At 40.3% G+C, this 72,089-nt stretch overlaps 1 protein-coding gene across 1 annotated transcript; it reads left to right on the top strand.

The window, feature by feature from the left end:
• Positions 1-51,253: 51,253 nt before the first annotated feature.
• On the top strand, positions 51,254-68,057 carry CPO (carboxypeptidase O). The gene is made up of 9 exons (XM_008145237.3): positions 51,254-51,321; positions 56,454-56,553; positions 58,062-58,163; positions 59,081-59,185; positions 60,581-60,691; positions 62,165-62,255; positions 63,303-63,505; positions 66,818-66,902; positions 67,756-68,057. Exons 1-9 carry the CDS (start codon positions 51,254-51,256, stop codon positions 68,016-68,018), a joined length of 1,128 nt encoding a protein of 375 aa, XP_008143459.2. The 3' UTR covers positions 68,019-68,057.
• The last annotated feature ends 4,032 nt before the right edge of the window (positions 68,058-72,089 follow it).

Raw genomic sequence — 72,089 nt, 5'->3', positions numbered from 1 at the left:
GATTTGGAATGCGTGGGAATAGTGTGAGATAGGAATCTAATTAAATATATATTTTTCTACATGGAAACCAATCATCCATTGCCAGTTTTTGCATTTTATTTATTTGCCCATCTGCAATGTCACTTCGTTCATATGTCAGGTTCTGGATAAAGTAGACATTACAAACGCTCACCAGTGTCTGGTTATCCCTCCTTCCAGGATACACAGGACTTTACCTCCCTGCTCTTCTCCAGCTCAGCAGGGCCTCATTGCTAGTAAAGGGCAATGACCCGTGAGTAGAAGCCATGTGTGTCAATTCTGGGACGAGACTGTGGAAAATCCCTGATCAGTCTTTCCGCTTTCCTGAAGAATGTGTGCTGCGATGGCAGAACCACAAGTTAGAGCTGTCTGGGTTGTTCAATCACCAGCTGCCTGGGTTGGAATGAAACTGCTGGACTGCAGGGTATCTGCATTGTTCACTGCATTGGAAATTTGGATGCTCCAATAACATTCCCATCAGCTGTGTGCAAGTGTTGCTGATGTTCCCCGTTCTTGCCATATGACTTTACATTGTCCGGTAATCTGATAAGTATAAATGGCTTATTTTTGTGGTTCCAATCTGCATTTCCTCGATTTCTAAGACGGGGGCAACATTTCATATGTTTATGACTGTGTTTCCTCTTCAGTGAAATGCTCTTTTGTGCCTTTGCTCATTAGCATGTCTGCCTTTTTTACTTTTAGGAGTTCTGAGTATTCTGCATACTAATCCCCTGTTTACTGTATAAATTGTAAATATCTTCTACCAATGAGTGGATTATTTTCACAAGTTAAATAATGACCTTTAATGCCAGAAGTTTTTTACTTCAGTGTAGTAAAAAATAACAATATTTTCATTTATTGTGTCTTTGTTTATTTGGTCATTTTTGAAGCAAATTTTTTTCTAAGTCTATAAATAAAAATGTACTTAAAATTTTAACCTGAGTTAAATAGATTTTGGGGTTATATTGTGAGAGAACTAGTTCCATATTTTCAATATACTTAGCTAATTGTTCAAGCACCAGTTACTCAAAAACCCATCTTTTCCTCACTACTGTGATACTTTTATGATGTGTCAATTTTGCATGTATGTGTGGGTCAGTTTCTGGACTCTGTTTTTTGTTTGTTTAATTTATTTATCCTACACCAATACCATGCTATCATATGATTTTCATAACCAGAGCTTAGTACCTGCTAGGGCAAGTCATCCAACCTTTTTTTCCTTCTTTTTTTTATTTATTTAGAAGTTTGTTTGTTCATTTTTTTATATTATTGGAAACCTTGGTCTTCAATACATATTTTGGAATCAGCTTTTCAATATACATAAAAAAATCTGATTGATATTTTTATTGGAATTACATTAAGTCTATATATAGATTTGAAGAGAATTGATATCTTTACAATAGTTTTCCCATGCAGAAATGTAATATATTTCTCCATTTGCCCAGTTTTTCTTATATGTTCTAGCAGTGCATTAAAATTCCTTTTATCCACTGAGTCTAATATCAGCTTTTATTTTGGATATCTATGTAAACCCAACTGTACTCCCCTAGACTTTAAAATGACATTAATGCTTTCTTTTCCAATATACCAAATGCTCAAAAGCAAGACTGTTTCCCTCCAAATTTTTATTTTAAAATTCTTATTTTTAAAATAATTTTTTATTGACTTCAGAGAGGAAGGGAGAGGGATAAAGAAACATCAATGATGAGAGAGAATCATTGATTGGCTGCCTCTTGCATGCTCCCCACTGGGGATGGGATCTGCAACCCGGGTATGTGATCTGACTGAGAATTGAACCATGACCTCCTGGTTCATAGGTCAATGCTCAATGGCAGCTGGGCTTAATAGAAATTTTAAACAGTCATAAAATACTGTAAAATATAAACCATATATCTACCACCTGGTTTCTACCATTGTTGATATTTCCAATATTTAATCTATCTACTCTATCTTTCTATCTACCTGCCTATCTACCTGACTCTCATCTTAGTCTGCTAGAACTGCCATAACAAAATGCAATGGTGTGGGTAACTAAACAACAGAAATTTATGTTCTCACATTTCTGGAAATCCAAGGTCAAAGTGGTCAGGTTTGGTTTCTCCTGAGGCCTCTCTCCTTGCTTGCAGCGTGCTGCCATCTCACTGTGTCCTCATGTGGTCTTTAATTTGTGCTCACACACTTCTCCTGTCTCTTCCTATGAAGACACCAGTCCGATTTGATTAAGGCCCCATTCTTATGACATCATTTAATCTTAACTTCTTCTTTAAAAGTCATCTCTCAATATAGTGACATTGGTGATTAAAGTTTCAGCATATAGATTTGAGGGAGGAAACAATTCAGTCCAAAATGTATGTATGTATATATGTATGCATCATAGGTCTATCTTGTAAAACCTCTTCAATGTAAATCCTAGTTATCATGACCTTTTTTCCTTAAATACTTTAGTAACCCCCCGCCCCAAAATAAGCACCTTCTCCTGCATAATAAATGCTACTATGTCACCTAAGAAAGGAAATAATAACATCCTAAAACTAAATAATATCAACTCCATATTCAAATATTTCCAGTAGCGAGTTTTCGACTTCTGTTCTCCCTTCTACACTTATTAGTCAGCATTCTTCTTCAAAGAAGGGCTTATAATATCATCAACTAGGGATACACTTTAATTGCTTCTAAACAGTCAAGTTAAAGTAAAGCACAAATTCTTATCCTATTGAGCCAAGGATATACTTCAAGAGCTTTGTGTACGTCTTGCCATTGTGTGTGTGTACATTTTTCTTGGGAGGAGGTCCATAGTGTGCTCAGATTCTCCAGGTGTCTGTCAGACCTCAAAAGATAGAGAATAACTTTTCTAAGTTTTCCTGGTCATCCAGTGTCATATGGTATCCCTATGTTGACTTAGATTGAAGAATTACACCACCTTAGAAATAATGATATTCTCTGGTTAGGAAAGTATATTGTTATTTAAAGGCCAAATAAGAGATATAATATTCGGAAAAGTGAAGGAAAATAAAAGCAACTACTAATTAGGATCCCGTGTATGATGCCATTGTGAAGGACAATGATTTCTTGACTTAAATAATATTCAATATCTTGATCGTAAGTACTTGATCAAGGGAAAATCATCACTAAGCTGGGTTCCGTGTTAGTCTGTAAAATTAAAAATACCCTAAAAATTAAAGCATCATCATTTGCAGACAGGCACTAATGACTCTGGGGCTGACAGGTTAGTTTAGTTCAAGCATTTCATAGATGATTAAAGTTAATGAGTAAAATGTAAGCAGGACTCTACTTAATGAATGTGCTAATTGTTTTTCTTGCTGCAAATATTAGTGCTGCTTTTAACTACAATATACAGAAGATTAGGAGCCAATTCATTATGCTTTGTTTAATGAGCTATATTTATAAAATGTAACTGCACTGTTAAATTCACATAGTACCCTTCTTAATATTCAAAGACTCTACTAGAGCATACATACTATTTTAAGCTCACAGCCGCCCTTTGTCAGGAGAAAAGGCAGGAAGAATATGCCTACTTTTACATGGTGGTTATGAGCCCAGATTCCAAATCCAGGCTGTCTGGGTTTGAGTTCTGGCTCTGCCACTTACCAGCTGTCCGATTTCAAGAAAGTGATTGACCTCTCTGTCTCAGTGGTCTCATTCAAAAAGTAGGGCGACAGTATTTACCTCACAGGGTATTACAGGATTTGGTGAGTAACTGCTTACAAAAGCTTTAAAGCAGTGCTGACTACACCACACACCTCATGCGTGTGTTCTTAATATTATCAATTACACCTGTACCCTCATGGTCCATTCTCCACACAGCATCCACAGTGGTCTTCCAAAACTGAGAGAGAGAAAGAGAGAGAAATGTTGATTGGTGGCCTGAGCTAGACACCTGACCGGGGATCGAACTCACAACTTAGGTATGTGCCCTGATCTGGAATCAAGCCTACAGCCTTTCAGGGTATGGGATGCTGCTCCAACCAACCGAGCCACACCAGCCAGGGCACCAAAACCAAGAATCCCTTCATGTCACCTGACTGCTGCAAGGACTCTGAGCACCACATTGCAAGGGGACTGCCATCCAAACTGTTCACCATGGTCGTGTGTGGTCTGGCTCATACCTCATTCTCCACACTCATCTTTCTCCCTCGCCCCTGGACCTGTGCTGTAGACACACTGGTCTCCTTTCCATTTCTCAGACGCGCCAAGGTCTTTTCTGCTCCAGGGCCTCTTCTTGGACCGCTCTTCCCCCAGGTCCTCAGACACTTCCTGATTCACATTTCAACTCAAGGCAGTTTCTGAGCATCTTATCTCAATTACACTCTGCCACTGTCACTGCTCTGTTTAATAAAGAAAGAAAAAGTGTTTGTGAACCTTGGGGTTCATTGCATCCGATCTCCTTTATAGCACTTATCTTATAAACAATGCGTTAGTATACACATAGGATCCTTATTTATCTGAATAAATGTGTTGTGGTGTGAAAGTCCTTTGGAACGCTGAATCTCTCTGGTATGTTCTATAATTCTTTCCATATGTTCTTTTAGTTCTCAAAGTTCAGTGAGTGCTGTGCCCATCCCCAGGGTTTATTTATTTTTATTTTTTTATTTTTATTGATTTCAGAGAGGAAGGAAGAGGGAACGAGAGTTAGAAACATCAATTATGAGAGAAAATCATTGATTGGCTGCCTCCTGCACGCCCCCCAGTGGGGATGGAGCCTGCAACCCAGGCATGTGCCCTTGACTGGAATCAAACCCAGGACCTTTCAGTCTGCAGGACAATGCTCTACCCACTGAGAGAAACCAATTAGGACCATCCCCAGATGTTTCTGATTCAGTGGATCAGGGAAGATCTCTTTGGGGAGGTGACATTTAAGTTGAGACTTAAAGAATGAGGAGTTTGACCCCTTGGGAGATGAAGGAAGAGAGTTCCAGGTAGAGGGAACAGTAGGTACGAATACTCTGAACTGAGGAAATGGTATAGTGTTTGAGTAACAGAAGTAAGGCTGGTATGGCGAAGGCTTGATGAATGAGCAGAAAAAAATTCCTGGATGAGGCTGAAGAGGAGGCAGGGATTGGATCAGGTAGCACCCAATTGGCTGTGGGGAGGAGGGTAGATTTTATTCTGAGTCAATGGGAAAGCTTGGGAAGCCTTTAAGTCAGAGAGAAATCTGGTCCAATTCACAGTATTTTAAATCAACATTCAGAGAGCCTTGTAAGGGGCCAAAAACACAGAAATGGAATTCTTCCCACCCCTTCCTCTGAAGCAATCATCAGCTCTACACTGTCTTCCCGCTGCATATTTTGGACTCTAAAACTGCCAACTACTTTAAGGTGGGCAGTTGCCATTGTAGCAAGCAGAACAATTAGTGTCTGCTTCAATCCCAGATTTGGAGGGAAATCTCCAGCTCACAGTCCCTGCTTAAGAAACAGCCCGATTAATTTCTCCTTTGGTTGACTTTCATATTCTGCCCTACCTGATTGGACCAGGGTAGCCAGAATACAGACTGACCAGCAGTTTGTGATGTGGCTCACCATAAGGCAGTGCCCAGCAAGGTCAATGATAGTGAGAAAATGATCACTCCAAATGGACTGCTTTTTGTGGCAGCAGCAGCAGCAGATGGTCTCAGGACTAGGAGCTTACACACAGAGAAACGTCATGAGAGCAGAGTTATGAGGCAGTTAGAAATGAGCAGAACTGATTGGTAAGCATAAAAGGCAGAGAAAAACTGCCCAGAGCAGAGGGTGTTGCTTGGTTGTTGCAGAAGAGGCAGAAGCCAAGGCAAAAAGATGCTGATCTCCAACTGGTGACGAATCAATTAACTTTTGACTCTGGGAAGTGGGATGGATGGAAACCAAAAGGACCTGGTAATAGAGGAGGGTTGGGTCCTCAAGTCTGGGTCCTCCATTGCAGGCAACTTGAGCAGATCCGTCTGCACGGCTCTTCCTGGGGTCTCTGCCTTGCGGTCTAATTTCTACGTGTCCTGAAAATACCATCCCTACCACCCCCATAGCACAGGGTAATATCTTCCCCACACATCCCCATTACCCAAGCCCTTTGCCAGGGTGAAGCCTGACAACCACACTGCACTTAGGAGTGTCTTGCTAACTGAATTTCCTATAAATTCTCAAATGTACAACCCTATCATAATTTAGGCCAGAATAGATAATGTCTGCATTTTAGCTTGCAACTTCAGTTGATTTAGACTTACCTTCAGAGAAAGACATTACCCATAAGTACTGAAATATGGGATAGAAGTCAAAATGACTGTTAATTACTACAGAATAACAAAACCCTCTCCTAAAATATAACTTCCAGTTCATTGAGCTGCACACTTATGATTTACATATTTATACGTAGATAGATTCTAAAAATTAAATGTAAAAGACTAACATTTTCTCATGATTGCAAAAGAGATGTACCACTTCTCTCTTTAGAACAACTTATTAGTAATTTATAATCTTAAAAACATAATCCCAAACCCTTAGCAGTGCACATGAGGCCCATCTCTACAGCTCTGTTTTTCTTCTCCGTTTTCTCCCAAAACACAAAGGCTCTGCTCCACCTGCATGGAACCACCCTACAGCATCCCACATGGATGTGCTAACTTATGTCTTGTACTGTTATTACAAAACATGGCTGCTCTGGGAGGCCTCCCTCCAGCCACGGTCCTCTCTAGTTGGAGCAAGTTTCCTTCCTCTGTGCCTGCATCATCCCTTGTGCTCCTTCCGCCTTCATGTTGTGATATGTTCCACTGGACTCTGTTGTTTACCAATACTTATCTACTCTGGGCTTTGCTCCGAGCTCCCACAATGCAGGGACTCTGACTTCATCTGTCTCCAATATCAGGCATGCAGATTGGGTAGCCCATAATAAATGTTTCTGAATGAATGAATGAATGAATGAATGAATGAATATACAAAGTCCTGTGGTATATAGAATCTGAAACAGAGGTATGACTTGGGGTTATCTCAGGAAGATAGATTCTGTCCTCTCAATATTTATAGTACAGAAAATGGATAAGAGCCTTCTTCACACACGATTTCAAATAGTGCTGTGCATGGGTGGCATGCTCCCCACCGCCCTGGGTCCCACGTAGAAAGGGCCACATGCTGTACAAGCCCTTTCTCTATATGTGGCAGAGGTGAGAGGCTCAAACACCTTTTCATCACAGGGAGCAGTGTCTTTCTGGTCTCATCGGAGTTTGGCTTTGGTTACTTTTTAATTATCTACTTGGATCCCACCCCATTTCCATGGCTGATGCCTCCTCAGCCTGTGGGTACTGAACCTGACATGTGACCCACTCAGAGGTGTTTTCTCTCTTATCCATTCCTTGTGGCACCCAGAACAATTTGTATTTACATATTTATTTCTTTACTGCCTCTTTGAGAGTGGGATGCGAGCATCTCAAGAGTAGAGTTGGTCCCTCTCTCTTTACCAGACACAGTGCAGTAAGGCTTTGTTGGCAACTGGTGAGCATTTGGCAGGATGTGTTTGGGATGAATTATCCTCTGAATAAGTAGCGTATTTCTAACTGATATGCCCAACTTTGAAAAAAAATCATGTAATTTAATTCTTAAAAAACAAAGTGAGAAGTAGGAATTAATATCATTATTTTATCAGCAAGGAAATAGCCCAAAGAGAAATTGACTTGATCAAAATAACAGCCTGTTATAGGAATAAAGACTTGGACCCAGGTTTTCTGACAGGAAGTCAGTTTTTTTAACCTCTACAATATCTTCAGAGAAAATTTCATGAGTACTGAAATATGGATGACTATTCTAAAGATGGCAGTGGAGATTCTATTGTCTCCATGGTCAATGTACACTAGGGAAGAGAAAGAAAATCAATAAGGCAGCAACAAAATGATGGTAGAAATTATCCAAATGGCCTATTGAACATGCTACTTATATTTTCCTTTAAGTCACTATGGTAATCCAATTTATTATGAAACATCAAGATCTAAATCTGTAATTCACACTAAACTCCCTATAGTCTAACTTGTGTGCCATCTTGTTTTCAGGAAGCTTTTTTAATGAACTGAGTTGATAAGTGTCAACACTGAGGTCTTATCAGTCCAACAACAGTGAAGAGAACTCAAACATAAAATTCAATTTAGTCAAGACTTTATTTATTGGGTGGGAAACAATCAAAATGAGGCCCTGAGTTTATTATTCTAGTTTTCAAAGTAGCTTTTTCAGAATAAACACTAGAAAATTTTTCATTTTCAAAACATAATGCTTTGTACATATTACTGTAAAGCAATATGACTCAGAAATTGTAGTTATAATATCTGTATATAAAAATTGCTATAAGAACACATGAGGATAGTGTAAGCTTCTGTGAATTTTGATGAGCAAATAATATTGATTCATGTCTCTGTGAATTAAAAGTTGAGGGATGTCTATAAACCTTCCTTTTTGATGTCATATTATCTGCTAAACTATAGAAATAACTTATTGTCTATTCTCATAATGAATTCAGATGTTTTAATACAACATTCCTTAAATGTTTTTGACTACAATCCACAGTGAAAGGAAGAGTTGTCACTTCTGCCTGTGTTAGTACTAGGGGAGACCACTCACAGGGAGAGGCTTTGGAGTGGATCTTGGAAAATGAAGAGAACCTTGCTGGACGAATGAAGAGACTCATGTTTTCCTGGTGGAGGGAGCATGGACAAAGACTTGGCAGTGAGATACATCTGCAGTGGGTGCTGAGAGTTTGCAGAATTCCTGTGAGCATGGAGGACAAACAGAGAAGGGAGGAGGCACGGATGGGGAAGTAAGTCGAAGCCAAAAAGAGCCTATGGCATGTTAAGTCATTTAGGCTTCATCCTGAGACCATAGGAAGTATTTCATCATACAAAATAGTGCTTATGAAATTAAAGACAAAGGTCAAAGACAAAGCTATGAACCAATGTGACCCTTGCAAAGAAGTTAACAACTAAACATACATCTCTTTATTCATAGTAGTCTTCAGAGAAAATTAAGAACAGAGACAGACTTTCTTGCATTATTAACGTGAAGCAATAATGGTTGCGGGTCAGTGCCCTACATCTGCAGGTAAGCCAGTGTGTTGAAACCCAGGAATGCATTGGGATGTGGTTTAGAATCTCAAGGTGTGGCGTTGAAACAACTGGACTCCATTTAGCCACTTTAAGCTTTGAAGTCTCTGGTCTAACACAACACTTACCTGGGCCTTAGTTTTTCTCAATTGTAAATGAGGAAGTGAAATTAGATCAAAGACTTATATCAGCAGTTGGCAATATTTTTTCTAGAAAGGTCTAGATCATAAATATTTAGGATTTGAGAGCTAACACAGCTTCTCAACTCTGCCATTGCAGTTCAAAGCAGCCATACACAATATATAAATGAATAAATGTGGCTGAGTTCCAATAAAACTTTATGGACACTGAAATATGGATTTTGTATAATTTTCATATGTCATGAAGTAGTATTCTTTTTGTAATTTTTTCAACCATTAAAAACCTGTTTGCAGGCCATAAAAAAATAGGCAGTGGGCTGGATTTTAGCCTGTAGATTATTGTAAGCTAATCTTTATTTCTATATGCCTAATTTACTTATAGGAAAAGTTTAATGCTTTTTAAAAGTTCAACAATAGTATATTTTCTAATATTTTTACATTTAGTAATTTTTAAAAAAATATAGTCAATTGCATTAATAAAACTTATGCTGTTATAAGGATGTTGGCTTTAAGAGTATAGAGATTTATTGAAGAACATTCTATATGCCCCAAATAAAATAACCTTTCTTGTACCCCCACTACGATCACAGAATAGTTTAAAGATAAATTACTTCATCAATTTATATTGTCACTCAGAGGGATAAGAGGATATTTTTAAAATACAGCATTAATATTTTTAAGACTTTTTTAAAATGAGGAAGGTTTGAATGGCTATTTACAGACTGATTTTCATAACAACATTATTCCCAATAAGCAGAAGCTGGAAATAACCCAAATATCCATCAATAGATAAATAGATAAACATAATGTGATATATACATTCAATGGAATATTATTCAGCCTTAAAAAGAATAAAATTCTGACATATGTTACAACATGGATTAACCTTGAAGATATTATATTAGGTAACATAAGCCAGACACAGAAGGGTTAATATTGTATACTTCCACTTATATAAGGCACCTGGAGTAGGCACATTCATAGAGACAAAGTAGAATGGTGGCTGCCAGGGGCTGGGGGGAGAGAGAATGGCCAGTTAATGTTGAATGGGCACAGAGTTTGAGTTTAGGAAAATGAAAAACTTCCGTAGATGGATGGTGGTCATGGTTGTATAACAATGTGAATGCACTTAATGCCATTGAACTGTGCACTTAAAAGTGGTTAAAATGGTCAATTTTATGACATATATATTTTACCAGAAGAATGTGAAAAATGAGGAAGAGAACAAAGGCTAAGCTAGTATCACAGAAGGCACAAGGGAGAATAGAGAATAAGCTGCAGGACCAAAGCCTAGTACAGAAATACAGAACTCTGACCATGACAACCTCAGCGTCTGTGTGTTGAGCATCCTCTGTGTTATCAATGTCTGTGATGAGCATCCTCTGTATTATCAATGTCTGTGTTGAGAATCCTCTGTATTATCAATGTCTGTGTGTTGAGCATCCTCTGTGTTATCAATGTCTGTGATGAGCATCCTCTGTATTATCAATGTCTGTGATGAGCATTCTCTGTATTACCAATGCCTGTTTATTGAGCATCCTCTGTATTATCAATGTCTGTGATGAGCATTCTCTGTATTACCACTGTCTGTGTGTTGAATATCCTCTGTATTACCAATGTCTGTGTTGAGCATTCTCTGTATTACCAATGTCTGTTTTTTGAATACTGTATTTCAGAACAAATTACTTCAGAGAATCCTCTCAACTGACATTTTACAAAGGAAAAAAGAGAGGTTCATTGTCAAGAGACCAACAGATGGGTTGCAAACCCATGACTGTGACTCCGAAGTTTCTGAGCTAAGCCACCATGAGACACGGTCTCCCTGAAATTCCGAATCTATCCATCATAGACTGTTGAAATCCTGTCATTGAATACAGGATTTTCAGGGTCATTCATGTTACCATTGTTCCCTCTGGAGGAGAGAGGACTCAGATGACTGCATTTCCTGAGAGTCTGGGTCCACAGCAAAGTTGACACCGTGTGCTGGCTGGGGGTGCTATGGGTTGGGTTGATTTCTGTCTTTACTCTCGGTAGAATGACTAATATCGCCTTTTAGCCTGCAGATTCCTACCTCAGATGTTTACACAACACCACTAAATAATAAATATGTGCATGCCTTATCTCCCTCACTTGATTGTAAGGGCAGGAGCCCAGCATGTTTAATATTTATATCCTCCATAAGATCACCCTGCACAGTGCTTTGCACTAAGGAGGCACTTGGTAAATATTTGTTGAATGAATGCATAAATGAATGTTAAATAATCTGTCTCCATATTTTCCTTTTGTTTCAAATTTTCTCCTCCATCTGACATATGCAATTGCTTTCCGTGTCCCTTTCATAGATATTACAGATGCCCTCAACAATTTTTTTTTTTTTTGGTGTTCTTTTGGCCCGATTTTCCTCATCACTGCCAGAACAGACTGGGGTCCAAAAATAGAACCTCCTTGACAACTTTGCAGAGGACTTACATCCCAATTCCTGAGGTGGTCATGCTGATTCTCTTACAGCAGAATGGGAGTTTCATGACTGCCACATTCTCGATTTTGCCTGACATTTAGAAGGGTTAAAAGTTTTCCCTACATGGTGGTTAATACAAACTCCAGCCAGTGTGGGAAGGTTAGGGACAAAGAGAGGAATGTCATCACATAGAATGTCATCACATGCCACAGCTTGTCTTAAGGATGCTTGAAAAGGAGACAGAATTCCAACTTTCTCTCTCTCTCTCTCTCTCTTTCTCTCTCTCTCTCTCTCTCTCTCTCTCTCTCTTTCTCTCTCTCTCTCTCTCTCTCTTTCTCTCTCCCCTCCCTCCATCCCCCATCCCTCCCTCCACTCCTACCTCTTTTCTTATTCTCTTTCTTGCCATCTCTGATTTATGGCAGAGTCAGTGACTTACATGTGTTTTCAAGCCAGTGCATATGATGAAGACATAAAACAAGAATATGTATAAGCACATATTCTGACATAATGCTGATTCCTTTGGATTAAATTTGGAAAAACCCACAGCAACAGACATTGTTTCTATCTAGAATGATCTCTAATCCATCAGGGATACTATAGGATGGTAGGAAGATAGGACAGGTACAGAACTAATAATATACGGGGACATCTAAGTGTTAAGGGATACTAATGAAATCTTAATGGGCACTCTTAATAATAACAGTTTCCATTTATGGAGTGTTTGCTATGTGCCAGGCACCATGCTAAGGACTTTGCCTGCTCATCTTTTGAATTCTAACTACAACCCACAACCTCAGTGCACAGGCGTGGGGAGGCAGTCGGGTGCAGCGGGTAGTGTAGGCTCTGGAATCAGATCACAAGGTCCTGGTCCCAGCTGTGGCCTGGCCTCTCCCTGCTGCAGAGACAGAATGCTTCTTCCCAGATAATTAATCGGTGCATCCGGCCTCTGCTATTGCCCATGTGACCTTTTGAACATGGCTGTCCCTCTCCTTGCTTCTATTTCCTCATCTATGAAATAGGGATAATCATGGAACTTAACTTATAGAGTGGATATTAAATGAGATAATGTAAGTATAGTGCTGAAAACAGTGCCTGAGGTAGAGTCAATGGTCTGTGAATATCAGGTTTTATGACCTTGATGCTCAGAAGGGTTAAATAACTTGCCAGCATTCATTCAATACATTTTATCAGAACAAGAATTCCAACTCAAGCCTTCCTGATCCCGAGGCCCTCTGATCTTAACCACTTTGCTGTAAGGTAGGTCAGCTCTCCTTCCATGCAGCTCCAACTCCAGGCATGCACTGTGTTCTCTGTCTCTGCAGCATCTACCTCCTGCTCCCCAGTGATCTCCTCTGGTCCTCTGAGAAGGAGCTCAGGTGTTACCTTCTATTAGAACATCCACAATATCCCTGGAGAGAGTTGGCCACCTTCTGTGTCCATAGCTCTCCTTGCCCATCTCTGTTATACTGCTTACTACATGGTTTGGCAATTCTCTGTCCGCATCCGTATCATCCCTCACTTGGCTACCACAGAGGCCCTGCCTGAGTGTTTGTTCCCTCACATCTGTTCCTTCCACCCAGCACAGCACTTGTCCATAGCCGATTGTAAATGATCATCATTGGTTAAATGGAAGAAAATTGTGCACTGAACCCAGGTCATAATCAAAGAGTGGCTGAGTCCATTGATAGCTTAGCAAATTTGGTGAAAATAAGTGAATGGTTTTTTTTTTTTTTTTTCATTCTTTGTAAGGAAACTAACATTGTGGCTTTGTCCTTTAAACTTCATCATTAAGACAAAGTAGGATTTTTAGGCCACGTTTTCAGTCAAGGGGTCCAGAGTCGAATGAAACTGTAGAAAGTGGTCCCCTAGCATTCCTGGGACATGATCCTCCTTCTCTTCTCAGGCCCAACTCACACCCCCCCTTCTCTCTGGGAGATTCGCTGCCTTCTCAAGCCTATGCTTGTTTCTTTTTATTTAACAGCTCTAACAGTGATGGTGTCTACTGCGTAATCCACTCCTGAATTCCCTACCCTGGACTCACTTAGTACTTAGTGAAATGTGTTGATCCGTGGAAGCAAAAGCTGGGTCCCGTGATGCCTCTTTGTGCTCTGTCTCCTCTGTGAAGCAACAAAGGACTTGAAATCTCCAAGCACTCTTTTCTTCAAAGCCTTAGAAAACATAAAATGAAATTTAAAAATTTATTCAGGGGAAATAAGGCATGCTGAAACATATGCCATTTGTTACTTTGAGCATGTGGGTCTTCTTTATTTTTATGGGAAAGTAGAGATTATTATCCAAATAAAAGGAAAATCGTTTAGCTGTTTCCACATTTCAAGGATGTGATATGATTTAACTTAGGGCAAAAGATATCTTTGCTAGGAGAGGCCAAAAGAAAGTACCAGGTAAATGAGTTAGGTGGTCTGTAACAGGAATGCTCACTTTTCTCTGGTAGGCAGGGCGTGCTGGGAAGTGGACGAGAAGGAGAGTTGGAAAATGGGGATGTTGCTAGGAACAGCGTTTCCAGCATTGTGGTGGCAGGCTGAGTCCCAAGGCATGGAAGTGCTGTAAGATACTGGATGAGGACTTACAAGTACAGTATTCTTGGCAATGGCTTTCTGCTGGTGGTGCACCGCAGAAGAACTGAGGACGTAGGTGGCATGGAAAGAGGAGAGTAGCCACAGGAGAAGGCAAGGAAGCAGCTACGGAAGAGCAGCACACTTTCTTCTACCCTCAAGGTCCTCCTGGCTGGTCTCATAATCAAACAGCCATGAGACAGATCAGCCAGGAAAATAACCAAATTCAATACATACAAATGTCTGGGAACCCCACCTACACGAATTAGGACCCCACGTGCAGGGGAGGTTCAGAGATAGAAAGGGGGATTGAGGTATATAAGACTTCCTGAGCTAGGGATGAGGTACTGCACCGTGAGGGCTTCAAAGGATCATTGCAGAATGACAAGAACAGATAGTTAGTAAATAGAAGTTTGTCCTGCCCTGTGGATAGGTCAAAAGAAGTTATCTCTGATAATCGCTTGTTATGGGCAAGACCCCTGGTTCAAATTCTTCTAGGTAGTCAAAGAGATGAGGGATGGGGCAGAAGTTTCTCTTGAGCCTGAAGCTAACATTGCCTTTAGCTTAAATTAATCTACAGACAACTGAGGCACCTCTTGGAGTGGCTTGTTCTGACCCCCTCTTCTCCCCCTCCCCGATCAAAGGATCAAAAATTCAGAAGAAGCAGGAAGTTTGGCCAAGAGGTAAGCAGGCTGGCAGTAGACCTGCAGGGGAATACCACAGATGCTGGACCTCCCCCAGTTCATGGCCTGGGAACTCAAACCATTTTATTTGGACATTAAAGGAAAAGGTGCCCCTTTCCTTTTGGGCTACAAAAAGAATGTATAGCAGAATGTGAGCTCTCTCACTAGCAGGAGATGCATTTCTCCAATAGCAGGTCTATTTTAGGACCTCTGTAAGATCTGGGCATCTTTATTTCAAATTACAATAGAAATTTTTTTTGTAGAAATGTGAATCACCTTTTAAAATTTGCTTTGATATTATTATATATTCTTGACATAATTATCATTTCCATTTTAGAGTTTAGTTATTTTGAACCCAATAATGTAAAGATCAGATCTTAAACATTTTCATGAACCTTTACAAAGTTTATGAACCTTCATCCCTGGGCTTAATATAGCTAATGGAAAAAATGTTCACACATGAAAGGCAGCTCTTTCTTCCAGAAGTTAAGCCAATTCCCAAAGAGGCGTTATCGACTTCCCTCGAAATACACAGATATTTAACTCACACCCACAAATGCTTGATTTAGGCCTTGATTTTTCCAATGAAATTTCAGTAGGTTAATTAAAGTGCATAGAAATAATTTTTAGTGTAGGTCTTTATCTATAACATTTTGGGTTATCATTTGGAGTCTTGTTTCTAATTAAAAAAAAAACAAAACATCGCATGCAGTAATTAGTAAATTAAAACCTTCCAAGTAAACCTCAAGGCCTGACAAGAACTCTGATTTTTTTAAAATGTTTTCATGTCAAGAGACTACTTAAAGTACAGGTTTTATAGATATTTTCCTTTTAAATAGAATTATCTTAGTTAATCAGATGCCAAACGGCGTTGCCTTTAATTTTATCTGGCCAAGCTTCCCTCCATCTGTTTTCCCAGAATGCTCTCATTCTCTCCCCCAGATGTTTGGCACAGCATCTCAACTTGATGTCTATTTCTTCTTGTTCTCCTTCACCTCACATGAACCTTCCAAGTCATAATTCTTTGGAAATAGACACAGAGAGCTTTATTTCAAATTACCATCTTTTACTTAAAGAATTCCATCCCTAAGGCCAGTATAAGTAAAAAAATAAAAAATTCTCATTTTAGAATTTCTTGGCTGTGTATATTGAAAAAGAAAGAAAGAGAAAGAAAGAAGCCAGAAGTATAAGATTGTTAAGCAACATCCTGGTGTTCACATTAAGCCAGAAACTCAGGAATAGAAATTAAACATCAAGAATTGTACTTCTGATTCTTTTTGGACATTTGATTTACTGCAAAGCGATGCTATTCTATCAGTCACTCTCCAGCTTCAACTTTGATTCAATAGGGGGTCAAATACCTGAAGGGAAATAAAAGAATTCTCTGGAACATATGGCGAGACAGGATCATTTGTGTGTGCCTGCTGAAAAGACGAATGCTCGCGTCCCCTGCCCTCGCACTGTGTCAGTGTTCTCTGCCGCTCAGCGGATCATAAGCCATCTTGTGCTCTAGCTAATCTGCTGCTTTTCAAAGCAAACTAAATGGAAATAAAAGTTTAAATATCTGGAAACTAAATCATGATTTAAAAAAAAAAATCTAGTGGCATGAAAAAAATGTTCCTGACACAGTATACAGCATGTTAGGAGAATTCTTTTCTGAGACCACCTGCTGATATTCTATTTTCTGTCTGGAGAGAATACTGCCTTATGTCCAAAACTTAGAATGAAAGCTTTTGGCGAGGAAGATAAAATACTATAAACCTCAATAAGAACTTAGGTGGTTTTCATGGTGGGAAGGAATCTGCAAAATAGACAAGCTCTCCTTCCTGTTATTTGAAGAATAGCTTCTTTTTCTTAATGTTTCCCCTTTGTTCCTCCAGCCTGCTGCCAACATCTGGGTGAAGCTGGTACGGGCTCATGCTGTATCTGGGCAGTGGCATGAATGGAACTGCCCTGAGAGAGACCATAGAGCAGCTTCCTGCTCGTGCCCTAGGAAAGGGTGTGGAAAAACAAAATAGCAGGGAATGGGAAACAGAAGACATGGACCCAGGGGGTAGCAGAAGATATCTCTCTCCTTGATGTAATCTTTCCCCAGGACTCCCATTCATCTTTTCACCTTTAGAAAGTTACCAAGCTCATAAAATATTTGAAGGTAGTGGATTTTTGTGGGAACCAGGATGGAGCTGTGAATCCTATGTAGATAGATGTACATAGTGTAGGAGCATGAAGATGTTGGGAAAGGAGGAAATGAAGGTAAGAAAGCATGGGAAATGGGCTCAGGGCTTTTATGAGTAACAGCTGCAGGTTATAGCATTAGGCTCTAGTCAGAGCTCTCAGGGCATGGGTAAGCTAGCTGAGTTTTATGCTAGAATGTAAATGATTCATATTACCTATGGAGTTAACTTTATACTTATCAGCCTGACATTCTTGTGTGATCTCACTTTGATTGACTACATTCCAGCCTCTTTTTCTCAGATCTTCTTTCAATTTAGAAAAATGTGTTGGTCTAATGAATATGTGTGGTTCATAATGAATATGAACATTAAATTCCAGTATCACCAGTGACTGCCTGAATAATCTCAGGGAAATTATTTAGCATTTCAGAATTTTAGTCTATTACCTGGAAATTATCTACACTAATAAAAGAGAAAGATGTGCCGAGGCCGGTTTGGCTCAGTGGATAGAGCGTCGGCCTGCGGACTGAAGGGTCCCAGGTTCGATTCCGGTCAAGGGCATGTACAATGGTTGCGGGCACATCCCTGGTGGGGGGTGTGCAGGAGGCAGCTCGTCGATGTTTCTCTCTCATCGATGTTTCTAGCTCTCTATCCCTCTCCCTTCCTCTCTGTAAGAAATCAATAAAATATATTAAAAAAAGAGAGAAAGATGTAAATTGACCACACCTTCGCAACACCCAACAGCCAATCAGGGGTGGATATGCAAATTAACCCAACAAAGATGGAAGGTTAATTTGCATACACAGGCGCCAAGTGGCCAGGGGTGGGACGCTTGTGTCATCGCCATGGTGACGGCTCAGGCGTTCCTCACTGCCCCAGCCACTCCGAGCCTCTGGGCAGCGTGGAAAGGCGGAAAGGCAGCTCTGGGCCAGAGCAAAGGCGGAAAGGGGGCTCCAGCCAGCGTGAAGGCAGTGCCGGCAGCCTGGGGAAGGAAGGCCCATTCTTGCACGAATCTTTGTTCATCGGGCCTCTAGTCTGGGAATAATCTCATAGGGGTGTTCCAAGAATTGGCTCAGTGGATGGAACATCAGCCTGTGGACTGAAAGGTTCCAGGTTTGATTCTGGTCAAGGGCATGTATCTTGGTTGTGGGCACATCCCCAGTAGGAGGTGTGCAGGAGGCAGCTGATCGATGTTTCTCTCTCATCGATGTTTCTAACTAGCTATCCCTCTCCCCTCCTCTCTGTAAAAAAAAAAAAAATCAATAAAATATATAAAAAAAGAATTAAATGTGCTAATATGTGTAAAAATAAATCTGTAATCTTCTCTCACACTGTAGGCACTCAATAAGTCTCATCTCCCATCCCGCGTTCCCCCCTTTGTCCCTTATGAATTTTTTCTTCTCCTGGTCCTTTTACCTGACTTGCTTTCCTCTGCCAACTTCAAAGTCTACCTATTTTGGAATACTATTATACTTTATTACATATGACCTAGCATTCTAGTTATTAACATCCCTCTCTTCTCCTCTTGTAGACTGTAAATATCCCAAGAACATGCATCTGTATATCTAAAGAGTTTACAAAGAGTATATGTTCTATTCATATTTATCACATAAATTATCCATTATTGTTTAGCAAAATACTCCACATAATTTTCAATCATAAACATTTAAATTTAGTCCAGTAAAGTCTTATAAATAAGGTGGCATTTTTCTGCTATATATTTCCCAGTCTATTTTCAAGGACCAAATTTTAAATATCAAGCATCTTCCCTGAAGACATCTATCTCTGCCTAGGTCAAAACCAGTACAACGTTTTGACACAAATCAAGTCAATAATTTGAAATTAAATAGAACTGATTTCAAGCTCCACACTGATGAAGGAAGGGGAAGAGCTGCCTGACACTGGACAGCCTGCTCATGTAAAACGATGAGATGTTTCTTCCCAGCATCCGGTGGGCCTGCTTTATGTTGTTGCTTATGTTTTCAATTGAGGAGTCAACTCTGCCTGTAGCCAGCTCATCATCTGAGCCTTTTGGAAAACGTGAGAGGTCATTATCTGCTTTGCTCCCTTCTCCCTCCGCATCTCTGGAGCATGTCAGCACTCACAGTGACGCACCGCTCCACCGGTAATTCATAGGGTATGCTCAGAGCCACAGATCGTGGCTGTTAGACCAGATGTGTTTAGTCCCTCACTGCAGTTAAATTCCAACATAGCCCAATTTGAAAGAGATCAAGAATCCACAGTTCTAATTAGGAATATTCCTGAGTATGCACCTTTGAAAGCCAGAAATCACACAATGTGCCAGAGTGGACAAGATTCTTTCTTTTGAGAAGAGGGGGAAGAAAAAGGCCATTTTAAATGAGTCACCAGGTACACACTTTGGGAAGTTCTGAAGTGAAACAGGAAGGATGGGGTTGAAGGAATGATTTGAACTGCCAGCCAAACCTGTCGTAATAAGAATTTAAAGGACTCTATCAGGGGCTCCTAACATTGGCTGCACATTATCATCTGAAAAGCTTAAAAAGGAAAATCGCTCATGCCTGGGTCCAGTCACAGGGCTAGTCTGGATCAAGAAAAAGAAACACTTGTTTTTTTGGCATTTGCATCTCCACATACAAGGAGTCACCTTTAAACAGTTGCTATGGTAACTAGGAGAGCGTTCTTAGACATTACAAATGAGAACCCCAGGCATCTTCAGCTGGACTAGAAATAGGTGCCATGTGTAGCATGTTCAAGTAGGGCCCACCAACCCACCAACCAAATTAGGCAACGCAGAGGCTTTCTGCTCCACCAGTGATAAGTCATCAGAGGTTCCCAATGGTTTCTTCAGAAGAAAACATAGGAAATGATCTTTGTGGTTATAGTTGCTTAAAATGGTAACGTTCACACTGTGTGAACCATTTTCTGTTGAGTCCATTGTGATTCTTAGCGTTAGAACCCTTGAAAAGACGAAGAACACATGGTTGCAAGTTAAGAGACCAGGGTTCTGTTTCTGTCATTACTAGTTATAAGGCCCGGGCAAATCACTGGAGCTTTCTTGGTAACAATTCCTTTATAGACTCAAGGAAAGGGTTTGAGAGATAATTTTAGATATGTAAGGGTTGGAAGGGGCCTTAGAGGCAATGTGTTTCATCCTATAGTGCACATCTATTGTTTTGGGTCTTCCAAATCCATTTCCCCTTTCTTCCATAACTGACACTTGGCATTTCTTTCGAAATCTATCTTCTTTCACTCCTGTTTTACACTAACTCCACCTCTGGTCAGTTAAAACACCACATTCCCCATTTACACAGCATGTGGTTTAGGGCTGTGACTGAAATCAGTCAAATCCAATGAAATTCAAGACTGGGACTTTTTTTTTTCTTTTCCAATTACTATAGAGGGCAAACTCTTTTTCATTTGACTTGAAGTTTTTGGGAAGTAAACCTGGAGACACGAGGAGCAATCTTGTCATCACGGAGCGAGAACATGCCTGAGAATAAAGCCAACACAATAAAAATCGGAACTAATAGATGGAGAGCAATAGGGTTCGGGCGACACCATTTGGTCCTAGATCCAGCTGTGCCTGAAGTTGGTGACCCATTTCGGTTTTCTTGATCAATGAGGTTCCTCTCTTTTTAAATTGAGCCAGTTTGAATTGGGCCAGCTTGAAAAGGGCTAGAAAACTGACACCCAGGGTGCTGACTTTTCTACACGTAGATAAAGTCAGAGACAGGACTAATCAGCATCTGAGTTCAAAGATTTTAAAATTCCTCTAACCTTAAATTTAAAAAAATAAAGGTATTGACATCTTTGAAATTTTCATTTAATTGACTCTTTCCTCCATTCCAGTAACACGTTGTAATTCTTGTAATTCTTGATAGATATATTTTCTTGTAGCCTTTTGCTGTCTCTAAATTCACTTATTTTGTAACTAGTGTACCTACCTACCAAGTTAATGAGAAATAAGCATAGCAACAATTCACCACTCAAATGAACATTTTGGTGCAGTGTAGATCAAATAAACAATAGGTTGTCTGAGTTATTTTTAAATAGACTTCTTTTTAAAATCTATTTTTAATAGATTTTCATTACATTATACTACTAAGACCTCAATTTCTGATTCAAGGTAGAAGAGATGGATATCTTAAAACGAAAGAATATTAAATTAGAGCTTAATATTTAGCTGAAATTTGAGCCCCATCAACTGTCTTTCTGAATCTATGTCTTGTGAATTGATAGCTAAATAATTATATGTTTTGCTAAATCTGTCAAACCAGCTTAGGAGCTTCATTCTCCTGAAACAGTGTACTCCCACACTCATTGTTTACCTCTCTATTATAGAACTTGCATTGAATGCTTACATATCTGATCCCCAATTGGACCTTGAGCCCCTATATGTCAAGAACCTTGTTTTAAACATCTCCAAGTCTCATGAACACGCAATCACTATGCATTCTCTTCCTGCATGTGTGGAGGTTAGAACATATGGCTGTTCCCAATTTATAACTTAGAGCATTGACCCAACATGCTTCCTTTGACTATTTTCATGTCTTGCAATCAACTTCATTTATCTGTTATAAGTACGTGTGAGAAGAGTTCTAATACATTCAAACTAATTTCAGGTTTTGAAAGTTTCCACATGGACCATTTTAATCAAGTAGAATCTCTTGGGATTTTAGACCCTGAAGTGTCATATCTAATCATTATATTTTCATGCTCATGTCTTCATAATCACCTAGAAGTGAGATTACGGACTGACACTCAGCAGCTGTGTGAATTGTGAGAATCTACTTTCTAAAATCTTCCCATATCTTACTTGCTATCCTTCCCATTCATCTCACATCATCTGGGCGTATAGAAAGTGTGTCTTTGGGAGCTGTTATAAGCCTATCACACGAAATTAGAGGCTTCTTGAAAGGAGTAACCTATTCCTTCACCTTGAACCACTCACAACAACTAGAACTGTGAATACAAGGTGACTAGTTCATGGGTGTTCATAAGTTATTAATAAGCAAATAAATGTATAGATAAATAAATTATCAAAGAGGTTAATGCTTAGAACAATGATGAGAGTGTTGTGCCTAAAGTATGATTTTAAATCAAAACAGAGAAGGTTTCCAGCTAACATCCTTGAATGAAAAGTCTTAATGTTAGGTATTTTATAACTAGTTGGTAGTTGGATATGACTATTAATTAAATTGTAATAAAAAGTTAAATTTTTAATTTAAAAAATTATAATGTATCCTAAGCTATGACTCAGGCAGTCCAGTCCTGTCCTGAGTGGTTTCACACTCAAAGACACATAGGGATTCCAATGTTTACCCACACTTCTCTCAAACATTTAAAGGTCCAAGCACCAACGCACAACACTTCTTATTAAAATCCCCTGTTCTCTTGCAGTCTCTACTCTACTCTGAAACAATTGAGCCTCTCATTTGATTGACCACAGGAACACTCCCATTCATGGTGTTCCATTGTGTTGCCCCTTTCTACAGTAAATGTATCTCCATCCTCTGCTTGCCTTATCTCCCTCTCACCCAGGAAACCTGGGAGGCATGGACATTGTATTGGGACATAGGAGCAGGGGCACTTAGGAGGACTTGAAATTGATAGCCGCTATTTGGCAGAACCAGCTGGCTTTTACTTCTTGCCTCCTTAGAGTGTTCGCCAATCACAGAAATGTATTAGCTCTCCCCTGGTGATATATACAGTATCTAGAAATCAGATGTTTGGCCAATAGCCCACTGGGGTCCAGTCAAAATAGGATGAATAATTCTTCAACTAGTGTGAGATTAAAAAGCCAGAGACTGTTAGTGTGTGCAAATCCATTTTCTTTCATAGAATCTTAGAAATCACAAAACATGCACTGCAGTAGGCCCTGCACTTTTCATTGCCAAGGAGGAAATTCAAAATAAAGGCTCACTACTGAATGGATTGCTCAGTCAAAGGAGAGCCATGGCGCATTAAATTCAATAAACCACTCAAGCTTCTGATCGAATATATTATGGGAACACTATAGGCTACAGTTTAAAAGATTAGTCCAGGAAGAAACAATATACTACTGTATTGGCTTTCTTGCTGGCAGTCTCAGATTCAGGCACAAGACGATGCTACCTGATAGTTGCCATGGTAACCATGCAAGTGTTCAACTGGAGTATTTTCAAATGGCAAAATAGAACATCATACATGAGTTCGCTGTTTAAAGAGAAAGAAAATGGTCAGCAGCTTGGAAAATGGAAGTCTGTGTGTATAAATTCTGCAACGTCAGGCTCATGAATCTTCTGATTTTTGTGAGGCTAGTTGCGGCTGTCACAGTATGCCTGCATGTGGGTGTCTAAAATTGGTGGTATCTTGGGTAACTTTCAGGGGGAAAATGGGTAAGAGCTCCATCTGGAACACTGTGGAAGTTGGAGAGGACTCTCTGTCCTGCAGAGACTTGGACTTGCCATCTTGCCCAAACTGTAGCTCTCCAACGTCTTGTTGAATCTACCAAGTCCTCTATTCACAGTGGATTATATATGCACTTGGCTTAACAGCAATCTGCCCTGACTCGGCTTCCGTGCCCTGCACACCAGTTCTTTGTTGGTTGTAGCCTTTGAAAGACTGAAGGATTCATTCAACATTCGTTCAATGATTCCTTCAGCCTGTCTGAACATTGCCCTGCAAAATGAGATTCATGCCTTACCTCACTCCGCAACTTCCTCACTCCACAGTCACTACTCGCTCCCTGGCATTTTCTGCACTTTACCACCCTGCCCCTTATGGCTGCTTTATTCTCTATTAGTTGTCAGCTTCCTGGGCAGAGGTTGCAAACTACCCACGTGGACCAGATCTAACCTTTGGTTGGCCCTTCATAGTGTTTAGAAAACTAAACCAATGTTCAACCAGAGGATTTCATATAGCATTCTTGATTTTGGCAACTCATACCACATTTTTGGTACGGCAGCAATTAGCTAGAGCTGAGGAGCAACCGTCCTCGTTGAATCAAGGTCATACAAACTCCTGTAGCCTCAGTTGTGGCTGTGTTACTACAACTACCTGCCTGCTTGGCTCCTGTAACGTCTGAATGAGCTCCTGTCCTTGAGGATAGATAGGACAGCATCATATCCTGTTCCTCCATCTATGTTCCTGATATATATTTGCTTCTCTCAGAGCCTACTTCCTTCACATGGTAGATGAGCAGTATAGATTTATTGATGAAAATCAAAAGTAATATTTGATGAGTACTTACTGCTTACTCAGGCTCTCCTCCTCAGACAAAGTGAATTTGAGTTGCCTGTGTTCTTGGTGATATGCAGAACCTCATAATAAGAAAATTCTCATGATGGGAAGGTATTTCAGGTAGTGAGAGAGTCACTAGAGATGTAGCCCCAGTTTGGGAATTTTTCTTTAAAAGGATTGAAGAGAACACTGGGCAAACCTGAGGACCTATGCCATGGCCGTTGCTGCACAACTGCTGGAGGGAACCATTCTTATGATCCCACACCCATCATTCACCCATCCGTTCATTCAGCCAGTCATTACATCAATGTTACTGGGAACATTTAACAACCAGGCATCATGGACAGGGATGACATTGAGAAAAAACAGTCCAAGTCCCTATTCTCATGGGACTTATTAGTCTAGAGGACTTTTTTTTTTTTTAACTCAAAAGGCTAATGCAGCTGCTAAATGGACTTCATGACCATTTTCAGAGGTATCAAATTGTACTTGAGACAAGTCCAATAAGAAGGAGAAGAGATTTTAATGGCCAAAGCATAGATTAAAAACTGTTTAACTTCTCAACATACCAGGAAATAAAATTAAAACACTGATGGCATATCTTCCTGACTACTCAATTTGGCAGAGATTATTTAAAAAGAATCATAATACCAGTTGTGGAACATGTGTGAGGCAATGAGTTCTCTTGTTTCTTTTCATGGGAAAGTAACTTGGTACAGTCTTTTAAGAGGGCAACTTGGCAATAAGTGTGAAAAATTGTAAATATTTTTTAGTTTAGTAATATAATTTCTAAAGCTTATTCTCAGGACATAATTAAGGATGGACACAAACATTGAACTAAAAGTGACTTTTGTGGGAGAATTGTCAATAATAGTAATCTCTATATATAAAAGCCTAAGTGACCATTGGACTGTTTGATCATAGCTATGACTCTCACTGACCACCAGGGGACTCTCAACACACAGGCATGGAAACATGGAACAGACTGATGAATCTCAGAAGGAAGGGGAGGGGGGAGGGCAGGAAGAGATTAACCAAAGATCTTACATGCATATATACTAGAGGCCCGATGCACAGATTCATGCACCGGTGGGGTCCCTCGGCCTGGCCTGTGGGGGTCGGGCTGCAACTGGCCTGGTGCACAGATTCATGCACCAGTGGGTCCCTCGGCCTGGCCAGTGGGGACAGGGCTGAAACTGGCAATCCAACATCCCCCGAGGGGTCCTGGATTGCAAGAGGGCACAGGCCAGACTGAGGGACCCCACCGGTGCACGAATCTGTGCACCAGGCCTCTAGTAACCTAATAACATCTAAAGCAACTAGCGTGCATTTAGCACATTCTGCATGAATGAGCCTCTCCCCTAAGATACTGGACAACCTCTTTGAGAAAGAGAGAGAGAGAGAGAAAGAGAGAGAGAGAGAGAGAGAGATGATTGCTGGCTGAAAAAATGGCTTGGAGAGGTCAGTAATGAAGGGGGCTAAGCCCATTTGGTTATCACACCATGTTTCTGTTGCTTCTAGTAGTGAAAAAATGTCAAAGTCACATCAGGAAACTGGCTTAATAAAATAGAAAACAACCATATTATGGAATGCTAGTATGCCATAAAAATTAACATAGATGGCCCTGGCTGGTTTGGCTCAGTGGATAGAGCATCAGCCTTTAGACTGAAGTGTCCCAGGTTCGATTCTGATCAAGGGCACATGCCCAGGTTGTGGCTCAATCCCCAGTAGGGGTTGGGCAGGAAGCAGCCAATCAATGATTCTCTCTCATCATTGATGTTTCTATCTCTTTCTCCCTCTCCCTTCCTCTATGAAATCAATAATATATATATTTTTTAAATGTAACATAGATGAAGATACATCTGCTTGAAAAGATGTTTGGAAATTTACTGCTAAACTGGTTATCAGACAGTGTGGTCCCATGTGTGTAAGAGAATCAATTTATAAGCTCCTGTAAACACAGAAACATCCAGATCGGATACCAAGGCTCAATCAGTGACTATCTTTGGGTGGTAAGAGAATTGTTTCATTTTTCATTTTTTCCCATCCATTCATTTATTTTCTTATCTACATTTTTATTTTAAAAATCTGTATTGTTTATGTAAAAACCTTTATGTTTTCTTCTTAGAAATATTGTGGCATTATTGACCTGGTATTAGCATTCCAAGTCATTACAGGACACTGACTCTTACTTCCCTGAAGTAAGATTGTTTGCCCCTGATGCTAGAAAAATCATCGTGGATTGAGAGCAGGAAGACCTGAGTTTTAGGCCAATCTCACCTACTAATGTGTCTAGGATGTGCCCCGAGGCAAGTTCCTAGTTCTGCTGGTCACAGCACAAAGATGGCAGGGAGAGCTGAACTCCTAGGCCCCTTCCAACTCTGACATGCTATGTGCTCTTATATGTTCACTTTCTCCTCTGAAGACCGCCTGTAACCATTTCCAGTTTACGGGAGGAAGATTTGAGAATGTGAAATCATTTTCTTCTATAAAAGAGCGTGGATAAACACCTGCCTAACCCATTTTAAGAAATAATAACATGACATTTATAAACCACTTTGCACAGTGCTTATGAATTCCCTCCCTGGAGGCTCTGTGTTTGACTCTACTTATTCTGCTTATTTACATGCCCGCGTTTGGGTAAAGTATTTGCAACTGTAAGAGGGGGAATGTTTCCTCCTGAGATTACTGTGGATTCAGTGTCACCTATTATGCTGCTGGTTCAAAATGTGTTAAGACCAGTTTCTCTGACACAGAAAATACCCACCTCCGCCCAAATAGTGTGATTTCATTTCAGCTGTATCGGTGGCCAATAGCCCTTCCTGAAGGCAGTTGAGCTGTGCTGGAGTTGCATATCAGAGTTGCAGTTTGGCCTCATAAGGACAGCTTAGAGCAGCAGGACCCACTATGAGGAGGGGAGTCCTTTTTCTCTGAGAACGAAAAATTTTAGAGGCATTTGATATCCCTTGATCCCTGAAAAATTATTCTAAGGCTCCACCATTGGGGGTTTTCATCTCAGCAACAGAAGTCTTAGCTTGGAATATTGCACCTGATGACTGACACATACAATGATGAACTTTCCAACGCATACAGCATTGTTTAGTTGCTTATAGAGTATGTAAGTTGCTGGGTGGTCTTTTCTGTATCACACAGAGAGACAAGAACCTGTGATAACATGTTATTTTAATTTTGAGCATCTCTGCTAGGGAACTTTGGTGTCTTTTGCATCATTCAATCTAGTAAACTGGGACAAAGAAGTGTCTAGGCAATAAATAGCCAAACCAAGAAGAGGCAGACCCTGGAGCATCCTAAATATCAAAACCCATGGCAGTCGAGTCCTATATCCCAGTGTCATGAGGGGGCCTCGTTCCACCACCCACAGTGGTATGCTTTAGGGTCCTGGCCCTGAAGTCAGACACACCTAAACTCACATCTTCATTCTGCCTCGTGTTACCATGAAGTCTGAGGGGAAGCTTGGTCTCAGAAATCTCATCTGTAAAATGTGGAGACAGAATAGCCACTTCATTAGGGTTGCTGTGAAGATTAAATAAGTTAGTGGGTGCCTGACCCATAGTAGGTACTCAATAAATAAAAGTTGCAAACATTACTATGAATAAAACAAAGTGTTTAATCCCTCTTATGAGGCCTATCCCATATGTAGTATCATTGATGTGAATCAGGATAATCCTACCTAATAAAGAAGGAATATGCTAATTGACCCTCACGCCATCACAAAGATGGCAAAGCCCACAGCCAATAAGGAGGGAATATGCTAATTCACTGCCCTGCCCTCAAAGATGGCAGCGCCCACAGCTACAAGATGGCGGCGCTCAGTCCCCTCAGCCCCGTTAGGGTGGCACGTGTGCGGCAAGGCCGGGCCCGGCTGCTCCATGTGCCTGCCTCCAGAGTCCCCCAGTCTCCTCTGCTCCCCCAGCCGCCCAGGGCCAGCCCAAGGCATAGGCAAGCCTCAGATGGCGGCTGCCCAGCCGCCCAGGGCTGCTGGAGGCTAAGGTAACCAGGGCCAGCCGAGGCTTGCACTGCTGGCAGTGGTAGCAGCAGAGGTGTGATGGGGCATCACCTTCCCCTGATCGCCAGGTCGTCTCCTGCCCCTGAGGGCTCCCGGACTGTGAGAGGGGGCAGGCTGGGCTGAGGGACCCCCCGTTCAGTGCATGTATTTTCATGCACCGGGCCTCTAGTAGAAGATAAGCTGAGAAGAACAGACTAGCATACAAGTAACTGTTACAGTGAACATTGTGTACCTTGGCTGTAGTTTGTGATTGTAGAACACTGGACAAAATAAAGTATGAAGTCCATAGGATACTTTTAGACATAAAAAGATATTGTTATACTGCATATTGTATAGATTCTTCTTCTGTTTGATATTTCAACACTTACTGATTTGTTTAGCTTTTTTTTTTTTCAGCTGCAAACTCCCATTTGGAAATATCTCATCAGTGGAATTGGCCTTTAGTGTAACCTGTCCTGTTTCTCATTCAGTTGTATATATATTTCTCTTCACTACTAGATTGGAGTACTTAACTTCATTCATTAATTTAGTAATGCATTCTGAAACCTTACCATACTCCAAATCCTGTGCCAAACACTCAGTCCAGATGCATTTCCTGCCCTCAAGGAGCTGACAGAAAAATATAGGGAGAAAGGTAAGTGTTAACTTTGCAAATTTTCCCTCTTCTCCAGCCTTCTAAGGAGGCTGAATTCCTCTTTGTTAAATAGGTTCAAAATATAATGAATCATTATAGGTGCTATGGTAGAAGACGTCTCTGGCACAATTGAGGACCCCAAGTAGGAGAAGTCAGTTTTAGGAAGGAAGGCTCAGAAAGAATTTCATAGGAAGAAAATTTGTTACAAAGGGCTAGAGCCATATCATACTTATATTTGTATTTCTGTTCCTAATTCTCTGCTCCCTAACCCCAGAATTTATTGGAGTGTCTTTGACATGTTGTCCACTGGACTTGAGTTTTTCCAGGTTCCCTGAGAAGTCTCTTCTTTGATATCTCTCTAGGAGGTCAAATGAGATGTCACCAGGAGCTGTGGTCCAAAGAGGGGAAAAGACCATCAAGAACTCTTAAGAACTAACTTCTGAAAAATTAAATGAAAATGAATTTAGAGTTAAATAGTCAGGAGCATGAATTCTAAATTTGCCACTTAACAGTTGTGTGAACTTGCTTGAGGGACATAAACTCTTTGATTTTAAGTTTATGTGCCTTTAAAGTGAAAATAGTGATATCAATGCCACAATGAGACAAGGTATACAAAATCAGTTGGCAAAATTCGTGGAATTTCAAAGACTCTCATTAAATTTTAGTTTCTTTCTATTGCTTCCAGAAACAGTTCAGAATATTTTGACCAACCCTCCTCTCCATCCCTCCACCTGGCTGTTTGACAGATGAGGATCTACTTCAGATGGTACCACTTAAAGATCCAGATATTTAAGGCTTGAATAAATGACCCCCTACTTGGTTATTGTTTGGTGCTAATGCTCTTTAATGACTGTTGCTTTTATCAGCTAGGATTTTAATTTCGGATCTCATTGACAGTTTTTTAGGGTTGCTTTCAGCAAAGTGTGCCACTTGATTATCTAAGAATGGTACACCGTTTGTCTTAGTAAAATAGTCAGCTTTAGTCTAGAACAGAGAGTTATCTAAAGTTACAGAAAGTCACACTCAACCAGGATGGATCAGTAGTTGAGCATTGACCTATGAGCCAGAGGTCACAGTTCGATTCCCCATCAGGGCACATGCCAGGGTTGTGGGCTCGTTCCCCAATTTGGGGCGTGCAGGAGGCAGCCAATCAATGATTCTCTCTCATCACTGATGTTTTTAATCTCTCTCTCCCTCTCCCTTTATCTTTGAAATCAATAGAAAGATATTTTTAAAGTCACAGAAAGTTTTACATTTATACAACAATTAATTCTCTGTAGCCATGTCGGATCTAAGGGAGAAGAACAGTGAATGGTGGCACAGCATTCTACCAGGAATGAGCCATGAGATGAAGGAAAGCACACTTTGAAGGTGAGAAGGGCAAAGAAGGAAAGGTGTGTCACAGAAGTGGCTAAGCAAGCCTTTCACAGAATCATATGAGAAAATTCTTGAGTGTAAAACTTCTCTTGGTTTCGTTGCAATGAGTCAACTTGATAGCTCTAATGCTATCTACACCTTGAAATTATTATTTGTTCTGTGCTTAAATGGGAAATTAAAGTTTGACAAAGTCATTTGAACTAATCCGGATCTCATGCAAAGCAATTGGTTCAGAGCTGTTAGCACAGCAGATTTCTCGGTCCATTGAGAGTTTGATATAGTAAGGAAATCTCCTTGTGATTCTTTCCATTTTAAGCTCCAGACAAACTGCCCTTTCTGGGTCTTTAGCTTGTTTCTCTGATTACTTTTTAAGTATCTCTCAGGAAAGTTTTTCTCAATTTGATGCTCACTGTTCCAAGCCTTTTGCTTCTATCCCTCTCTCCTTGCTCTCTGACAGGTTTTTTTTTTTATTTATGCACCATCTTTGAGAAACCACATCATATGGAGATCTCCTAAAGTTCCTGTTTTCCACTCCTCACTCTTTTCTTGGCTGTCTACTGACATTTCTCCTTTATACTCTTGCAGTAATATTTCATATATTTATTCCTTTCTTCCAAATGGTTGCCAAAATATGCAGCTTCTTCCTCCTGAATATTGTGAAGATCTACCACCTTATCTATCAAAAAGAGAGGGGGGGGGCAATTTATTTCCAAACCCTAAATTCCAGTTAACCATATAGGATACTGATAGAGTCCCTAGATATCTATTTTTTAAAATATTTTTATTGCTTTTAGAGAGAAAGGGAGAGGGAGAGAGAGAGAGAGAGAGAGATAGATAGAAACATCAAAGATGAGAGAGAATCATTGATCAGCTGCCTCCTGCAAGCCCCACACCGGGGATTGAGCCCACAGACCAGGCATGTGCCCTGACTAGGAATTGAACCATGACCTCCTGGTTCATAGGTTGATGCTCAACCACTGAGGCACGCCAGCCAGGCAGATATATCTTATTTAGTCAACTAATTTTTTTCCTTTTGATTTTACAGTGCCCATTTCTCTTGACTGGGTTAGCTGAGGCTCAGGCAGCCACCAACATCATTTCCATTACCTCCACTCCACTGTCCACTTGAGTGCCTTATCCAGGCAGCGGTAGTGGGTACAGTGTAGGTCTACAGCCATATTCTTCTTGTTGCCAGGGTCACTGGAAGGATTTTCTTGGAGGGTGAGGACCTATGGAAGAAACATCCTCTCCCTCCCTTCTTATTCTTCCTGGCCAATAAAATAGACATTTCCAGTCTGTCCGAGATAAGAGGAAGAAATGTTTTTGTAAGTTTTTGTTGTTGTTTTTTTAATGGCTCCTTTCCACAAAAAGAGGAGTAATATTTACCTGTTTGGTGTGATGGTAAGGGTTAGATATCCACTGGCCTGCTGTTGGGTGGACTGACTGTGTGATTTCCTACTTGTCTGTTATATTTTGTAATCTGTGCATCTGGAGCAAAGCTTCCAGTTGATTTCAATAGCATTTGCTACAGGGACCACACTTTGAGAAGCAAAGCTAGACATCGGGCAATGGAGCACTGGGGTTAAGGGCCTGAGTAGGATGGAAGTGACATGGAGTGGAAGAGTCTTCATTCTTTCAGACCTGCCTGCTTTTCTCCTCTCCCTTTAGGTCCTGGGCTCATCCTCCCCTAATCAAAATCTATTTCTTAGAAAGCATTCACACTCCTGGGTTACATGGGAGAAAAGTTTAAGTGACCGTGTTACTTGTTCAATATTGTTTGCATTTTTTAACAAGGAACAAAGCTCCTGTTTGTTTTGAACCAACGGAACAGAGCTCTAATTATGCACTGTCAGGTTTAAGAAGCAAGTAAGGAAACAGGAGACCACACACATCGGCGACCTCAGGCTTGGCTCACTTAGGAAGCGGCACCAAGAACAGTGCCCAGCATGGGGTAAGTGACAGACATACTTGTTCCATCAGTAAGTCAGACCATTCTAGCATATCCTTTAGTGAAAAGGAAGTACACAAATTGTATTGCACAGAAAATATGTGCCATTGTGGGCCTTCTGGAATGGTCCATGAGACTCATTAGAGAAACTTAAAAAAAAACAAACCTAAAACACATCCTACCTACATAGTACTTACTTGCCCACGCACGATGAAAAGAACGAAACTAAAAATAACGTATTGTTAAAATAGATGTTGCTCTGGCTGAAAATGCTCACATTCCATCAAGGTTAGATATGCTCTATTTTGTTGCCTTTTTGGTGGTTTTGTGTTTGTGTCACTCTTTTCCAGTCTTTTTACGTACCTTCATGTGATTTGGTAAACAATTCATTTTGTTATCTAGGCAGAAATTAGCATAGATAGCTCACTTCGGAAGAGCCATCCACTTTTGGATGCTTGGAATTAAAAGTAGGGAGAAGTATGAATTTCTGTGCCCCATTTCTTGCATTTTCTGCCATTAAGAAAGATTCCATCATTTCAAAATATAGAGATTTACAGTCTCTAATTTTTGGAAACTTCTCTTGAAGCTGTTGGTGCTTCTAAGAATGGGTGGTCTGGAACAGTCTGCAGAGAAGACCCGCATTGTAGAAGGTAAGAGCAGCACAGCCTTTGAAAATCACAGAAAGGACAGCATTCTTGTTCCTTCAGTGAAGACACTCATTCCTTATGGTTACCCTCATGAGCTGCCACACAATTCCGATAGATCGGTGAGGTTCATACCAGGACTCCAACATTCCATCAAGGTTAGATATGCTCTATTTTGTTGCCTTTTTGGTGGTTTTGTGTTTGTGTCACTCTTTTCCAGTCTTTTTACGTACCTTCATGTGACACTTACTGATTCACTCTTGCCGACTTTGGGCATGCTTCCAGAGAAGCCGGATTTGCTCTTGCTTTTTCATCCAATAAATTAATCTAAGTATTGGGAAAAGAATTTTAGAAACTCCATCACTAGTTGGCAACTATCACATTTCTTAAGAGAAGAAAAGTCTTCAATTTAGTTGGAACCATTTTTCTTGTGTGGGAATGAATTGAAGACAAAAAATATATTGAACATTTGGGCATGAGCCTTGATTTTTCAACATACATCTTTCATGTGTTAGGAACTGATGATGCACATTTCCCCCCTCCAGGGATCTTCTTTTCCTTAAGCATTAAATTGCCTGCTCAGCTGTATAAATTATCCACTACTTTGAATGGATGTGCTCATTAGCAATGGCAAAATTTATGGACATACATTGAGAAGAAAAGGAAGATTAAAATTCTATTTCATTTAGGTATTTAATGTTTACAGAAAGAAAAAAAATTAAGGTAAAGTGACTTTCTTTGTCTAACTGACAATTTAGAAATGAAAGGCGTCCGTGCAATCAGTAGAAGGAAGAAAGGAAAAGCTGTCTTTCTCATGCCTCTCTGGCAAGTATTCCACACCAATCGTTTTTAAGCCTTGCCATCCATGAGCCCCTTTAAAAACTCCCATGGTCAGCCTTTCTAACATTCTCCTGTCCCACTATAACCCAGCTTATCGTGTAGGTTACCGCCACCAAACAGTCCTTTAAACCTGGCCAACTCTAGTAACTCTACTCTTGGGACATTTTCATACTCATTAGTTCTCAGAGTGTGGTCTCTGCCTCAGTAGCAACAGCATCTCCTGGGAACTTGTTAGAAATGCACACTCGGGTGCAATTCCAGATCTATTAGATAATAAATTCTGGGGTGGTGCCCAGCAGTCTATTTTAACAGACACTCCAGGTGATTCTGATGCATGCACCAACTGGAAAGATCTTGCCTCCTAATTTGAATATGAGGATTAAAAGACTGTTATTTGGTCCTAGTCCAAAGTAATCAACAAGTAACCACAGAACAAGTATTAAGCCCATGCTAATCAATTAGTGATGGCCCTGTGTCTGTGAAGGTCAGCCAATCAGCACCACTCCAGGATTGCTTCTGAGAATCAGCTAGTCTCTAAACTCCGCAACTGACAGACAGCCAATCTTGAAACACTCCCAGTTTAGAGAGTCTGCCAATCTTGAACTCCACAGTTCCTAAAACCCTTTATGATATCAAGTTTTGCTTTGTACAGAGAGACTTACAAAAATAGCTCTCCATTGCATAATAAGCAATAAATTTAGCTTCTTTGTTTCACATATATGTGATTGAGAATTTCATCCTTCAACAAAAGGATTATCAGAGAAAGTCAAAACTTGTATTGAGAGAGGATTTACTAGCATTGTCAAACTTGGGTGATGAGGACTTTTATTTTTTTACTTTATTTTTCAATTACACTTGACATACAATAACATATAGTAGACATTTATATGTCTAACATAAAATGATGGTGATGAGGACTTTTGTGGAATATGACATGCTTGTCTAAGACAAGGGCCAACTATGAATCAAATAGAAAAACTTATTTAGTAATCAAATAGAAAAATTTATTTAGTAATTAAAAATATACAAGAATAAAATGAGACACAATCATCCATATATATAATAATTATGTATATTTATTATAGAGTCAACAATAAATATTCTCTTTATAAAATGTTATTATGTAATATCAGGAGAATAGGGAGAGAAAAAATGAAGGCATGATTCAACATACTTCTTAATCTCTTAGCAATTGTAGAATAGCTAGATAATAATGTAACAAGGAAAGAACAACCTTGATATTCTTCCCAAAAATCTGTGGGGTTGACAGGGGGTCTAATTTTGAGAAAGCAAAAGTGATCCTTTGTCTTGCTATCAATTGACATCATATACCACAGTGAAAAAGCAAATAAACAAAACAACTTTGCCTTTTGAAATAAAAACAAAACAATAGGAACAGTCTGGCACTAGTCTTCAAAATAAATGAAGCCTTAAATCTTTTCTATTAAGTTGCTTACTCTTTAGGAAAAAGTTACTTCTGATTTTTGCATTACTGAATTTGGCAGATTTGTGATACTTTGAAGATACAATAATTGCATGAGGAAATTGCTATTTATCTCACCCTGAAAAGACTAAATTTGACTTTGGTGAACTTGTGAACTTTTTCTCAAACCTGCAGTATCTTCTATTTGGAGAACCCAATTTTTTGAACTCCTTATTTTTATTTTTAAAAATTTTATTAAATTTATTGGGGTAACATTGATTAATAATATTACATAAATTTCAAGTGTACATTTTAATATGACATCTGGAAAACTTTTGTAAACTAGTGGGAGCTTTATCTGGTACAATTTAGATTTAATCTGGAGGTTGGTGAAGACTGAGAGCATTTGGGTTGCTTTATTTTTAAATTTATATATTTTTGTGTATAAAAGAGATTTGTATATGTTTATTAGCTGTGGATTAAGTAATTAAGAGAAAGAGCTTGAACATAAGAAAACATAAGTGAAGGAGGAAATAAATCAATTTGCCAAGGTCCTGGTCCCAGATGAACTGAGGGGCAATGGTGGAGAAATGGGATAAGAGAAGGGCCACTTTTCTATTGTGTCAGGAGGGGCGGAGTGAAGATGGAAATGAATTTGTAAACATAGACTAGACTTCCTCAGTGCAGTCAGAGAGATGGGTAAGATAAGAGTATACGGGGGACTTGAGCAGAGCCATGAGAGCTTAACCATTCATTTAGGAAAATTGTGGTTGAATAGGCAACTAAAGGATTGCTGAGTGATGCCAAAGGCCCCAGTGGAGTTGAAGACCATGAATTTTAAGAGGCATAGCCTTCCCTGATCCCTTAACATTCTAAGTTAGGAGTCTTTCTGTGGGCTTCTGTGGCACTCTGTATTTCCCTCATAATAATACTGTCACCCACCCCATCAGAAGTGAGAAGGAGTGAATGCTGCCTTTTATTTATTGTTGCATTATTCTGGGTCTTGCATAGTTTCCTCTACTGTTTTTATGCATAGAAAGTGCTCAATAAATACTAGTTGAATGCCCAGCCACGATGGCTCAATGGTTGAGAGTGGACCTATGAACCAGGAGGTCATTGTTTGATTCCTGTTCAGGGCACATGTCCTGGTTGTGGGCTCGATCCCCAGGAGGGTGCATGCAGGAGGCAACCAATCAATGATTCTCATCATTGATGTTTCTATCACTCTCTCTCTCTCTTCCCTTCCTCTCTGAAATGTGGAAGACAGTATGGAGTTTTCTCAAAAAGTTAAAAATGGAACTCCCATTTGACCCAGTAATCCCACTTCTAGGACTATATCCCAAGAAACCAGAAACACCAATCAGAAAATATATATGCACCCCTATGTTCATAGCAGCACAATTTACCATAGCTAAGATTTGGAAACAACCTAAGTGCTCATCAGCAGATGAGTGGATTAAAAAACTGTGGGACATCTACATAATGGAATACTACGCAGCTATAAAAAAGAAGGAACTTTTACCATTTGCAACAGCATGGATAGAACTGGAGAGCATTATGTTAAGTGAAATAAGCCAGGCAGAGAAAGATAAATATCACATGATCTCACTCATAAGTGGGATGTAATGATCAACATAATTTGATGAACAAGAATAGATCAATCTAGAGACAAATGGTAGGGGAGAGGGTGGTTAGAGAGCAACCAAAGGACTTGTATGCATGCATATTAGCATAACCAATGGACACAGACACTGGGGCGGGTGGGGGCTTGCCCTGGGTGGGAATGGCTGGAGCGGGGGGCGGGTGGGGGTGTCAAGCAGGGAAAAAGGAGACATATGTAAAACTTTAGACATTATATATATATTTTAAATACTAGTTGAATAAGCATCAGCTATATGGCAGTTGTGAGATTTCTCACATAGCTCTCAGAAGCCAGGGTAGAGAAGGAAAGGAGGTGGATGAAATAAATGATCCAGAGCAGTTAGAAAGTTGGGTTGGGTGTAGCATGCAGTGACAATGTTAAGGGCGCTGGCAAAAGCTTTATTGATAGAAAACTTCATGAGGGTGGGATTGGACAGGATTTGAGAGGTGGCTCATGCCAAAATGAGGCAAAGGTCTGGGGTGAGGTCATGGGAGTGGAGTGTTTATGGGAAGCATTAGCGTTGAGGTAGGGCTGGGATGTGACCTTGGCAGGTGCTAATGTGCTCCTGGTCTTTATATTCTACCTCTCAGTGCATTCCTCAAAATCCAATAGGAAACTCCCATCATCAAGAAGGAGGGGGGAAAAAAAAACCTTAAACAACAAATAGATTCTACTTGAAAACAGATTTGTGAGTGGGGAAGGAAACAGATATTAGAACTGTATTTTTAAAGGGTAATACTGACATTAAATTCCTACAGATAACTTTTCTTTAAAGTGGTTGAAATGAGATTTGAATCTCTCAATTAAAGCTTTTGGTCACTGTTATTATCTTGGTTTCAAAAAGAGAGACCGTACTCAAATCCTCTCTGCATAACCTGGGCCTGGCACCTGGGAGTATTGGTCAGCAGGCTGGCATTGGATATGGTCTTGCATTCATTTATTTTGCTAATCATTAGAACCTATTTCCTTTGACATCCCAATCGGTTAAATGTACATGTCTGTTTTAATAGTGATTTAAAAAAAAAAAAACTACTCAAGAATTCAACTTTCTATTTTGCAGATATTCCATTTATATAATACCAGGCAGGGCAAGAAGAGATTTGTACAGTTTTGGAAACGTTATGAACACAGAACACTCACAGGTTCAGGAAGACACATTAAGAACTCAACGTCTGTTTGGGATAATTCACATCACTGTAACAAATAAGGACTGAACATCTACGCCGTGGAAACACTAAACAAAGGGAAAATACATACTATTTCTGCTCTCGAGGAGTTTATCAGGTAGAGAATGATGAGAATGACACAAATAACTAAAAGAAAAAGCAGAATAGTGGAGGACCCAGAAGGAAGATACAAAGGCAATGGAAATATAGCAGAGAAACTCTCTGTGGTACATAATTACAATACTATAAATAAACAACTTTTATAAATTTTATATTCTATATTATTATACTAATGAATGATAAATTTGCAATAAAAATATGGTATTATATAAAGAAGAAATAGTTCATAGACTGCCATAGAAATTCCAGAGAATATAACTAATAACATTATATGAAATTAATACCCCAAAATAAAAAAGCAATATAACAATTGAGAAAGGAGTTATTAAATGATAAAGGATGTCACAATTGGATATTAAACTGGAGAAAAATAATTAAATCTATGCCTCATTCCGAAAATTTCATTAAATTCCAAATGAATTACTGGACTAAATGGTGTCAAAATTAGAAGAAAATCAAAGAGTATATTTCTTCCACCTATGAAGAAAAGGTATTTGTCTATTAAATTACATATTTTACATCACTTAATAGAGTAAATCTAAGAAATATTACACTTCTCTCAGAATGAGAAATTACAGGATCAACATATAATAAAAACTCACTGTTGAAAATAAAGAAGTCATTCTATATAATAAAAGGCTAATATGCAAATCGGCCAAACAGCAGAATGACAGGTCTCTACAATGCACATTGACCACCAGGGGGCAGACACTCAATGCAGGAGCTTCCCCCTGGTAGTCAGTGTGTCAGAAGCCGGGCTCACGGCTGGCGAGCACAGCAGTGGTGGCGGGAGCCTCTCCAGCCTCTGCAGCAGCACTAAGGATGTCCGACTGCTGGCTTAGGCCTGCTCCTTGGGGGTATCAGGCCTAAGCCATCTGTCAGACATCCCCTGAAGGCTCCTGGAATGCGAGATGGTGCAGGCCGGGCTGAGAGACTCCGCCCCCCCCCCCCATGCATGATTTCGTGCACCAGGCCTCTAGTAGACAGATAAAACTGTAGGGGCCAACTGCTACATTTGTGTATAACTGGTGACTGTTCATGCAGTTATTAATTCAATAATTATGCGTTACCTGGTTTGGCTCAGTGGCTAGAGCATCAGCCTGCAGACTGAAGGGTCCCAGGTTCGATTCCGATCAAGGGCATGTACCTTGGTTGCAGATATATACCCGGTAGGGAATGTGCAGGAAGCAGCTGATCGATGTTTCTAACTCTCTATCCCTCTCCCCTCCTCTCTGTAAAAAAAATCAATAAAATATATTAAAAAAATAATTAGTGAGTGCCTCTTCTGGGTCTGACATTGTGCTAGGCACTGGGAATACAGTGATGAACAGAAAGAAGCAGATTCCTGCCCTCATGGAGCTAAGAGTTTAAAGTCAAAGATGGACAATAATCAAATCATCACATCACCTAGCATAAAATTGTGTCTTAATTATCCATCTGAATTTCAATTTCTTCATGGCAAAAACAGGGATAAAAGTAACTACCATTCAAGGTCAATGGGGAATTAAAGTGAGGTGTTATATAAGCAAGTACCTAAAGAACATTCATTAAAATTCCTTCTGTAATGTTCCTTCTTCTCTTTCACAGACTTGCATGAGCTTCTTAGCTGGATGATGACAACTTTCCAAGCAACAATGGAAGTTTGACCTCCTTATCAGTAAAATTTGTACAGATATTTCAACAGTCAGGGCTACTGTAGGTAAAGCTTGGATGTGAGCTTCACCTTGGCTATAGTTATTTGAAGATATCATTAGCTGAATTAATCTTACTCAAATTTCTAACGAAGCAAAGCTTCTTACTTGATTTTTATCTTACCCTCTATCTGTCCCAATAATCAGTAGACCATAAAAACACTGAGTGCTGTCAGGGAAATTTGTGAAAGGCTATGTAATGGACCACAAAGATTATAGGACCTATACAATGGAAAAACTATACACTGTCCAGAGCACTATTCATGGTTACCTCTGTCTTTCATTGTTTGGATCTAGTGTATAATTTTGTAAATTATAGAAAATAAGTAATAATTCAAATGATTCTTGTCCTAAAAGGATGGAATACAAATGATGAATTTTGCATGTTTTTGTAAATTTATTTCAACATTTCTTGTTGCCTATATGTCTTTCTTTGACTTCTTCTTTGAACTGGTTGCACCATCTTATTGGATCTCTCATTAATTAATGGATTAAATAAAATCTTGACTTGTATTCATCTTATACAAAGTCTTGATTTTATGTTTGTTTGTTTTTTTAAATTATCCTTTTCAGTGTCTATTGTGGAGTGTCCGCAGTACTGGGCTGGAGGCAGGGGAGATATGCCGATGTGACACACACAAAATGGTTGCAAACTAAACATGACAGAATGAGGCAAGCAGTGAATATTATAATAGCGACTTCAGATTGCCCTTGGATCTGAGAGGAGAAGGAGATCAGGGTTAAAGTAGTTTCATAGAAAAGGTATTTCAGAGCTGGGACTTTAGACGACCCAGAGAAGATGGAGACAGAACTTGCTTTGAGGGGTAGGACACAACTTGAGGTAAGAGATGGTGGAAATCAGCATGGCCTGCTCAGAGAGATCTGCTCTGTGACAAGGTCTGGATAGGAAAATGTCAATCAAGGCTAAATCTTACTTGGCATCCCTAACTTAGGAGGCAACCCATTAGAATCAACTGCAGAAATATAACAATGCCGATGCCAGACCCCATTTTCAGAAATTGTAATGTAATTGGTCTGGGGAGGCACAGGGAAAACTCCCCAGGTGATTCTAAAATGAAACCAAGTTAGGGAACTAGTGTGCTATGCAAGTTACATGTGCCCTTTGATTTAATTTAACTCTCAGTGACTCCATACAGGAAGCATTTTCATCCTTGTTTTATAGATGAAGAAACAAAAGGCTCAGAGAGACTAAGTGATTGGCCTAGAGGGATTTCAGTAACTTGCTGCTAAAAGAATGACGCAAAGTTTTTGATTAGGGATGGGTGGTTTGTGAATAGCTTTTAATGTTACCATTACATTGTATAATTATGAATATAGAATTCATTCGTTCACTACATATTTACCAAATGCCTACTATATGCCAGGCTCTGTTCTAGGGACTGGGAATTAAAGTTTCTACCATCATTCAGATGATTGGAGAGAAAGCTGGCTATTTGGTCATCTCAGAGAAGAAGGTCCCAGCCTAGGAGAAGAGCAAATACAGTAGTAACAAGGCATTGCTCTAGGGCAGTGGTCGGCAAACTCATTAGTCAGCAGAGCCAAACGTCAACAGTACAACGATTGAAATTTCTCTTGAGAGCCAAATTTTTTAAACTTAAACTTCTTCTAACGCCACTTCTTCAAAATAGACTCGCCCAGGCCATGGTATTTTGTGGAAGAGCCACACTCAAGGGGCCAAAGAGCCGCATGTGGCTCGCAAGCCGCAGTTTGCCGACCACGGCTCTAGGGTGTTAAGGAAATGCTAACAAAAGCAAATAGACCCCTTCCGAAAGAGGACATATCGAAGGCCGAGAGACATATGAAAACATGCCCAAAGTCACTCATCATCCGAGAGATGCAAATCAAAACGACAATGCGGTACCATCTCACGCCTGTCAGAATGGCTATCATCAACAAATCAACAAACGACAAGTGCTGGTGACAGTGCAGAGAAAAAGGAACCCTCGTGCACTGCTGGTGGGGATGCAGACTGGTGCAGCCACTGTGGAGAACAGTATGGAGTTTCCTCAAAAAACTAAAAATGGAACTCCCATTTGACCCAGTGATCCCACTTCTAGGAATATATCCCAAGAAATGAGAAATACCAATCAGAAAGGATATATGCACCCCTATGTTCATAGCAGCACAATTTACCATATCTAAGATTTGGAAACAGCCTAATTAGAAAACTGTGGTACATCTACACAATGGAATACTACACTGCGGTAAAAAAGAAGGAATTCTTACAATTTGCAACAGCATGGATGGAACTGGAGAGCATTATGCTAAGCAAAATAAATCAGTCAGAGAAAGATAAATATCACATGATCTCATTCATTTGTGAAATATAATGAACAACATAAACTGGTGAACAAAAATTGATCCAGAGACATAGAAGCATCGATCAGACGGTCAAAACTCAGAGGGAAGGCAGGAGAGGGTGGAGGGAAGGGGGAGAGATCAACCAAAGGACTTGTATGCATGCATATAAGCATAACCAATGGACACAGACACTGGGGGGGTGAGGGTACGAGCTAGGGGGTGGGGGGGCAATGGGCGGTTAAGGACACATATGTAATACCTTAATCAATAAAGAAAAAACAAACAAACACAAAGCAAATAGGACCTCTATAAACTTTCTTTATAACTCTATAATTTTCTTTACGTTTTAAAATAATCCCCATTAAAGTAACATGGCATCCTTCTAGAGAGTTACGGCAAGAAGGACATGGAAAACTTAGGGTAAGGAATACCGGATACCTTTCACTGACAATATTGTTTCCATGCATGGAGATAATAAGTAGGAGTCTTATGAAATTTCATGTACTCTGTGTATAAGTGTGGAATTGAACTTTGGAATGTATTTGGGTTTATCAAACCTCATAATAATTTTAGAAACAACTATTTTCTGCATATAAAACTAATCTCAATTTATAAAATAAAGTAGGAGTTTCCCTTCTATCATTTCATAGAGACATAGGGAACTTCACAAGAATAGGAAAATAGGAATTACATTAAATTAGCGATTTATTATATAAGAAGTCAATTGTGCTGGAAAATGTTCTTATTTTATAAACAGAAAGTTAAGATTATATAGATTATTAGAGGCCCAGTGCACGGACTCGTGCACCAGTGGGGTCCCTTAGCCTGGCCTATGTCCTCTCGCAATCTGAGGGCCCTCAGAGGATGTCAGACTGCCCAAGGGATATAGCAGTGCAGGAAGCAGCAGGCAGCCAGGGAGGAGCCTGAGTCAGGGCCAGGAGCTGCTCCTGCTCATCCCAGCCCAGTTGCGCCTGCCACTGCATTGAGTGTCTGCCCCCTGGTGGTCAGTGTGCATCATAGCTACCATTTGACCGGTCGTTTGGTCATTCAGTTGCTTAGGCTTTTATACGTATAAATATGCAATTGATTTTAGTAGCTAAGATATAGTTTACTTTCAATGGATGCTGCACTTCAAAAATCTGTTTCTCTAATATATATAAAACTCAGAACCCTCCACCCTCCCAGCCACCTTTAGGTAAACCCTCTCATGAACTTCACATTAACATTTTTCATGGTAAAAGAGAGAACAGTTCTGCATTTTTCTGTTTAGGGGGTTTGGTTTTTCTCTTCTGTGTAGTGTAGTTATCATATAGGAATAATCCTGTGGAGAACTGTAATCTAGTTACAGATCCTTGTTATTAGTGTCAGTGATAATTACACCACATATTTTAATGTTTCTTTTTTACAATCTCCAGAGGGATTTCACATGCATTATTTCATTTAATATGCTCCACAAGTCTGAGTGGGAGGCCAGACAGGTATAATTGTTTTTGAAGAAAGACAGGCTAGATTTGCCCCAAATCACTTGGCCTGTAAATGGTGGAACCAGAATTAGAACCCAAGGCTTCTAATTTCTAACCCTGTGCTCTGCACTTGGCCCATCTAACATTGCACCGAGGTCCTGATGATGAAGGTAATAATCTTTAAAGATCTTGCTAAATATAGTACACAGAAATGAGAAGGTGTAGGGCAATGAACCTGGGGCAAAACCCAAAGAAGGAAGCCTGCTCTAATTGTGTTGCCTTTCCTTTATATGTTTTTTCCCCAGTTTTATCTGGATATAATTGACATACAATATTGTGTAAATCTATGGTGAACAATGTTTTGGTACATGTGTATATTGTGAAATGATTAGTGCTATGGCACCTCCATCACGTCACATAATTACCATTTCTTTTTTGTGGTCTAAATGTTCAAGATCTACTTTCTTAGTAACATTAAAGTAGAAAATGCAGTATTATGAACTACTAGAAGCCCGGTGCACGAAATTCGTGCACGGCGGGGGATTGTCCCTCAGCCCAGCCTGTACCCTCTCCAATATGGGACTCCTGGAGGGATGTCCGACTTCCCGTTTAGGCCTGATCCTGGTGGGATCGGGCCTAAACTGGCAGTCGGACATCTCTCTCACAATCCAGGACTGCTGGCTCCCAACTGCTTGCCTGCCTGCCTTCCTGATTGCCCCTAACCGCTTCTGCCTGCCAGCCTGATCACCCCCTAACCACTCCCCTGCCAGCCTGGTTGATGCTTAACTGCTCCCCTGCCAGCCTGTTTGCCCCCAACTTCCCTCCTCTGCCAGCCTGGTCACCCCTAACTGCCCTCTCCTGCAGGGTTGATCACCTCCAACTGCCCTCCCTTGCAAGCCTGGTCCCTCTCAACTGCCCTCCCTTGCAGGCCGGGTGCCTCCCAACTGCCCTCTCCTGCTGGCCATCTTGTAGTGGCCATCTTGTGTCCACATGGCGGCAGGATCTTTGACCACATGGGGGCAGCTATATTGTGTGTTGGAGTGATGATCAATCTGCATATTACTCTTTTATTAGATAGGATAGAGGCCTGATGCACGGGTGGGGACCAGCCGGTTTGCCCTGAAGGGTGTCCCAGATCAGAGTGGGGTTCCCTTGGGGCGTGGGGCGGCCTGAGCTAGGGGCCTATGGTGGTTTGCAGGCCTGCCACGCCCCCTGGCAACCCAAGCAGAGGCCCTGGTATCTGGAATTTATTTTCCTTCTACAATTGAAACTTTGTAGCCTGGAGCAGAGCCAAGCCTGCTGCTCCCTCCGGGGCGGCAGCCATTTCTGTGGCAGTTAATTCACCTTCTACAATTGAAACTTTGTAGCCTTAAGCGGGTGAGCCAAGCCAGGGTATGTGGAAAGCTTTGCTTCCCCTGTTGCCGCCGGCAACCCTGGCCTGCTCTCTCAAGCTCCATTCTGCTGCCATTTGTTTGAATTTGTTTACCTTCTCTAATTGAAACTTTGTAGCTTGAGTGGAGACTTAGGCCTGCAACGGCTCGCGGAAAGCTTGGCTTGCTCTGTTACCTGGGAAACCTTGCTCTCTGTGGCTGTAGCCATCTTGGATGGGGTTAATTTGCATACTCGCCCTGATTGGCTGGTGGGCGTGGCTTGGCTGGTGGGCATGGCTTATGTAGTGGAGTGATGGTTAATTTGCATATTACCATTTTATTAGAGAGGATAGTCACCATAGTGGACATAACCACTTATTTGTCTTTTAATTGGAAGTTTGTTCCTTTTGACCAATATCTCCCCAATTTTCTCCACTCCCAATCCCCTGGTAATCATCAGTCTATTGTGTTTCTTTGAGTTTGCTTTTAGAGAGGCCAAAGGGAGAAGATGCCACATCCAAGTGAGGTCATACACATCAGTCATAATCTCTAGGACTTATTTCATTTAGCGTAATGCTCTCAAGGTCCATCCATGTTGTCACAAGTGGCAGAATTTCCTTCTTGTTGTGGCTGGGAATATATATATATATATATATTTATATATATATATATATATATATATAGAGAGAGAGAGAGAGAGAGATAGAGAGATAGATAGATAGATAGATAGATATAGATAGATATAGATATATAGATAGATAGATATAGATATAGATATAGATATAGATATAGATATAGATATAGATATAGATATAGATATAGATATAGATATATATTTTCTTATCCATTCATCTGTTGACGGAGACACTTAGGTTGTTTCCCTATCTTTTGCCTTCCCTTTAAATATTTTTCAGAGACCGATAGAAGCAGAGCCCAAAATAATAATCCTCTTTATCAAGTTTTCCAGGGTGATGAATCAGAAGTGTTCTTTTTGAAAATTTTATGGTGGCTGATGCTGAATGAGATATTATCCAACTAGGGGAGAGATGGAAAAGTATCCAAAGGGCTAATTCCCAAGCCAATTCCCTTCCCACACCTTGGTTTTATGCCCATCTCCCCACTGTAGGCAGGTTTCTGGGGTTTCTGTGGTTTCTGGAAGAAATCCAAGCTCCTCGCTGGTACCTCTTCAGTCTCCTTACCCTCCTACCTGCACTCCTGGCACTTGAGAGCATGTATTTCTTCCCTGCTCCTCTTTCTTCCCCTGATGATCTAAATAGAAAATATTTTAGCACAGAAAAACAAAGAACAAAGTTTATCATCTCCACGAAAGGTTGTGGACCCTGACACACAGTACTGGGAATACAGTAGACAGAGCAAACAAGCAATGAGATAGAAACCACTTTTTTTTTTTTTTAGCCAACTAATATAGTGTGCTATTTATCTAGTGTGTGATTTTCTACAGTTTGCTGGCTGTGTTTTGGAACCTATTAAGGGCCTGGCCATACAGGATTAACCCTGTTCTTCCAAAGCTCAGTTTTGTTTTTGCATCTAATTGTCCACAAAAGTCCGAAAAGATCCCTCCGACTAAAGGCCAATCGTATTCACTTATTTTCATTTGCCCTGGAGTCTGTTTCGTGTGTTGGCTGAATCATCTGAGTAGCAGATGCTAAGATGGAGTTGGAAGTGAAAGAGATTTACAGGGGGTAGTCCTTGTGAAAGATAAAAGGGAGAGGAAGCAGGAGGAGGCAAAGAGAACCTTCAGACCATGATACAGGGCTGACATCTGTTAAAGAGAAGGGGAAGAGAGAAGGATTGAGTTGGAAGAGCCTCGGACTGTGATGCATGTCTAAGAAGGCTGCTCAGAGGAGAATCCTGCCTGGGTACAATGGTGAACCCTTGCACTCAACCAATTCTGTGCTCAGTCATTGGAGGATGTCCAGGTAGCCTCTAGTCTCAGCCTGAATATTGAGTCAGATTCTGAAGGCACCAAAGGCCAGGGAAAGTCATCTGTTTATTTCTTAAAAGTAGGTCTCAGTGGGGGCACTTCCATAGCTGCCACAGCTGGGCAAAGGGAGCAGATGTGCACAGAAATCTAAGTGCCTAGCGGTATATGTGTGAGGCTAGATCTAGCCAATGGATTTATGCCATCTTACAGGAGCATGACAGAGATTCATGCATCCACCCATGCATCCATGAATCCTCCCATTTATTGCCTGAGATGGTAGCAGCCATCTCTGTAGCGTCTGTCAGAACAAGAGCCTATCCTTGGTGCAGTGTCAGAAACCAAATTTAGATTTTGCATCTTTTTCCACTAAAGCCATCATCTCTGAATGACCATCAGCCTGCTATCTCCACCCAATCTGCTGCCACCCCTGCTTGTCACAAGTCAACTTATTACACATCTGAGACCAAGCTCTTCACCACACCCCAATCTCTGCCAGCCTGACACATCTCTTTCTTGAGTCTTATTGATACTTTGCACCCCTAGAAGGACTATAATTCAGGTCCTACCTCTTTGACTCAATATTCCAGGTATAAAAGGTACATGGCAAAGGATGAAGTTTACTGCAATGTCCTTGAGTTCAGGGTCAATGAGAACAGCTAAGGAGCAGCAGAGGTGGTAAGCTGGCTTGGCAGTGTGCCTTCCAACTCTTAAGTCACTGAAACTTTGTTTCAAAATGACCCTGGCCTTTGGTAATAATATTTCATAGCAGCCTATCTCCAACTGATATGGACACCAGCCATGAGAAGTCATGGGCATCATTGAGAGAGCATATTATTGTGGAGGGCAAAGATGGTGGAATTTTCTAGGGCTTGGCAGGTAATTAAAAGAGGTTGATTTTTCAAACAAATATTCCTGCCAAAGAGAATTTAATTTTCCTCTAAGTCAGCAGTCTCTAAGGCCCTTTTATATATTTCACCCTATTACCTACTCTGTCAAAAAACATGGGTCTCACCTTAATAGGAACCAATTCGGACACCCGCCCCCCTCTTTTTTTTTTTTTTTCTAGAACAGTGTTTACATTTTGGCAAACCTTCACTCGTGTGGCTTAAAGAACCACACATGTTTGTAGGCATTCTCTCAAGTAGTTTAGAGAACATAAAACTTGCAGTAATATTTTTGGGAGTAAATTTTATTGGTATAGCTTTAAAACACAATCAAATAAAAACAAGAATTCCATTAGTAGTTGAATATTGTAATAATCGAGTTGAAAATAAATTTTACTGCTATAGGAACTATAAAACAGCAATAATAAAAAACACAATTATTGTGAATAAATTGTATTGAGATGACTAACTAGAAAGCTATAAAACACAACGATAAGGAATAAGCTAATCACCAGGAAAGATATGATGATAATTCACCCTTGTTAGCGAAGAGCTCATGGTTCCAGTTCATTGGCCCCGAGTTCTCCAGGTTGCTGCTCACATTCCATAAGCTGGCAGAAAGATAATCTTTGGACAGTTGGCTGGCAGGAGACTTCATAGTTCAGTGAAATTGGACATGGGGTTTGAAGAAAATCCAATTTTCAGTGACTGTTAGAAAAACCCTGTGTAGTAATGCCCAATTTCCTCACAACACACTTAAAAAGTTATTTGCAGGTTTCTACTGACAATTTGTATTATTTGACCATGCATTTTCAGATATTTCTAATTTTTATTTATGTTTTTTTCTTTAGAATAGCTGTATGGGATTACATGTCTTTAAGGGGGAGGAGGGGCTATTTGAACCTTGCTTTGTATTTAAATTGCCCATACATTGCTCTGCCCTGAGTCCATCTTGGTGCCCCTTCAGTTAACAGGAGAATGAAAAGAAAGCACCCTCAATTCTTCTGTTCCACTCTCCCTCTATGGAACCCACATCTCCATTAAAACTCCCTTCAGAGTTATAAATACTGCCCTGTCCCTAAGCTTGGGTGAGGGGAAGAGTGTTGCATTTTACCCCCGTTTTGAACATCCTCAAAATTCAAATTCAAGATTTCCAAATGGACGGTATCCCAAGGGGATGTTGGAAGATCATAACAATACAGTTTCCTCTAAGGTGTCATTCACTTATGTGGATGGAGTTTTCTATCCTCACTGACTCCACTCTCTCACTTTCCTTTCCTTCCTTAACCAACTCCAGTCAGGCTTTGGTCCCTACCACATGCCACATGCTGACTTAAGTTGTTCTTTTCAAGGTCTCCAGGAACCTCTATACTGTTGGGTAAATTGCTAGTTATTAGTCATCTGACTCAACTTCACAACATTTGGCCCCGTTGGTAACTCTCACTTTCTTAAATGCTCTCCTCACTTGGCTTCTGGGACACAACAGTCTCACTTCTCCACCTACCTCACTAGCTGTTCTTTCTCAGTTTCCATTGCTCAAGTACATTCTTCTGCCAAGACCTCTAAATGTTAGAATGACTCAAAGATCAGTCTTTGTTCTTTCCTTCTCGATGAGCTCACAACCTAGATGAACTCCTCCTTGTGGCTTCAAGCACCATCTCTTACATGCTGAAGTCACACATTTATGTGCCTTGCTTCACTTCCCTCTGCGTGCCAGCCTGCTGGAGTTGCCACCCCCTTGACAATACTCTGGTGTCTAATAAGCATCTCGGACTTATTTTTGACTTTTCATCCCCTCAAACCCACCCATTCCCCGATTTTCCCTATTTCATAAAAATTCACCACAATTCACTCCATTTCTTGGCCACCAAATCAAAGTGTTTTTCTTGAGTTTCTTAATTTTCTCACATTTTCATATTCATTCCATAAGGAAATTTGTTGGGTCTACTTCTAAAATAAATTCTCAATGTGACCATGTCTCAGCATTTCACCGTGACTGGCTAGCCTTGTGTCTCCATCATCTCTCCCCTGGAAGGTTATCGTACCTTCCCAACTGGTCTTTCTGTTTCCATCCTTGTCCTTCTCTTGTCTTCTCTCTATGTAGCACCCAGAATAATCTTCTAAAATATAAATCAAAGCCTTTTCAATGATTTCTCAGCATAAAATCCAAATTCCATACTATGGCACATGGTTTCCACAAGATCTGGTCCTTGCCTATCTCCCTGACTGCATGTTTCATCCCTCTCTCTGGCTCAAACACTGGCTTTCTTCCAGGTCCTCAATCACATCAACCTCGTTTCGCCCCTAGGATCCCTACACATGCTTCCCGCTTTAGCTAGAATACTTGTTTCTACAGCCCTTTGCATGAACTACATCATTTAGAACTTAACTCAAAAATTGTCATAGTCAAGTCTCTCTATCTCAATCTACTCTTGACTCATGAACATCCGCTATCACTTTAATTTTATTCCTTTTACTTAAAATTGTATTATTTGTTTGTATAGTTGTTTATTGTTCTCTCACCTCTATTGTGATTTCCAGAATGGCAGAGAATCTGTCTGCTTCATTCATCTTTGTATGTATTCATCTTCATCCTAGTGCCTGGCATATAGTGAGTACTCATTGCATTTTTATAGGATGAATGAATAGGTGAATGAATAAATATAGGGAAAAGAATTTAAACTGGACCATCAAATGCCAACAACTCTGTTTAAATCTTGGACTTCTCTGCACTGAATTGCACCTTGGTCAATTAGACTTTTAGCAAAAACCTTAACCTGAGCCGTTACTTGTGCCAGTCACTGTTTGAGATTCAAGGATATCCTGGGTTTGAAAGCATGGTGGGCTGTCTGATAAAGTCCTTTATGTGAGAGGAGTATGTGGGAAAATCCACTTGACAAAGGCTTTTAAATGTTCTCACTGTTCAGATTTGGAGAGTCCTGGTTTTGCTTAAGAAGCTGGTCATGTGGTCTATCAGAACAAGAGAAGGCATTTGACCCCAAATAACACCTTAAATTCCAGAGGGGAATGGAGATCCTGAATAATAATCATGCCCACCATGACCAGAGCAGAAGACATACCACCTATTATGCCCAGCGACCTTGGGGAGTGAATGTGGGAAGTGGTGAGCTCCTGAATCCAGGTGATGCAGATTCCTAGAAACAAGGAAGAAAATTCTTTCTGGTGGAGCCAAAGTCTTGCGTAAATTTGGTTTTGTAGGAGAAATGAAAATTCAAATGGTAGTATTTTTCCCTATTAAGAAAAGAAACTGTTTGAGGGACATGACGGAGTTAATGAAGCCAATGCTCACATATGTTTCTGCAGAGACATCCACTTGTCTTATCTTTATTGTGGGAGCCAATCCCAGATGCATTCTCAGAGACACTTGATCCATTGACCTGTGGGAGAGGCCCCGTGTTTTCTAGCTCTGTCTGCAGAAGAATGAAGCCTCTACTTGGGACCCTTTACCTCTTGGGGATGCTGGTCCCTGGAGGGCTGGGATATGATAGGTGAGTGGGAAGTGGGAAGAGGGACTGACTATTATGATTTATGGTCTAAATGGAAACCTTTTTTCAAGATAAATGCAGCTGGATTCTCCCTACCCCAACACACCACCATAAGATGAAAATAATAAAGAACACTGAACTTTCATCATTAAACATTATTCTAATAATCTTTGAATAAATGAGTAAATATCTAATAAACATTTCATAGCACAATGTATGCTAAATGCCAATAGAAATATCATGTTTTGTGATTGAGAAAAGGGAATTAGAGTAAAAATTCTATGTCCCTCATTTACATAGTTTCTCATTAGTAAATTACATTATTGTAATTAATAAAAAAATGCTTAAAATGTCTAAAACTACCAAATAATTTCACCAAGAAATGATTACTGTTAATATTTCTGAATAGCTTTCTAGCCAATTATGTATATAATACTATTACAAAAATTTTTCTGTTAATTGTATGATAAAAATTTTCCTATGACATTTATAATTCATTTAAAACACATTACAATTGATAATAGTATTCCATCCTTGTTACCCTATAGAATATTTATTTGATTTCTACTTTGTTATTTTCACAAAAAATACCATTATAAGCATCCAGCTATAGCAATATTTTTTTGCAAAACTTTGAATATTTTCTTAATATAAGTTATAAAAATTATAATTACTGGGTCAGGAGCTGAGAAAATTATAAGAATCTTGCTGCACATTGCCAAATGGCCTTCTAGAAAAGTTACATCAGTCTACACTTCCAGCAACATTGTATGAAAGTGCTTTGTAAGTGTTTGCCAATTTGATAATTAAAAATACCAACAGATGACCTATTTTACATTTTGTTGATTTAATAAGGTTAAATATTTTTCTTGTTTATTACTCACTTTATTAGTTTATAAATTATGCATTCATGCACATTTTTGTGTTTTTTTCTTATTCATAATAAATCATAACTTCTGTAAATATGTATTTTTAAACTTTGTGTGTGTAGTATAGTTTTCATATAAATTATTATTTCCCTTGTTCATACATAACCCAGTATTTTGTTCATTTGGTATACCTCATCAAAGATTGTGTAGTTATAAAGTGTTTCCTTTTTTCTTTCATGGTTAAAATAATCTTGAACTAAACTTACTCTCACAGAACAAGTTTTTTTGCTAAGACCATCTCTCTGACCTCAACTTAGCCCTTAGCTTCATAGACAGTTTTATTTCAGATATAGAGAGTCCAGGATTTTTTGTGATGTCAAAATCTGTTTGAACATTGCCTTCTTATTTTTTCCATCAGTTTACTTGGTTTCATATAGATACTGCATTTATCTTTCCTTCTAAGATTATTTCTTTACTAGAGGCCCAATGCCCAAAATTCGTGCAAGGGGCTTGGCCCTCGCAGCCCTGGCTTCGTCCAGAAGGTCGTTCGGAAGGTAGTTTGGCTGTCCAGTCTAAATAGAATATTATGCTTTTATTATTATAGATAATTTATAGACAAAGACTCTTACAGTTTTCACAAGGCTTTGACAGAAAAAAAAATCATCCTTCTTAAACATATCAAGAGCCTTAAAACTTACACATTTGTTGACCTAGTATTCCTGCTTCTGCGAATCTAGACTGAAAAAATAAACAAAAGTATGGAAAGAATGTATGCACTGGGATGTAGCCTCACTTATAATATAAACTAGAGTCCTGATGCATGAAATTGGTGCACGGGTAGGGTCCGTAGGCCTGGCTGGCAATCAGGGCCAATCAGGGCCATCTGGCTGCTGGCCAGGGCCTTCTTTCATTCTGACCAACCCCTGGTGGTCAGCGCACATCATAGCAAGCAATTGGTCTCCCAGTCGAACTCCTGTGGGGACAATTTGCATATTAGGTTTTTATATATATAGATATCTTATTAAATATTATAATATTTGGAAACACCCTAAATGTACCATATTAGGTTATATAAATACTGACATACCTTATTTTCTGGCGTATAAGACGACTGGGCATATAGAAGATTTTCCTGGGTTAAAAAGTCGTCTTATATGCCAGAAAATATAAGAATGAAATATTCATCCTTTAGAATCCTATCTAATAAAAGAGTAATATGCAAATTGACCATCACTCCAACACACAAGATGGCCGCTCCCATGTGGACACAAGATGACTGCCACAATTTGGCCATCAGGGGAGGGCAGTTGTGGGTGATCAGGCCTTCAGGGGAGGGCAGTTGGGGGTGACCAGGCCTGCAGGGAAGGGCAGTTGTGGGCAATCAGGCCTGCGGGGGGGGGGGAAGTTGGGGGGGACCAGCCCTGCAGGGGAGGGCAGTTGGGGGGGACCAGGCCTGCATGGGAGGGCAGTTGGGGGCGACCAGGCAAGCAGGGGAGGACAGTTAGGGGTGACCAAGCTGGCAGGAGAGGGCAGTTAGGGGTGGCCAGGCCAGCAGGGGAGGGCAGTTAGGGGCAATCGGGCCAGCAGGGGAGTGGTTAGGGGGTGGTCTGGCTGGCAGGCAGAAGTGGTTAGGGGCAATCAGGCAGGCAGGCAGGTGAGCAGTTGGGAGCCAGCAGTTCTGCATTATGAGAGGGATTTCCCAGATTGGAGAGGGTGCAGGCTGGACTGAGGGACACACACACACCCCCGTGCACAAATTTTGTGCACCGGGCCTCTAGTAATGATTACGAAAAAATTTAATAGCATAGGAACATGCATCTTTTGTGCTAAAGGAAGGATGCAGAACACAAAATGTAATGAAATACTTAGAAAAATATAACAAAAAATACGCACCAAAATGGTAGGTAGTTATCTTTGTTGGTGATTTTTTCCTTTCCCTGAACTATTCTTTATTTTTCAAATATTCTACAATGAAAATGCAGTAAAGCATTTATTTAAAATAATGATCACCAAGCCCAGGTTAAATTATGAAAGTGTTTGAGCTCAGGCAGTGGGACTCAGAGAGGACAGTTCCAATAGACAGCTCCTTGTGACTACACTTGAGGAAAACATTTCAGATCTGATACCCTGACCCTAATGGGCTGTTTTCATATTCATTCCTATTTGTTAATATAAAATAATGTCCATTTTTATATGTCTCTTACCAACTCAAAATATAGATTAGCTGCCATTTTTAAACTCTTTATTCACTATGCCTGATGTAATGATGGTCAACAAAATCTACAATTAACAAAGATCACGAGTTTGTAATCTTTCTTTAAGATTATCTCATATATATCACATACTTCCGATAAAAGTATGCATCTGTAGAAATCATTGGGACTTAGGCAATATAAACCAAATGCCTTGAAAATGTTCATTCTCTTTGACCTACTAATTCTTCTTGGAATGTAGCTCAAAGAAATAATCAGAAGTGAGCAAAATGATTAATGAAAAAAGTCATTAAGTCCAGCATTACTTACACTAGCAGAAAACAAAAAAGGGAACTAGCTTTACTATCCAGCACAGATGATAATATTTAAATAAATAATGCTGTGTAATATATACTTACAATTAAATATTAGTCATTAAATATAATGTTTATAAAGAGTTTTTATGGGTTGGAGGTAATGTCTCTAGTAGAATACAGAATATAAAGAAGTGAATAGAAAATTAAATATAGATATAATCTGTACTGTGTTTAAGAAAAAAATATGCACAGATAAAAGACTGACAGGAAATATGTCGAAATATCAACAGTGCTTAACACAGAGATAGGATTATTGAAGATTATTTTTTTCTCTTTTCTATTTCTCTGTTCCTTTTTTTCTTTCTATACTTTCTTAATTTTTTAGCATAAGCATATGTTAATTTTGTAAGCAGGGAAAAACAGTTTGAAAATACTTTGCTAATGAAAGACTTATGAAACCATTCCTTACTAAGTATGTAAAATACAAAATTTGCCTCAATATTCATTAATGGTGATTTTTTTTTTTGCTTCTTTATACATTCCAGTCAAAATTTCATCAGACATTCTTTGATCTTCAGTATTTATTAATAATGTACCTCAAAGGATCATTTTCTCTTAGACATTTATTAACTCTTATTCAAAAAGAATACACAAAGTACAATAATCTTTTCATTTGATACGTGAGATGAGACTAGTGACAATTTGGGGGATTAGCTATCTTTTTCCTTCCCTCTCTACATGTATTATGCATCACCCAAGAAATTGCATAGAAATGGGGAACTGCCTTCTCTACATATACAGTTTAGACATTGCCTGAACTAAGTATTTGGATTTGTGCAGTTAAAGTATTGTGTTTCATGTAAAAGTGATAAGCACTTTTAATAACAGAGATCTTCACTTAAATTCCAGACAGTTTACTTTTCTGCATATTACATGGACCCAGTCATTCAATGCCAGGCTTAGGAAACAACAAACTCACATATTCAGCAGACGTTTGCAGGGGGAGCCAAATGTTGGTGCTTGTGCATGTCCAATTACCTTTCATTTGTCCCTTCTATATTGTGAAGTTGCCAGGGAATGTTAGCCCCATTGAAACAGGAATTCACCAGGGACCAGCCCCTGCTGTTCAGGGTACTCCTCTCCTACCACAGAGAGGACAACTGTGATAGAGAAACACCCAAACGTTTGCTGAACTGTATGAAGAAAGAAACAGGTTGCTCTGACAGTAACCCTCGGCCCCTCCCCTCCCCGATCCAACACTGTAGTGAAAGCATCGCCAATGATGTCACTTCCCCGGAGGACATGACAGGCAGGACAACTAGTGCGGGACAACAGGAGTGAGGAAGGGGAGGGCCGAAAAGATATCCTTCTCATTTGCTTCATTCCCTCTCCTCTCCCATTCCAAAAAAACACTAAAATTATTTTCTAGGGGCCTGATCATGCAAATACCATTTACCATTTTGCTCTCTTCCTAGTTCAAATCACAGATAGACAATTTTTAAAAATAGACTAATAAATGTTTCATGCCTATTTTCTAGGATATAATAAAAGTATAATTTAGCCCATGTACCAAAATCTTTAGAAAGAAAGAAAAAACACCAGGAACCTGGGATCATAGTATTTACCTTAAGGAGATAAATGGCTTTTATCCACCAGATCTTGTGCAATGCTTTCTACTATCTTTTCCACCCACCTTCCAACCCTCATGATATCCCAGTTTCTTCCCTGATTTCTGTCTGCCTTTCTTCCCTTTGCAGGTCACAAGCACAACACAGACAAGAGGTTGTGGACAAGACAGCAACTCCATGGAGCAGCCTGGAGACCTATCTCTATAACAGATACCACCCCATGGGGGAGGTGAGCAAGGACACCTGGCAGGGGTTGGCGGTGGGCACAACCTACTTTAGGATGGGTGAGGATGGTTCACTGTTCATATCCATTGACTAGAGAGGCTCAAAATATGAGATGGAGATTTGCCTGGGCATTGCCGTCAAGGAATTCCCAAAGATTACTGCACCCCGCACCCCCTCTCCCCCTCCACCCCACACACACACACCAACTACCACCATTGAAGCTATAGATCCTGGTATTCTGAAAGAAAAAGGCAAATCAGCAACAAAAAGAAAAAGGAAGAAAAGAACATACCCACCAGTTTTGCTAGTGTGAACATGGACCAGAATTAACTCTTACTCTTGCCTATCAATTCTTAACCAGTTTAAGCAGGGCAAGGCAATGTGTATATGGGTGTGGGATTTGGGGTGGAGAAGCCTTCTGACTCATGATTATCTGAAAATGTGATATTTCTTGTAGGATGCAAGAGGCAGACTCAGCAGTTCTTTAGAGAAGAAAACTTTTTTCAAAAAAATATTTGCATTGCTACAGCAAATAGACTAATAAATGTTTTGGTGATTTCCAAAACTAGTTACAGTAAAACATTAGCTACTATACATTCAAATAGTGGGGGGGGGGGGGAGAGAAGGGAGGAGTATGTGTGACATTATGCAAAACTTTTGAAATATACACTTTAAAAAACAGAATTGCGGGATTAAAGGATATGCACATCTAAATTTTTATATAAATATACAAGTTGCCCTCCAAACAGGCTTTACCACTAGTTTCTCAATATTTGGGAATACATTAATATTTTCCAGACATTTTTTCAAATAGTACAAGAAAGATTTTAAAGTATGGGAGGTATCCTATCACATCCTGATGACTGTTTAATATTTCATGCTTGTGAACTCCAGTCACTTTTATAGAACCCCGAGTTATTGACTTACAAGGCAAAAATGTAAGACCCTTCTTTTCTAAGCATGGTGTAAAACTTGTAATTAAATCAATGTCCATTCAGGTCTGCCCAGTTTAATCTAAGTGATTAAATTGAGCTTGATTTAGAAACTTCTGTTGGCATATTCTATGAAGGGCTTACCCAGCTCTTCTCTAAACTTGGAACCGGGGACATTAGCAAAGGATATTGTTGAGATCCATAAAGACTGAAAAAAAAAATCGCACAAAATAAGCCTGACCTTGAATTTCTGGCATGACTGGGTGTCACATGGAAGCTAAGCCTCCTGGCCCTTTGAAGGATGTGTTATTGTTATAGTATTTCTGAAGTTCTCAGTAACTTCTCTGTAAAGTTCAATAGAGTATCTTAAGACTTATGGCAGAGTAGTACTTTAAAGAAAATGGGAGAGGGTAGGTAATAATTTACTGGTTTCATATTTTAGCTTGTTTAGCACACAGCTGTTGTAATGTAGAGCAAAGCGTACAGAATGCAGTATCTTAATGAAAGAAGCCGTTATCTTAATTAGAAGTGAGCAAACCATCTTCTGATTGATAGCTGCAGTCCTCCCTGGCTGTTTCAGATCTATCAGTGGATGAGCCTGATAAGGGAGAAGTACACGGAAGTGGTGACACAGCATTTCCTAGGAATGACCTATGAGGCGCGGCCCATGTATTATTTGAAGGTGAGTGAGAAGGCTGAGAATTGCCTCACTGAGCAAGAGGGGTTTCTCCACTGAATCCAGGAATATTTGTTTACTATTCAGCAACTCTAGTCAGAAATGTAGATAAGGTCAAAAGAGGCAGTGCAGAAAGACTGCCTTTTCCACCCCAAACTAGACTTTTAAAATTCAAAACTTGTAAAGGCATTAATTATCTGGTTGGAATCAAGTTCTAGGGTAAAGAGAATTTGCAAACAGTAAGGCCCAGAAATAGAAGAGCTCAGTCCTTTGTTGCCTCCACGCTAGGCCTCCCTCATTCCCACTGAGACTGAGGAACTTAGAATCCTTGGTCATGGAGCTGGACAGGGCCTTAGACATTTTGGCTGAGGGCTGACTCTGTGAGGGCCCGGGTACTTCCATGCTTGCACAGAGGTGGGAGAGAACGGACTCTGTAAGGGAAAATCCCCCACTCATAGGTCAGCCAGAGCCCATTCACCTGTCATGTGTATCTTGAGTTTTTAAAATATACAGTGTTCTTTTGAAAAATATTTAAAAATCATAGAAAATCTTTAGTTTTAGTTCTTTCATTTTATAATGGAGGAAACCAAAACCCAGAGAGGTGAAGTAACTTGTACAAGGCCACACAGCCAGATAATAGCATAGTCGTGGGGATAACCCAGTCTCCAGCCTCTCTATCTCTGGCTTTTGGTGGGGGACATGAGGACTCAGCACGTGGTCCTAAGCACAACGGCCAAGGTCACAGACAGGAGAGCAAGATGTGCCAAGGAAGAGTCATATTGTGTGTATCTCTGGCAGCATCCTTGCCTCAGGCTTGAAACCACGCAATGGAGTAAGAAAGGGAATAAAATCCTGATAACTTTGCACAGTGGCTTACAATCATAAGTGACTGTTTGGTAATAGAGCACGGATGTTCCCTCCAGATCAGCCAACCATCCAGTAACCCCAAGAAGATCATTTGGATGGACTGTGGAATTCACGCCAGGGAATGGATTGCCCCTGCTTTTTGCCAGTGGTTTGTGAGAGAAGTAAGTGTCTTTAGCTTCCTCATAATGGTTAACTACCCCACAAAATACCTGTCATGTCTTGGCTATGTAGAAAGCCTGCTTCATTCACATGTTGGCATGGAAACTCTCTACTGAGCTACTCCTTCTCCCCAAGGGAAATGGAATTAATAAGTATCTGCCTTGAAAAGTGAGGTATTCTGATTTCTTTCCAGTACATTCAAAATTATTTTTATTGGAAGACAAACATATCTAAATGCAGAAGAAACTATGTCTTGGAAGTCAGAGATGACTGAATCGTGGTTCTGCCTTTTCAAATAGTCTTGGGCAAATTTTCTAACACTAGAACTCCTACTTTTTCACCTGTGAAAGGGGCATAAAATGACTATTTCAGGGGTCTGTTGTGTGGATTAAGAGAGTAGCATATGAAAAATACCTAGCACAATTAAATTTTGCTTATTACCTATACCCCTCCCTTGAAGAGAATAAAGAACCTTTAAAAATAATATAGACAGAGAAGCACTGATCAGACCATCAAACCTCAGAGGGAAGGTAGGGGAGGATGGGGGCAAGGGGGAGAGATCAACCAAAGGACTTGTATGCATGTATATAAGCCTAACCAATGGACACAGACACCAGGGGGGTGAGGGCATGAGTGTGTATGTGGTGGGGAGGGAGGGAGAAATGGGGAGATAAGGACACATATGTAATACCTTAACAAATAAAGAAAAAAAATTATTAAAATAAATAAATAAATAAATAAATAAATAAATAAATAAATAAAAGTAATATATTGTTTGTGTCAGTCTTTTCAGAAACCCAAACATAAAGAATTTAACCCACAAAGAGTTCTCAAGTGGTTCCTAGGCCAACAGCATCCACATACCTGGGATCTTGTTAGAAATGCCAGTTCTCGCCCTAGCTGGTTTGGCTCAGTGGATAGAGCGTCCACCTGTGGACTGAAGGGTCCCAGGTTCAATTCCGGTCAAAGGCACATGCCTGGGTTTCGGGCTCAATCCCCAGTAGCGGGTGTGCAGGAGGCAGCCGATCAATGATTCTCTCTCACCATTGATGTTTCTATCTCTCTCTCCCTCTCCCTTCCTCTCTGAAATCAATAAAAATATATTTTTTTAAAAAAAGAAATGCCAGTTCTCAGGCTCCACCTCAGACATAGTGACTTTGGAGTGGGGGAGTAGGAAGGGGTGGAGCCAGGAAATCTGTGTTGTAACAAAGCCTCCAGGCGATTATGACGCACACTGATATTTGAGAACCACCACCATAACCAAGAGGCTACTGAGGAGGATTGGAGAGTGGAGGTTGTAGTCATCTCTTATGATTACGTTAAAATCACTTTAAAGATTAAAAGAGAAAAGACCTCTTCCTAGGATGTTTCCAAATGTTTCTCTCTTACATTTCCAGATTCTACAAAACTATCAAGACAACTCAAGGATAAGAAGGCTCCTTAGGAACCTGGACTTCTACGTGCTTCCAGTGCTTAACATAGACGGCTATATCTATACTTGGACAACTGTGAGTACATCGAGTTTGGTCCTGGGAAGACTTCATAAACTAGATATTGACTCAGGTTCATTTTTCTGATCTCAGTCGTTGCAGTTATAAAAGGTTTTGTGGCCATACAAAGAAAGAAATGCTGTTTGAGATAAAACTCAACCTAAGATATTTAAGCCAACATTCTAAGGTCAGCACTGAAGAAGCCTTTTTAGAGTTGAAGTCCAACACATTTTGTTTTATTTTGTTTTGACATATTCCTTGTTTTTCAACCAGACAAATTTTCTCTAACTCCATCACCTTGAAGTTTGTGAGTTGCCTACCACTTGATTGGTCTTATCCTATATAATAAAAGCGTAGGTGGCACCACCCATGACATCATCACAAGATGGCCACCACAAGATGGCCACCACAAGATGACTGGCAGGGGAGGGCAGTTGGGGGAAAACAGGCCAGCAGGGGAGGGCAGTTGGGGGTGACCAGGCTGGCAGGGGAGCAGTTAGGTGTCAATCAGGCTGGCAGAGGAGCAGATAGAGGGTGATCAGACTGGCAGGCAGAAGTGGTTAGGGGCAATCCAGCAGGCAGGCAGGAGAGTGGTTAGGAGCCAGCAGTCCCGGATTGTAAGAGGAATGTCCGACTGCCGGTTTAGGCTTGATCCCACAGGGGTCCCAGATTGGAGAGGGTGCAGGCCGGGCTGAGGGACACATACATGAATTTCATGCACCAGGCCTCTAGTATTGGTATAAAATTCCTACATCACCTTCTGTCCACCTCTAGGAGCACGAGGGACACAAATGATGTGTAAATACTAACCCAGCCTTCATTTTTCATTGTGATCATTCACATTGGGGGCAAACTTTTCATAAAGCTTTTCATTTATTGGACAAGTTCCTCTTTATAATGCTTCTAAAGCATATTTATTCCACAAATAAGAGCCCCTGTTTCTAGAGAATATTCATTCCTGCCCAGCCTCCTGCACTCACTACCCCCAAGGTCCCTCATGGGACCCCCATATCTGCAATAGCCTTTCGCCTAGTATGGGAATGAAGCCCTTCCCTCTGAGCTTGTCTGGCGAAACGTGTCTTTATCCTCATCTCCACGCATCAGTCTTCTGCTTCCAAAGCTGTGCAGAGACCGACTCTGATACATCTGGAACAGCCTTGCTCCATCTGCCGAGCTATTTCCCTTTCATCCTGTATCACTTGGACCTAAAAAATGATTCTCTGATCACATCCACCAAGCACTGCTAATCTACTCGTGAGGAAAATGCTAAACGACTCCCTCCAATTTGGAGATTTATAATATTCCTGCTATTGGGGGTTGGTAGCCTATCTGTAAGACTAAACATTACACGTGCAAGCTTCATCATGTTAAAGGCAAGTTCTTCCAGACAATCCTAGGAATGATTTTTCATATTTGAGGACCACCCATCATTACTAACACTGTGATTTATGAGACCTTAGAATGGCAACATCCCTATGTTCCTCTGTACAGGATCGGCTTTGGAGGAAATCCCGTTCATCCCATAATAATGGCACATGTTTTGGGACAGATCTCAACCGAAATTTCAATGTATCCTGGTGTAGTAAGTATATGTTTAGTAGATAAATTAATGAAGAAAAAATGGAGAAGCCATGAAAGAGGTGAATTACTAGAGATATAACTTTTGAAAAGAAACATCTAAGCTTGCTGGGATTCCTGTTCTGTGTGTCCCCTCTAAACTTTAGAGTCTAAAGGGATGATATTAAAAAACAGCAACATTCAAGTACAGGACTCTCTTCAAGGGAGGTTGGCTGAGGGCAAGGAAGACCTAGACCAGTGTCACTATGTTTGAAACCCGTTGCTTTGTTTCAAAATATATGAATTATCATAAAGAGAAGAAAAAGCAGAGAACGAACCTTGCAGTTTATTTTATAGCAGGAGGGCAGATGTAAGCAAGGTCAACATTTTCTTCTCCTGAAGGCATATTCAGGTTTCTGAATCTCAACATGCCCCCATGAATAGGAAGGAAATAACGAGGTAGGAATGGTTAAGAGCAGTCCGGATTAAAAACCAAATGATATGAGTTAAAATTCAGACTTAGTGACTGTGTGATCTTGGAAAAATTGCTTCATTTCCCTGTTTGAGTTTCCTCTTATTTAAATGTGGCCCATAATAATACCATCCTATCGGTAGGTTGTTGTGAGGATTAAATGAGATGCCACATAGGACTTGCAAAATAGCTCTAAGAAGACTCCTAGCAGTAGGACAGTGAGAGAGAAACTTAGGCCAACAAGACTATGTCAGAGTCTGACCTTGGGAAACTGAGAACTGGCTCCCAACCATGTGTTTCATGATCCAGCACAAGTTTAAGTTCATGATGACCGAAAATGCCATTCCATCTTACATCTTCCTTCCCAGGCCACGTGAGCATGGGGTTGATTTCTACACCCAAATGTCAGCCCTTCTGCCTTTCTGAGTTCCTCCTTGAATGATGATGATCCAAGTTGACTCATGTAACCGGAACTAACTGAGACAAGCAAGGTCAAGCCCCGAGTCCACCCTCAGGTGCCCTGAGTAAGGATGAGTCCTTACCCTTTGTGGGCTCTAAACAGATCACGATGCCTTCCTTGTGGTTCCCTGTATATTCCAGGTATTGGCGCATCTAAGAACTGCACAGATTCAACGTTCTGCGGGACAGAACCAGCGTCTGAACCTGAAACTAAAGCTGTTTCCAGCTTTATAGAGAGCAAGAAAGAGGACATTGTCTGCTTCCTGACCATACACTCGTATGGGCAGCTCATTCTCATGCCTTATGGCTACACCAAAAATAAACCCAGTAACTACGAAGAACTGGTAAGACCTGAGCACCCAAGGCTTTAGACGAGAAACCACAGTAGAACTTCTGCTTTTCTTTCCCTGATTTCTGTTTCCTAGATTTTTGGCTCCAGCCCTGCTTTGTTCTCTCTGTTCTTTCTTATTTTATCTCTCCTGCTTTTTACACCTTGCTAGCCGCCTGCTGGGAAGGTTTCAGGTTAAATGCCGCTCTACTTTCATTAATTAACTACCTGTTTCACAAAATGTCAAGTTGGGAGACATCTTAGGTATTCGTCTATAATATAAATGAGATGATTATGTTAATAATCTGCAGGAACGTGCTCTCATTGTTGTCAATTCTCTTGATGCTCCGTTCAGCAATTATGGCTTTTGAACCGTGCTTTAAAGAACTCGCCAGCTGTGAGTGGAATATGGTGTATCTAAAATAACATGGCTAAATAATATCTGCGCTCTTCTCTGCTAAACACAATGCTTTATTTTCTTCTAAATGCGTGCCTCTAGTACTTGCCTAGGAGTATTGTAAGGGGAAGTGCCAGTGGAACCCAGGCCGGGGCAGGGAAAGTGAGCTTCATCTCATCCGGGTCCTTCTCTGAGCTGTGTTTACCTGACCATCAGTGGGTGGAATTGCTGAAAAGGACTAGGCTCTTTGCCCTTTGGTGAACCTGAGGACAACAGACAAAGGCCAAGGGAGAGTAAATTGAGGATTGTAATATTTGTATCTTTTTTAAAAATTATTTTTTCATTTTTAATTGTATAAAATACATATAACACAAAACTTACTATCTTAACTATTTTTAAGCAGTTATGTATTCACATTATTATGCAACCGATCTCTGAAACTTTTTATCTTGCGTAACTGAAACTCTATACCCATTAAACAACAGTCCCTGACCTTTGGCCCCTGGAAATCACCATGCTTCTTTCTTTTTCTGTGAGTTTGATTACTCTAGATATCTCATATCCGTGGAATCATACATTATCAGTCTTTTTGTGACTGGTTTATTTCACTTTGCATGATGTTCATTCATGTTGTATCATGTGTCAAAATTTCCTTCCTTTTTAAGGCTGAATCATATTATATTGTATGTATAGAACACATTTTCTTTGTCTGTTTACCTATCAATGGACATCTGAATTGTTTTCACTTTTTGGCTATTTTGGAAAATGCTACTATGAACATAGGAGTACAATATCTCCTGAAATTTCACTTTCAGTCTCTTTGGGTATATAACCAGAAGTGGATGCAGCATATGGTAATTCTATTTTTAATTTTTTTGAGGAACCATCAAACTGGTTTCCATAGCAGTGACACCATTTTCCATTCCCATCAACAGTGTGCAAGTGTTCCAAATTTTCCACATTCTGACCACCACTTGTTATCTTATGCTTATATTTTTTATTTTTTTAAAACAAATTATCTGTTATCAATACATACCGGGATGGATGGGAACTAAGCTTACTCCATTCTTAAGATCACAGAGGCCTGGGCACCCATGAGTTCTCTCACACATCCTGTCCCTCTCCCACTGGAGCATGGCCCATAAAACATCTCTGGGCAGAAAAAAGAAAACCCTCTATAGAGCTTTGCTGAAGGGAGCCTTCCCCCAGGAGTCAAAAATATCTAGCAGTACTCCAATATCTTCCTTTCAATGTTTTCGGACACTTGTACCACATGATCATTTTGCAAGATGTGGGAATAATGAACATTTGCCTTGGACTTTACAATTTACAAAGAGATTTTACAGCCATTCTCCCATCTGACCCTTATGACAATATAATAAGTTCACTTTGGAGACGTGGGAATTGAGACCTTGAGTTAGTTCTGTTCCCAGAGCTCCTATAGACAGTGAGTGGTGGAGTCAGGGCTGGAACGCATGTCTTCAGACTCCAGAGGTCACCATTCATCTGACTGCTTCACACTGGCTCAGAAGTGTCTACAACTTCTAGGAATTATATCCCTTTAGATTCTTATTCCACTGTGTCCTATTTCTCCCTCACTTCTTGGCCCTAGAAGTTCCATTTCTTCATTTAAGAAGTCTGCAGAAACAGGGATTTCAGATGAGAAGCCCAAAACTCTCCTTATTCTCCGGTTTCTGTGGAATTTGTCATGGCTGTCTACTTTCTACTGAAAGGGATCTGTGACAAACACAAATGAACCACCAAAGACAGGCCATTGTAGATCTTTGATAGGACAGGCCTTGCACTAGCAGAGAAAAAGAGGCCCATTATACCCCAGTATTTTTCTAGGGAATTTCATTCCCTTCTTGGTTCAGCAAAACAGATACTACGTGACCATTTTGCAAGGTTTGTGCTGCTGATTGGCCATCTGGTTAGAGCCCTCTGGCCACAGGCTAGAGGGGGCAAGAAGGCAGGAGGGCCTTGGGGCCCTGAGTTCACCATTACTGGAAGGTAACTAACACTAAGCTGTGAATTATGGACAACCTTTTAGTACTATGCAAAAATTGGCACACTGAGTTAATTTTGTACCTCTTACAGTCTCAGGTGCTGAAGAGTTAGCATGAACATTCATCTCAAGAATTTTCAATAAAAAGACAGTGTAAAAATTTTCCCACCTTTTCTCAACCTAACTGAAGCTAGCTAGCTTCACTAGGTTCTTATGAGTAAGCTTTGACAAAGTGCACACAGACACAGAATCAAGACAACTGTTCAAGGAGGTTTCCACTTCTACTATTATTTACAGCTACTGAGTCTGGTAATTAATCTCTATATATTTACAAAACCAAAATGTGTAGAAATCATGATAAATATTATGCTGCATGATAGACAACTTGGCAATCATTATGTAGAGGAAACATGACTATATATAGCCCTGTTCTAAACTGCTCTGAAATTAGAATAGCTATAAGAATTCTAATGTTTTAGGTGTTGACATTCTTTCCATTTGAACTCTTCCCATACCAACCCTGTATCCTATCTCAAACTCCACCCTCCCACATACATGCCAAGGCCTTAATCAACCACCTTAGAAGACTATTGTCATAGTCCATTTCAGAGGTAATGCAACTGATATAAGATGATGGCACTGGCAATAAAACTTGGTAGTAACTATTTGAAAGAAGAAGTGTCTAAGATGATTTTACATGTGTTTGGAGGAACATGATAAGCCAGAAATATGAAAATCCTTCACTTATTGGGTTTGAATGTGTTGAGTCTGAAGTGCCAGCAGACTACCTAGGTATAGATGTCCAACCGGAAGTGAGAAAGATGGTCTGGAACTCTCAAGATGTATTTGGACAAAATACCAAACCCTCTGGATTTTTTATTTTATTTTTAACACCAGATATCTGTCTCTGCATTTCCCACCTCCAGATCCAAGTTGGACAGAAGGCAGCAAATGCACTGAAAGCAAAGCATGGAACCAATTATAGAGTTGGATCGAGTATAGATATTTTATGTAAGTATCTTTTTTTCGCTTCTTCAATAGTCTCTGAGGCACAAAAGAAGTCCGTGGACTTTGGGGAATGGGATGGACGGAAGAGGGAGAGAAGAGTTCCTCAACAGGAATTTCTACAAATAAAAATGACCCAAGATAAAAGGGAGTCTGTTCCAATCCGGAATTATATTCTCTAGGGATAAGGTGTGAACTCAAAGAAAAATTAATATGCTGGCTAAGACCAGAACTCCCCCTGGCTTCAGTTAAAAAGAACTGGCAGGGAGAAGACACAGGAGTTAGCAGGAAGGACGTTTTCCAGTGATGCTTGGTCAGTTGATTCAGTTCCCAGAGAACCCACCAGGCGAAGAAAACAGCAGGTGGGGCCTGGAGAAAAGATCTAAAAAAGGAAAGAATTTAGTTGAAAGAAGTGTGCACTGGTTTTCCCCACCGCCACCCACCTCCTCCTCCACCCAGCAGAGGACCACCTAGATAGTATTTGCATAATATTTTCCTGATGGTCATTTTGTTCCTGTTCCTTTATATGTCAGTTTCTTCTTGTCTTAACATATTAGATGGTCCAATCTTTGATGCATCTCAGAAACCAAACCTTTGCTATATACCAGGCATAATCCTAGGTGCTGTTGAAGGGGGAGGAGGGGAAGATAGAGAGGTCAAATAAGATGTAATCACTGCCCTACATGGGGCTTAATGTCAAGGAGAGGGAGAAGACAGCTATCCATGACACCCTCACATGGAGTTGTTTGTGTTTTTTTGGATTGAACCTTTATCCCAGAAAGGGCTTATAATGGGATTTAAAGAAATCTGTGCTTTCACTATACAATTTCTAACTCTGCCTTCATGGTTTCATTTGTAGATGCCACATCAGGGTCTTCAAGAGACTGGGCTCGGGACATTGGGATCCCCTTCTCATACACATTTGAGCTGAGAGACAATGGTACATACGGGTTTGTTCTGCCAGAAGCTCAGATTCAAGCCACCTGCGAGGAGACCATGGCGGCTGTGCTCTCCATCCTGGATGATGTGTATGAGAAATACTGGTACTCAAACAGTGCTGGAAAGGTGACATCGACCACTGCGGTGCTGAGCCTGCTGATGTCCTTCAGGTCTCTTTTCTAAGTACATCCCACCCAGGCCTGCTCAGCCCCAATGACCTCATATGGTTGCAGAGAATGTGTTTGTCTGTGGTCAGAGAGGAACCAAATAATTTAACTAAAAATGCTTTCTGTTTCAATAAAGATAAGTCATGTTTGAATTGTAATGTTTGGTTTGCTCATCATTAATTTTTTTATTACTTAAAAAGAGTATAATATTAGTTATTGCGACAGTAATGCTGCAAACCAAACCACGCCAAAACTCAATGGCTCGTGAATCTATGGGTCAGTTAGGGTCAGCTTTGCTGATCTTGGCTGTGTTCACTTATACGTCTGTGATCAGTTTCAGGGCAGCTGCCTTGGGGTTTAGAGATTTTTTTTTCCTATCTAAAATATTTGAAAATTTGCTTGTGCCTTAAAAACAAAAGATAAATTATATAATCAGAAGATAAGTTATATAATCCCTCTATATAGCTGTTGCTGGTTTTGTTTTTTATTTACTTAAACAAATTTTTTAAAGAATCTACTGAGTAGATTTTGCTAAACTCTAGGGTTGTAATGGTGAATAAGGTGGACATAGTTCCTGTCCTCTTGGAATTTCTATCCCAATGGGGGTGGTAGCCATAAATAATTGGAATGGACACACTGCTGCAGCTCAGGAGGCCATAATAATCTCAAACACAAGTAAATAAACTAAATATTGAAGCTTGTGACAGGTGCTTTGAGAGAAATGATGAGTAATTAGAGAGGTGAGCAAGGGCCAGATTGTATGTTCACAGGCACACAGGCATTTAATTGCGCTCTCTTGTCCTATTAAATCGCAAGGGTTCTTAAGACAGCATCATTTCCTGTGCATCGCTATGTGACACCTCGAAATGGTGCTAAGCATTGTCGGGCTTTGAACAAGTGTTGTAGCTGTGGCTGACTGACAGGGCATCCTTGGATGTTCAGTCACCCATTTCCAAATTTCCTTGTTGGTCACAGTCACAATACACTTCCTGGTTGTAACCCTTCTATTGCCTTTCTTTGTCTTCTTCATTTCTTCGCATTTTGCCGTGTGTGGCTGATAAGGGTCAGAAAGGAAAATGTCAGGGGCAATGAGGCTTAATGAATCAGAGACCAGCTATTTACATAAAAATGCCAACTCCACAACCGTAGCATTGTCAGAAGAAAAGGGTTGGGTTTCTCCAACGGTCCGCCAGGAGAGAAGGAAGTAGTGTGGCCACCAATGTCATATTGAAGGAGAAAACAGCGGAGCTGTGCCTAGAGATTCCGGGTATGAGTTTTAACCTAGCCAGTGTTTTAGTTTCAAAGACTGTCTCTTAACAATTTGGACCTCTGAGTACTATAGGAGTTCTGATTTACAAAGCTTAATTCATGTCTAAAGACTGGGCCCATGGCCAAATAAAGTTAGAAGAGAACAGATGGAAATGCAAGTGATCAGCTTACCTATAATCTCCCACATGGATTCTTTCAAGAGTCTAGGACACATCATAACTTTCTTGGGGGACTTCACATGGCTCTAGATATGGGAAACTAAGGACCATGACATGTTTGTTACTTCCTGTGATAGGATCCTAAAAGCAAAGGTAGGTAGATGAGGAATGACCATACTGATCTTTTTTTATGGATGTTTTCAACTTCTTGGTCTTAAACAGTAATGGTTTGGGAGAATTTCACAACTGTTGCAACTAACACAATCTTGAGAGAGTATTCTATGCTGTGGCTTTCTGCGGGCCTGAGATTCAACCTCACCCCACTTTAAAGCTAAGAAGTTAGCTTGTTGCTGTTTCATGGATGTTAGAAGACATGAGACTCCTGAGTCAAAGAAAAAGGACCTTATTATTCATAGCCCAGGAAGCAGCATGAGCATCATGCTCCCAAGTTCCTCTTGCTCCTGGGCAGGTGATACAAAGAGCCCAGGTAATATCTTCCAATGCAGTGAGTTGTGTTACGGGAGAAAACCACTGAGCTCATGGACTTCACTGTTTTTTTTATTTTATTTTTTTATGTTTTTATTGATTTCAAAGAGGAAGAGAGAGGAAGGTAGAGAGATAGAAACATCAATGATGAGAGAGAATCATTGATCAGCTGCCTCCTACATGCCCCCTACTGGGGATCAAGCCCGCAACCCAGGCATGTGCCCTTGACCAGAATTGAACCCAGGACCCTTCAGTTCATAGGCTGATGCTCTATCCACTGAGCCAAACTGGCTAGGGCTTCACGGCTATAATGGGATACACTGCCCAAATTACTACTTAAAAATGATTTTGAATCTCAGAATATTTGACACATGTCAATATAGATGCTCAGAAGACTAAGTGGGATATTCTGCTCATGTGCTCTGAAGTCGAGACCTAAAATATGAGCAAGTATTCTCTCTGTAAATAGTGAACATTGGTAATTGTAATGTATTGTTACAGTTGCAACCACCTTTTCTGTCCAATTTCTTATTCTTCTATCATGTCATCTCATTAATAGTTTTCATCTCCTATGCTCATTTGTTTGTCTACATTAATCCACTCAGCCTTTGGAGGGACAAGCTGAGTTTTAAGGCAACAATAGTGGCCCTTTGTTAAGTTGCCATGATACAACATAGTAAATAACTTGGGTTTTAAAGCCAGGCTACTTTGGTTCATATTCCAACCTTGCCTCTTAGCTAGTTTGGGTTCTAGCTCTTCACCCTTTCCTAATATCCACTTTGCCATGATTTCATGCTTGACTTTGGGCTTACCCATGTGACTTGCTTTGGCTGATTTTTATACAGGTGGAAGTGTCCCTGTGTGCCTAAGACTTAAGTAGCCTCACGTGTCTCACTTTGCTACTTTCATCTCTACCACCACCGTAGGAAGAACATACCCTACCCAGCCCCTGGTCCAAGAAGAATGGAAGACACAAGGAACAGAATCACGCTCGCTGAGTCATGCTTAGTCAGTCAACCTCCTGCAGGCCCAGAGACGCATGGCCTGAATGTGCTACCGTCGTGCGCTGCTGAGAGCTCACAGTTGTTTGTTACACAGCGCTATTGCAGCAATAGCTCATTGGATCTTCTTTCAATTTGTGAATTTTCTCTCAAATAATCTGAAAAGAAAGGATCTTAATTGTACCTTTTTATAGGGTTGTTGAGGAGAGTGAATGAGACAATGCATATGCCGTGCTAAACAAACTGATACACAAGAACCAATCACCACTTACCTGTTATTGTTATTACCATGTGCCAAGTTTATGTTCATTATTTTTACCTCTGAGTGCTTCAATTTTCCCATCTGCTGAGAGAAATGAGTTTTAAATTGGTGAAATACCAAAGAAACAAAAAAATAAGAAAATTACTATATAAATATGAGACTGCAGCATTTCTATCACTTTCAGAGAAAGAAGCAAGAGTGAGAGCCCAGGGACCTGCTGACGTGTCCCAGGCAGAAGAAGAGCTGGAGGGTGAAAACTTGTTTGGAACCTCAAATCAGAAACTGCGCACGTGGCCACACAGCCTCTGCCTACAGATTAGGGAGGGAAGGCAAAGGGCTTCCTTCCAGGAACTGACAGTTGAGGTGAAAATAAGGGGCCAAAGACACAGCGTTGGGTTGGAAGCCTGAATCCCGGGAACCAGTCCTGTGTGTCTCTATTATACGATGTTGATGCCGTTCATACGATTCATCTCACTTTTGTGCCATGAGGTTTGCACCTTATTTCATAAACTACAGTCCCCCCTGGCACCACCAGGACCTTGTCAGAAGAGGGATGTCTGACTTTCCTGCCATGTGGAAGGCTGTTTCCAAATCACGTTTATTAGGGCTGCTCTCCAGGGGTAAAGACAAAGAACATGTCCAAGCAGGTGCCATGCAGACCCTTTGTTTTCCTGGAGCCAGGCTAAAGCAGCGTCTTATCAGAGCTTTCCAGATGTGTGCCTCTGCAAATCCGGGAGTTTTAAAGGATGAGCATTTAAACCTGCTTTCAATACGAGGCCAGGGAGTGGAAGAGAAGGGAAAATACTATACACATGGCCATTCGTTGTCGATAGCAACCCAAGGGTCAGCTCATTTGCAAATATTCCTGTGGCCCCCACTCTGCCTCAAAATAACCAGGAGGCCCCAAACTT

This window comes from Eptesicus fuscus, chromosome 11, assembly GCF_027574615.1.
Source record: "Eptesicus fuscus isolate TK198812 chromosome 11, DD_ASM_mEF_20220401, whole genome shotgun sequence".
Taxonomy (NCBI): domain Eukaryota; kingdom Metazoa; phylum Chordata; class Mammalia; order Chiroptera; family Vespertilionidae; genus Eptesicus; species Eptesicus fuscus.
The sequence above is the reverse complement of the archived record's forward strand: the minus strand, read 5'-3'. Positions and strand labels throughout refer to the sequence as shown.

Bases quoted from the DNA above. Each gene is read 5' to 3' on its own strand.
- CPO (XM_008145237.3), top strand. From the start codon at position 51,254: ATGAAGCCTCTACTTGGGACCCTTTACCTCTTGGGGATGCTGGTCCCT. The intron at 60,692-62,164 runs GTGAGTACATCG...TCCTCTGTACAG, and splicing joins ATATCTATACTTGGACAACT to GATCGGCTTTGGAGGAAATC. The intron at 66,903-67,755 runs GTAAGTATCTTT...TTTCATTTGTAG, and splicing joins ATCGAGTATAGATATTTTAT to ATGCCACATCAGGGTCTTCA.